Genomic DNA, 72,089 nt, shown 5'->3' with positions numbered 1-72,089 from the left:
AGGAGGAGGAGACCCTGGTGGAGGAGCTGTTGGTGCAGGAGGAGGAGACCCTGGTGGAGGAGCTGGTGGTGCAGGAGGAGGAGACCATGGTGGAAGAGCTGATGGTGCAGGAAGAAGAGATGAGGGGGGAGACAGAGGAGGTATGGACGAAGGAGCAGGAGGAGGAGATGGTGGTGCAGGTGGAGGAGACATTGGTGGAGAAGATGGTGGAGAAGGAGATGACAAGGAAAGAGGATCAGGTGATGGTGATGCAGGAGGAGAAGAGGAAGCGAGAGAGTCTGGCCCGCATAGCGAGAACCATCCGTTCACTCCTCCGACGCGTGCTGCTGTGTGGTGGCCGGTCCACCACACAGTAGAGGTGGTGGTGGTGGTCACGGATCGTTGTGAACCACGACCACTATCACCATACCCACCACACACACCCTGCACCCATTCACCCCCCTGTAATACCCACCACCCACCGCACACCACACACACCCTGCACCCACCCACCCCATGATGCCACCCCCACCACATTCCACAGGTTTTGGGTTATTTCAGGGATAAGGGGTTTAGAGGTTTCGGGATTTCGAGGGTTATAGGGTTTAGGTGTTGAGAGTGTCAGGGGTTGAGGGGATTCGAGAGTTAGAGGTTTAGAGGGTTAGGGTTTTCAGGGTAAAGGGGGTTCAGAGGGTTAGGGGTTTATAGGGTTTTGGGTTTACAGTGAGGGAAAAAAGTATTTGATCCCCTGCTGATTTTGTACGTTTGCCCACTGACAAAGAAATGATCAGTCAATAATTTTAATGCTAGGTTTATTTGAACAGTGAAAGACAGAATAACAACAACAAAATCCAGAAAAACGCATGTCAAAAATGTTATAACTTGATTTGCATTTTAATGAGGGAAATAAGTATTTGACCCCTCTGCAAAACATGACTTAGTACTTGGTGGCAAAATCCTTGTTGGCAATCACAGAGGTCAGACGTTTCTTGTAGTTGGCCACCAGGTTTGCACAAATCTCAGGAGGGATTTTGTCCCACTCCTCTTTGCAGATATTCTCCAAGTCTTCTTGGTTCTTTCGGTAAAGTCACGTAGAAGGGAAATAATAAAATAATAAAAATAAAACATAATAAACCAATTCTCACGACGTTTCGGCCACAACCTAAGCAGCCGTCCTCAGGTGAAAACCAGGTCTGTCGAGGCGACAGTGCCTGAATGAAACAGCACACGTGCTTGGAGCATATATATGCTGGGTTGGAAGGGGGGAAAAGGGCGCCTTGACAAAATATGCATATCAATAGCAATTTAGCATATTTATGGGAAATGCAGGTATGTGATTAGTACTACTTATGCCCGTGCATTATGCAGGATTAGCAGCATCAAAGGGAGGGGATAGGGGTAGCATTTATAAAGGGAAGGAGTGTTAATAGTATGTATCTGCAGTAACTAAAACCACCACGTAAACAACTAAAGTATAAACTACATACTATCATCAGTATACTAAATATACTCTACAATAAGCTGAGTTACTAACAGTAAGTAATACATTACAATTCTATGTCGTAAAAAATATATAATATGCTTCCATCTAAACTTTATTCTCTTACATCACACGAGTCTACACCGTACTATATACTGCCATAGACAAACCCAACATTAAATTACATACTGTATTGCTATAAACCACCTTATACATTGTAATATTACACTATGTATTATTCTACCCACCCTAATGTATATCACACTGCTGTATATTGACTATACAATTACGATACTATATATTACTTTGTACATTGTATTAAGCATATAAATGTTATACTATTTGTTATTATACACTGTACCATTGACCGTCGTGTGAAAGATACTAAGAGGAAGCAACAAAATATGTCAATGGGTGAGTAGTGTGGGAAACTTGCAGCGGAGCAAAGAATCCATTCCCTGCTGAGAATACAATGCCAGTGAGTGGAACGCGGTCTGAAAGTCACCGTAAACGTGAACACAATCAGTTAAGATCCGAAATGGTTTATTACGTCCTTCCAATGATTGCTAAGTCAGAATCCATCTTCTCGGTTGAAATTGTCTCTGTGTTTGTATATGTGGATCGCCTCATGAACGAATCTCTCATGGTAGCCAGATGGCTTGCAGAGAACCTCTGTCTTGGAGAAGTCAATATCATGTGAGCCCACTGAATTGTAACAGTGATCTGCCACGGCTGAGGTGTTTGTCCTACCGTGTTTCAAGTCTGCTTTATGTTCACGGATGCGGTCCGAGACATGTTGTTTGGTTTCTCCAATGTAACTGCTACCACAGAAGCAACTTAGTTTGTAGACGCCAGGGTACTGTATGTCTGGAACCACATCTTTTACAGATGGGACCAGATCACGGATTTTATGTACTGTGTTGATTTGGACCTGGATCTTGTGTTTTATCAGGATTTTGGAGATCTTTTTTGTGACCCCAGCAATGTACGGTAAGGTGATGGTCTTGAAAGGCTCCTCAACAGGATCCTTCTTGATGGTTGGAGTGATGGCTTTGCGGATTGTGTAGTCGGAGTAACCATTAGCCTGAAGAGCTTGGCGTACGTGTTTGAGTTCACTGGCAATGTGTTCCTGGTCGGATATGCATTGGGCTCTATGGTATAGAGTCTTGATGAGGGAATTCTTCTGGGATGGATGGTGGTGGGAATCCGGTTTTAGAGAAGCATCCGTATGGGTGGCTTTCCTGTAGACAGAGTGGCTCATTGAACCATCAGGTCTCATTTTAATTAGGACATCCAAAAAGGGTAGCTTGCCATCTTTTTCGACTTCCATGTTGAATCTGATGGCTGGGTGTATGGAATTGATGTAGTCGAGAAATTGGTCTAGAGCAGGCCGGCCATGTGGCCAGATGACAAAAGTGTCATCTACGTACCTCTTCCATAAGGTCGGGCGTAGAGTGGCAGTCTGGATGGCGTCAGTCTCAAATTTCTCCATGAACACGTTGGCTACAACCGGAGATAGGGGGGAGCCCATTGGGGTGCCCTCAGTTTGCTTGTAGAAAGTTCCATTCCAGGTGAAGTATGTATTGGTTAAGCAGTGTCTCACCAGGGGGGGTACCCCAGCGTTCAGTCATTGATGAACCAAGTCTTCAATTATTGCGATGGTGTCAGGTACAGGAACTTTGGTGAATAAGTAAACCACATCAAAACTGACAAGCAGGTCGTCTGGGGACAGGGAAATCCCCTTGATTGTCGATACCAGGTCAGTAGAGTTTAGTACCGCAGAGGTGGGTTTTCCAGTGAAAGGCCGTAGGATTTCAGACGAAAAACGAGCCAGTTTGTAGGTGGGGGAGTTGATAGTAGAGACAATGGGACGAAGAGGTGTATCTTCTTTACGTATATTTGGCAAGCCGTATAATCTTGGTGGCCTGGCTGCAGAAGGTTTCAACGAGAACTGTTTGGTCTGATCAATTAATGCGGTTGAAGCAGAAATGATTTTGTTGGTTTTAGAGACGAGGCTGTTGGTGGGGTCTCTTTTTATTTTTGTATAGCTGCCATCGTTGAGTAGTTCTTGAATTTTGTTGTTGTATTCTATTTTGTCCATGATGACAGTGGCATTGCCTTTATCGGCTGAGAGCTAATTCAAAACGCTCATCTTTGCTGATGTTGCTAGCTGGCATCTTAGCGTTTTTGAGGGTTGCAGAGATTTCAGATCTTGCTACGTCTGCAGCGATGTGACTCAGGCCCTTGAGAGCTACATCTACTCTAGCAATTATATCATTAACTGGTATGTGTCTAGGTGTGACTGCAAAGTTTAGTCCTTTAGCTAAAACGGATTTCAGACCTTCAGAAATAGAACTGTTACTGCGATTAATTACGACTTTGTTAACGTCTAACTTTTCAATGTGTGGGTCCGGTCTCTTGTTTGAGAGGCGGTTGAATTTGGAAATCAAGTTGTCCTTACATTTGGTCGACATAGCGGCAGCTGAAGAGGCAGTCATTTTGTCTACATATTCCCAATCCTATGTGGACATTGTTGCACTCAAAGATAAGTGTGATTTGTAGAGTGTCTTGTCTAACTGATCTAGATCGGTGCACGTAAGTCTGATTTTCTCTGAGATAATGCTAAACGAATTCTATCTAGAACTAGCTTAGCTCTTATCTCAGAGAAAATCAGACTTACGCGCACTGATCTAGATCAGTTAGACAAGACACTCTACAAATCACACTTATCTTTGAGTGCAACAATGTCCACATCGGATTGGGAACATGTAGACAAAATGACTGCCTCTTCAGCTGCCGCTATGTCGACCAAATGTAAGGACAACTTGATTTCCAAATTCAACCGCCTCTCAAACAAGAGACCGGACCCACACATTGAAAAGCTAGACGTTAATAAAGTCGTAATTAATCGCAATAACAGTTCTATTTCTGAAGGTCTGAAATCCGTTTTAGCTAAAGGACTGAACTTTGCAGTCACACCTAGACACATACCAGTTAATGATATAATTGCTAGAGTAGATGTAGCTCTCAAGGGCCTGAGTCACATCGCTGCAGACGTAGCAAGATCTGAAATCTCTGCAACCCTCAAAAACGCTAAGATGCCAGCTAGCAACATCAGCAAAGATGAGCGTTTTGAATTAGCTCAATTAAAAAAGAGGGATGACATTGTCATCCTCTAAGCCGACAAAGGCAATGCCACTGTCATCATGGACAAAATAGAATACAACAACAAAATTCAAGAACTACTCAACGATGGCAGCTATACAAAAATAAAAAGAGACCCCACCAACAGCCTCGTCTCTAAAACCAACAAAAGCATTTCTGCTTCAACCGCATTCATTGATCAGACCAAACAGTTCTCGTTGAAACCTTGTGCAGCCAGGCCACCAAGATTATACGGCTTGCCAAAGATACATGAAGAAGATACACCTCTTCGTCCCATTGTCTCTACTATCAACTCCCCCACCTACAAACTGGCTCGTTTTTTGTCTGAAATCCTACGGCCTTTCACTGGAAAAACCACCTCTGCGGTACTAAACTCTACTGACCTGGTATCGACAATCAAGGGGATTTCCCTGTCCCCAGACGACCTGCTTGTCAGTTTTGATGTGGTTTCCTTATTCACCAAAGTTCCTGTACCTGACACCATCGCAATCATTGAAGACTTGGTTCATCAAGGACTGAACGCTGGGGTACCCCCCCTGGTGAGACACTGCTTAACCAATACATACTTCACCTGGAATGGAACTTTCTACAAGCAAACTGAGGGCACCCCAATGGGCCCCCCCCCCTATCTCCGGTTGTAGCCAACGTGTTCATGGAGAAATTTGAGACTGACGCCATCCAGACTGCCACTCTATGCCTGACCTTATGGAAGAGGTACGTAGATGACACTTTTGTCATCTGGCCACATGGCCGGCCTGCTCTAGACCAATTTCTCGACCACATCAATTCCATACACCCAGCCATCAGATTCACCATGGAAGTCGAAAAAGATGGCAAGCTACCCTTTTTGGATGTCCTAATTAAAAGGAGACCTGATGGTTCAATGAGCCACTGTCTACAGGAAAGCCACCCATACGGATGCTTACCTAAAACCGGATTCCCACCACCATCCATCCCAGAAGAATTCCCTCATCAAGACTCTATACCATAGAGCCCAATGCATATCCGACCAGGAACACATTGCCAGTGAACTCAAACACGTACGCCAAGCTCTTAAGGCTAATGGTTACTCCGACTACACAATCCGCAAAGCCATCACTCCAACCATCAAGAAGGATCCTGTTGAGGAGCCTTTCAAGACCATCACCTTACCCTACATTGCTGGGGTCACAAAAAAATCTCCAAAATCCTGATAAAACACAAGATCCAGGTCCGATTCAACACAGTACATAAAATCCGTGATCTGGTCCCGTCTGTAAAATATGTGGTTCCAGACATACAGTACCCTGGCGTCTACAAACTAAGTTGCCTCTGTTGTAGCAGTTACATTGGAGAAACCAAACGACATGTCTCGGACCGCATCCGTGAACATAAAGCAGACTTGAAACACGGTAGGACAAACACCTCAGCCGTGGCAGATCACTGTTACAATTCAGTGGGCTCACATGATATTGACTTCTCCAAGACAGAGGGTCTCTGCAAGCCATCTGGCTACCATGAGAGATTCGTTCATGAGGCGATCCACATACACAAACACAGAGACAATTTCAACCGAGAAGATGGATTCTGGCTTAGCAATCATTGGAAGGACGTAATAAACCATTTCGGATCTTAACTGATTGTGTTCACGTTTACGGTGACTTTCAGACCGCGTTCCACTCACTGGCATTGTATTCTCCGCAGGGAATGGATTCTTTGCTCCGCTGCAAGTTTCCTACCCCTACTCACCCATTGACATATTTCGTTGCTTCCTCTTAGTATCTTTCACACGACAGTCAATGGTACAGTGTATAATAACAAATAGTATAACATGTATATGCTTAATACAATGTACAAAGTAATATATAGTATCGTAATTGTATAGTCAATATACAGCAGTGTGATATACATTAGGGTGGGTAGAATAATACATAGTGTAATATTACAATGTATAAGGTGGTTTATAGCAATACAGTATGTAATTTAATGTTGTGTTTGTCTATGGCAGTATATAGTACGGTGTAGACTCGTGTGATGTAAGAGAATAAAGTTTAGATGGAAGCATATTATATATTTTTTACGACGTAGAAGTGTAATGTATTACTTACTGTTAGTAACTCAGCTTATTGTAGAGTATATTTAGTATACTGATGATACTATGTAGTTTATACTTTAGTTGTTTACGTGGTGGTTTTAGTTACTGCAGCTACATACTATTAACACTCCTTCCCTTTATTAATGCTACCCCTATCCCCTCCCTTTGATGCTGCTAATCCTGCATAATGCACGGACATAAGTAGTACTATTCACATACCTGCATTTCCCATATCCCCTCCCTTTGATGCTGCTAATCCTGCATAATGCACGGGCATAAGTATTACTAATCACATACCTGCATTTCCCATAAATATGCTAAATTCCTCTTGATATGCATATTCTTTTGTCAAGGTGCCCTTTTCCCCCCTTCCAACCCAGCTTATATATGCTATAAGCACGTGTGCTGTTTCATTCAGACGCTGTCGCCTCGACAGACCTGGTTTTCACCTGAGGACGGCTGCTTGCGTTGTGGCCGAAACGTCGTGAAAATTGTTTTATTATGTTTTATTTTTATTATTTTATTACTTCCCTTCTACGTGACTTTACCGAAAGAACCAAGAATATGAATCCCTGCAGTCACGAAAGCTTTAAATCGAAAAATTCTCCAAGTCATTAAGGTTTCGAGGCTGACGTTTGGCAACTCAAACCTTCAGCTCCCTCCACAGATTTTCTATGGGATTAAGGTCTGGAGGCTGGCTAGGCCAGTCCAGGACCTTAATGTGCTTCTTCTTGAGCCACTCCTTTGTTGCCTTGGCCGTGTGTTTTGGGTCATTGTCATGCTGGAATACCCATCCACGACCCATTTTCAATGCCCTGGCTGAGGGAAGGAGGTTCTCACCCAAGATTTGATGATACATGGCCCCGTCCATCGTCCCTTTGATGCGGTGAAGTTGTCCTGTCCCCTTAGCAGAAAAACACTCCCAAAGAATAATGTTTCCACCTCCATGTTTGATGGTGGGGATGGTGTTCTTGGGGTCATAGGCAGCATTCCTCCTCCTCCAAACACGGCGAATTGAGTTGATGCCAAAGAGCTCCATTTTGGTCTCATCTGACCACAACACTTTCACCCAGTTGTCCTCTGAATCATTCAGATGTTCATTGGCAAACTTCAGACGGGCATGTATATGTGCTTTCTTGAGCAGGGGGACCTTGCGGGCGCTGCAGGATTTCAGTCCTTCACGGCGTAGTGTGTTACCAACTGTTTTCTTGATGACTATGGTCCCAGCTGCCTTGAGATCATTGACAAGATCCTCCTGTGTAGTTCTCACCTCCACGAGGTGAGATCTTGCATGGAGCCCCAGGCCGAGGGAGATTGACAGTTATTTTGTGTTTCTTCCATTTGCGAATAATCGCACCAACTGTTGTCACCTCATCGCCAAGCTGCTTGGCGATGGTCTTGTAGCCCATTCCAGCCTTGTGTAGATCTACAATCTTGTCCCTGACATCCTTGGAGAGCTCTTTAGTCTTGGCCTTGGTGGATAGTTTGGAATCTGATTGATTTCTTCTGTGAACAGGTGTCTTTTATACAGGTAACAAGCTGAGATTAGGAGCACTCCCTTTAAGAGTGTGCTCCTAATCTCAGCTCGTTACCTGTATAAAAGGCACCTGGGAGCCAGAAATCTTTCTGATTGAGAGGGGGTCAAATACTTATTGCCCTCATTAAATGCAAATCAATGTATAACATTTTTGACATGCGTTGTTCTGGATTTTGTTGTTGTTATTCTGTCTCTCACTGTTCAAATAAACCTACCATTAAAATTATAGACTGATAATTTCGTTGTCAGTGGGCAAACGTACAAAATCAGCAGGGGATCAAATACTTTTTTCCCTCACTGTAAGGGTTTAGGTTAAGGGTTCAGTGGGTTAGAGGTTTGGGGGTTTATGGGTTAGGATTTTAGAGGGTGATGGGTTTAGACCGTTATGGTTTTAAGGGTAAAGGGGTTTTGAGGGTTGGGTTTTAGAGGGTTACAGTTTAGAAGGATATGGGTTTAAAGGGTTCTCGGTTTAGATAATTAGGTGTTTAGAGGATTTATGGGGTTTGATTGTTAAAGGGTTAGTGGTTTAGAGGGTTAGGAGTTTATAAGGTTATGGGCTTAGGGGTTTAGAGGTTTTGGGTGTTTCAAGGGTTATGATGTTTCGGGGTTGAGTATGTTAGAGGTTGAGGGGTTTAGAGGGTTAGGGTTTTCGGTGTATTTGGGTTAGGATTTAAAAGGGTGAGTTTAGACGGATATGGTTTTAAGGGTAAAGGGGTTGAGTTTAGAGGGTTTGGGGTTTAGAGAGTTGGGTGTTTAGAGGTTTAGAGGGTTCATGGGTTTTGATTGCTCGGTGTATTGGTTTACAAGGTTAGGAGTTTTAGAAAGTTATGGGTTTAGAGGTTTTGATGTTTAGTGGATTACGGTTTTACAGGTTTAGGGGTTTCGACGGTTTGGGGTTTATAAGGTTAAGGGTTTAGGCAGTTAAGAGTGTTGGGGGTTTATGGGTTGCCGTTTTATAGGGTGAGGTGTTTAGACGGTTGGGGTCTTAAGGGGAAAGTCCTTCAGAGGATGTGGTGTTTAGAGGGTTAGAGTTTAGAACGTTTTGAGTTGAGGGTTTAGAGAGTTACATGTTTAGAGGTTTATAGGTTTTAGAGGGTTAGGGGTTTAGAGAGTTACGTGTTTAGAGGTTTATGGGTTTCAATTGTTGGATGTTGAATGGTTTAGATGGTTAGAAGTTGAGGAGGTTATAAGGGTATGTGTTTAGGGGTTTAGAGGTATCGGGGTTTCAAGGGTTAGTGATTTACAGTGTTAGGGGTTTAGTGGTTTGAGAGTTGAGGGTTAACACCTAGACTTTCACAACTAATATTGTCCGTAATAAAGTGGGTTTTTTTCGTTAGTCTCCAACACTTAATGGCACTTTTTGTTGATGTGACAAATTTTACTAATTGGCTGTTGCGGGTGGTGGTTGGTTTAACGACACGTTTATATTTACATAATCTAACAAAAAAACCCTTTATGGGTTTAGAGGGTTACGGGTTTAGTGGATTATGTGTTTAGAGGGTTAGCATTTTAGGGGCATAGGTGTTTTAAGGGTTATGCGTCTAGAGGGTTCGTTCTTTAGAGGGTTGGGGTTTAAATGTGTTGGAATTAGGTTACGGATTTATGGTTTTAGAAGGTTAGGGTTTCAAGGTTTAGAGGGTTAGGGATTCAGAGGGTTTAGAGGGTTTGGTTATTAATGGCTTAGACGGTTAGGGTTAAAAGAATAAGGGGTTTAGAGAGCGAGGGTTTTGGTGGGTTAGGGTTTTAAGGGTAAAGGGGTTGAGGGTTAGGGGTATAGGAATTTAGAGGGTTAGGGGTTGAGATGGTTAGGGTTTTGGGGGTTTAGAGGTTAAGCTTTTAGAGGGCGAGGGGTTTAAAGATTAGGGTTGTAAGGGTAAAGGGGTTGAGAGGGTTAGCGGTTTAGATGGTTATGGATTTAGATAGTTAGGGGTTTAGAGGGTTTTAATTGTTCGAGGTTTAGTGGTTAAGGTCTCTGTGCGAGTCCAACAGGTTTGTATGAGTCTATGGTAAGATAAAAAGAGTTCAGTTTAATTTGTATATTTCGAAACAGTTTGTTTACCTTTCCTGTGATGTTTTTGTATTGTATTTTTGTTGTTATTTTCTGACCCACCCGATTGGACGTCTGTGAAAACAGATCGTTATAGCTCATCAGATTGATCCAGTATGAATAAATATTCAAATTCTAATTCTATTGACCTCTGTGCGAATATATGGATTTCTGTGTGAGTTTTTGGGCCTTTGAGTGTATGGATCTCTGTGCGAGGTGATGGGTCTCTGTGCATGTCTATCGGTCTCTGTGAGTATGGGGTCGCTGTGTGAGTCTGAGTGTCTGTAGGAATGTATGGGTCTCTGTTGGAGTCTATGGGTTTCTGGGTATGGTTGTTTGTGCGAGTCTTACATGCACAAATTTAACTTAAAATGGCCATTGAGGGTTAGGGAATCCAAGTTGAATATTAAGTTCCCTGCAGTGCAAGCCAGCTCTCTAGTCGTGTCATCAAACAGCCCCTTCAAATCTTTAATAATAAAATAGACTTACTCCAGGAAATCCACACTGAGTCACAGTCGGGTCCTGAATTGTTTTTTTTTTTAAGTTTTCGACGAATGAATGATGAGTTCTTACACAAGTGGGGGAAACCGGAGAACCCGGAGAAAACCCATGCGTGCGAGGGTGAAACACTCTATCCCTGTACAGGTGAAGATGGCGATTAGTCCACTTGCTCTACTGCCTTCTCCTGGCGAGTCAGGTTATGGCACCTCGACGCCCACGGGAAGGTGATTTGCCAACATCATTGTGCGGTGATTCACCAACCCTCGCTACCTTCCACAGTGCTGGATTAGAGACGTGCGCTACCAACACCAGGCGAATGATAACAATAATAACTTTCTACTTCTAACTTGATAACAATAGGCGAAAAATAACAACAGGCAAATGATAACGACAGGCGAACAGTAATTATTATTTCCACTTAGAACTTGATAACAATAATTATTTCTACTTTTAACGAAATAACAATTATTTCTACTTATAACGTGATTACAATAATAATAACTATTTCTACTTTTAACTTAATAACAGGCGAATGATAACAGGCAAATTAAAAAAAACAGGCACCACATCTACGCCTCTACATAAGGAACGAAACAGGTGAATGTCTCCACAAATCTGGCTGTTGCCTGATGAATCTAGTTGTAATTACTGGCGAAACGTCGTACTCAGATTGTAAATGTTGTGGCTTGACTCTCCAACACACCGTGAGCTGTACTAGTTACAAATTGGCATGTTCTGCGTACGTGACAACCCTTACTAGTTGGCTGTGTCGGGTGGTGGTGGGTTTTAACGACACATTTATATATTTACGCGATCTAACCCAAAAAAGAAACCTCTATTATGGATGATATTGGTCGCGAAAGTCTACGTGTTAAACAAACCCGAAGGAATCAGAGGAAAATCGACGTGACCACGGGAGAAGATGCGATTAGTCCACTTGCTCTACTGCCTTCTCCTGGCGAGTCAGGTTATGGCACCTCGACGCCCACGGGAAGGTGATTTGCCAACATCATTGTGCGGTGATTCACCAACCCTCGCTACCTTCTAGTTGTAATTACTGGCGAAACGTCGTACTCAGATTGTAAATGTTGTGGCTTGACTCTCCAACACACCGTGAGCTGTACTAGTTACAAATTGGCATGTTCTGCGTACGTGACAACCCTTACTAGTTGGCTGTGTCGGGTGGTGGTGGGTTTTAACGACACATTTATATATTTACGCGATCTAACCCAAAAAAGAAACCTCTATTATGGATGATATTGGTCGCGAAAATCTACGTGTTAAACAAACCCGAAGGAATCAGAGGAAAATCGACGTGACCACGGGAGAAGATGCAAACTCCAAAAATACAGACATCAGGGTTGGGGTCAAAAATACGAATTCCAATAAACCAGTTTAACACGTCGACTTTCGCGAGGGAGTTTGCATCTCGCCACTGTGGCGCCTCATTCTCTGACTCACCCACCCACTAAACTACGAAAGCCACCCACACACTCACTCACCCACTCACCCTGCCACCCACTCAACTGCTAACTCACTCGCTCAAGCACACACACAGCCACTCAAGAACATACCTGTGCACCCACCTACACACCCATTCATTAACTCAACGACCCACCCACCAACCCACTCACTCACTCACTCTAGACTCCACTCACCCACCCACTCACCTATTCACTCCCCCACTCACACACCCACCCATCCACCCACCCACTCACCCACCCATCCACCCACCCACTCACACACTCACACACTCACTCACCCACCAACCCAACCACCCACTCAATCAATTACCCACCAACCACTCACCCACCCAATAAACGAAAACTGAACTATTTCTCATTGTACCAGCTAAGGCCCACAGAGCTATATAGATCTTTTTCAAAAGCGACCTTGTTACAAATTACAGGTAAACAAAGTGGCTTATCACATATACATTTATTGCAGCCAAATCCTCTGAATGCAAGTTTATTCTCAATGCAGAGGTAAAACCCCGATGACCTGGAGAAAAATCCACGTGACCACAGGGAGAAGATGTAAACTCGAAATATACAGGCGGCAGGGTCGGGATCAATTCCATGACCTCCTGTATACTATGCAAGGTAGTTAACATCGCACTACCGTGGTGCCCCATTCTCTGACTCACTCACCCACCCACTCGCACACTAACTTCCCCACTCAACCTCCTACACTAACTTACTCACCCACCTACCAGCCACTCACCCAAACACCCACCCATTCACCTACTGGCTCGCACCACTTACTCAAATACCCATCCACTCACACAATGACCCAGCCACTGACTCGAACACCCACCAGCTTACCCACCCAACCCCCATTCAACCACCCAACCACCAACCCACCCATTCACTCACTCACCCACGAAACAAAAACTAAACTGTTATTATTTTACCAGGTAAGGCCCACAGGGCTATATAGATCTTTTTCAAAAGCGACCTTGTTACAAATGACAGGTTAACTAAGTGGCTTATCACATACACATGCATTGCAGCCAAATCCCCTGAATGCAAGTTTATTCTCAATGCAGAGCGAAAACTCAGTGGACCTGGAAAAAAATCCACACGACCACGAGGAGAACAAGCACAATCAAATATACTTGCGACAGGGTCGGGATCGAATCGACAACCTCCTGTATACTAGGTGAGGAAGTTACCATCTCACCACCGTGGCACTCCATTCTCTGACTCACTCACTCAAACACCCACCCATTCACCTATTCACGCACACCACTTACTCAAATACCCACCCCTCTCACTCAATAACCCATCCACTCACTCATGAACCCACTGAAGCACTCACCCATACAAAAACCCACTCACCCACTCACTTACCGACTCACTCACCCATGAAATCGCACACCCATCTTCTCAACCACTCAGCCAGCCACCCATTCAATCTCGTACCCACTAACTCTCTCACTTCCTCACCAACCTACCAACCCACCAGCGACGTGCGGTCAGGGAAGGCAGAGCCTCACCTGTCATACTCCAATGACAATAGTTGTTATGAAAAGTAAAAAAAAGAGAATAATAAAAGAAAAATTAAGATTTTTCCACTGATCTGTGTTATAAATGTCATTTCTGTATGATTCCAATCATTTTTATAGTCAAAATCGCCAAATTTGCGGAGCTCCGCTGCAAATACAGGAAGAGACGAGAGGTGAGGCAGCGACGAGCTCAGCCTCCCCTGATTACGCAACCCCTCAGTAACTGGATGGAGCGCGCGCAATAAGCGCGTGCCTGTTACTATCACAGTATGTCACCAATGTAATGTTTGTAGACCCCTTCATTTCATGTCCTCGCCTTCCATACTCCAGGTAACATATTTCACGTATGTGTATAAAGATATTTAGGCTCGCTGGTCTCGTCATGAAACTGCAATGAAAAAGCACCACGGGAGGCAGCCATCACATTTGCCTCACTGAGGGTGATGCGTCTAACACGCCCCCCTCCGTGAGGCCACGTCCCCCTCAGTGTGTGAATCTGGCTCTGACACAAGCCAGTGCCTCCCCAGCCATTGACCTCACCACACGTCACTGCAACCCACCCACCCACCCCCTCACTCAACCACCCACCCAGTCGATCATCCACCCACTAACACTCACCCACCCAACAACTCACTAACCCACCCAGCACTCACTCACCGAGCCAGTCAATCTCTAACCCACCAACTCACTTTTAAACTGACTCTCTCAACTACAACTCACCCAGTCACTAACCCACTCACTTAATTTATAACCCACCCACTACCCACGTAACCTCCTACCCACACTCACTCATCCACAAACCCACTCACCCCCTCACTCATCCATCCACTCACATACTCACCCAGCCACTCACCTACTCACCCAGTCACATACACATCCACTCACCATGCCACCCACTCAATTTCTAACCCACCCACTCGCCCAACCACTCTCTCAGCAACTCACCCACTAACCACGTAATTATTCACCCACCCACCCATCACTCAACCACCCAATAATTCAACCACCAAAACATTCCACCACCCACTAACTCAACCACCCACTACCACCCACTAACTCAACCACCGAGCCACTCACACTCACCCACTCACCCACCCACCCATCCACTCACCCGCCCACTCACCAACACACTAAACTAAATCTAAATTGTGGTTATTTTACCAGGTAAGGCCGACAGAGCTAAACATCTTTTTCAGAAATTACCTGGTTAAAAGTTATAGGTCAACGAAGTGGCTTATGACATGTATTGCAGCCAAATCCTATAAATTCTTGTTGATTTTAAATGTGGAGGGAAATATACAGGTGTCAGGGTCGGGATCAAACCCACAACCTTCTGCATACCAGGCGAAGTAGTTAACATCTCGCCACCGTGGTGCCTCACTCTCCGACTCACCCACCCACTAGCACACGAACTCACCTCCCATATTCACACACCCATCTACCCAAAAACTCAACCACCCGCACATTCACGCAACAATCCACTAACCCACCCACTCACTTATTCACCCACCCACTAAACCATGCACTTATCCACTCACCTATTCATCCACCCACTCACACACCCATTAAGCAACCCACCCACTTACCCTGCCACCCACTCAATCTCTAACCGACTCACTCACCCAGCCACGCAATCTCGAACCCACCAATTCACTAATCCTCTCACCAACTCACCAACCCACCTCTCACCCACTCCCACACCCACTCACGCGCTGACCCACCCACTCACTCACCTCAACCATTCACAAACCCACCCACCCACTCATTCACCCAACCACCCACCACCCACTCAATCTCTAAACCCATTCACCCACCCACCCACCCACTCAGCCAACCACTAACTCACCCAATCAATCTCTAACCCACTCACCTACCCACCCAGCCACTCACCCAACCACTCGTCTATTCACTCCCAAACAACACACCCACTCACGTCACCCATGGCTTACCCTATCACCCACAATCTCTAACACACTCACTCACCTACTTCCTCAATCACTGACCCACACTCACAGACCCACCCAGTTAATCACCCACTCTATATGTAGTCCTTACCTCTTCTGGTAATGTGAGATATTCTTTTACCAACTAAGGCCCACTGAGCTATAAAGATTGTTTTCAGAAGCATCCTCGCCACAAATGATAGTTCAACAAAGTCGCTGTATACATTTATTGCACCCAATTCCTCTTATTACATGTTTCTAAATGTGGAGTGAAATATACAGGCGTCAGGGTCGGGATCGAACCCACAACATTCTGCATAGTAGGCGAGGTAGTTAACATCTTGCCACCGTGGCGTTCAATTCTTTGACTCACCCACTCAACTACTAAAGCCACCCACTAACCGACTCACAAACCCACTCACCCTGCCACGCACTCAATTTCTAACCCACTCACTAAGCCACTCATCCACGCACCCACCTGCACATGCACTCACTAACTCACTCACCCAACAACCCACCCATTAACTCACCCACCCACTCCCTGACCAACTCACGCACCAACCCACCCACTCACACTGTGACCTACTCCATATCTAACCCAACAACTCACTCACCCAGCCCCTCACCTACTAACCTAACCACCCACCAACTCACTCACCCACATACGCACTCAAATACCCACTCACCCAACTGTAAACACTTTTTTTTTTACAAGGTAAGGCCCACAGAGCTATACAGATCTTATTCAGAAGCAACGTGGCCACAAAAAACCCAGAGGCCTCGGAGAAAAATCCATGAACCACGAGGAGAACATGCAAACTCCAAATATACAGGCATCAAGATCGAGACCGAACCCACAACCTCCTGTACAAAAGGTAAGGTAGTTAACATCTCGCCACCATGGGGCTCCACTCTCTGACTCGCAGCCACCCACTCACCTACCCATTCAGCCACATACCCATTCAGCCACATACCCATTCAGCCACATACCCATTCAGCCACATACCCATTCAGCCACATACCCATTCAGCCACATACCCATTCAGCCACATACCCATTCAAAGACCCACACACCTTGCTAACCACTTACCTACGCACCCACCTACACACCCACTCACTGACTCACTCAACAATTCATTCACCCATCCACTCACCATTTCAGTCCCCCAATCATACACCCACCCATCCACCCACTCCATCTCTAACTCACACACTCACCAGTCCACCCACTCACCCAGCCACTTACCTACTCACCAACTCACCCTGCCACCTACTCGACCTGCAACAGACCTACCGACCCAACGAGCCCCCTAAACTAAACTACTTTTTATTTCACCAGGTAAGGCCCATTGAGCTATATAGATCCTTTTCAGAATAGACCTGTGAACAAATTATAGATAAACGAAGTGGCTTATCACATAGACATTTATTGCAGCCAAATCCTCTAAACGCATGTTGATTCTAAATGCAGAGGGGAAAACCCGGAGGACCTGCAGCAAAATCCACGCGACCATGTGTAGAACATGCAAACTCCAAATATACAGGCGACAGGGTCAGGATCGAATCCACAACCTCCTGTATACCAGGCGAGGCAGTGCACGTCTCACCACCTTGATGCCTCACTCTCTGACTCACCCATCCAATCACTCACACGCTAACGTACCCACTCAACCTCCCACATCAACTCACCCACCCACTCGCTGACCCCACTCAGTCAACAACTCACCCACCCACCCAACCACTCACTCCGTTAACCACTTTCTCACCCACCCACTCACCCTACGACCACTCACCAAGCTACACACTCACCTACCAACACACCATTCACTTGCTCACCCACCTACTTACTCACCCAACCACTAACTGACCAACTCACCCACCCACAAACTCACGAACAAAAAACACACCCACTCAACCCATCGCTCACCCAACCCCTCACTCACCCACTTACTGAATCACCCACCCACCCACTCACCCAACCACCCACTCACCCAACCACCCACTCAATCTCTAAACCACACACAAACCCTGCTACTGACTCAATCTCTTAACCAAAGCTCATAAACCCACCCATCCACTCACTCACCCAGTGACTAACCCACTCACTCGATTTCTAACCCATCCATTCACGCACTACCCACCTAACCTCCTACCCACACACACTCACCCACCCACACATCCATGCACCCACTCACTCAACCATCCACTCACTAACTCACCCAGCCGTGCACCTACTCACTCACCCACTTTCAGATCCACTCACCCTGCCACCTACTCAATTTATAACCCACCTACTCTCACCCACCCACCCAGCCAACCACCCGCCTACTCCCTCAGCCACTCAGCCACTCAGCCACTCACCCACTACCACCGTAATTATTGACCCACCCACTAATTTAATCACCTACTAACGTAACAACCCACAAACTCAACCACTGAGTTACTCGAACTTACCCACTCACAAAGCCACCCACTAAATCTCAAACCCACACTGATGCACTCACCCACCCACCCACTCACCAACACCCTTAACTAAAAAAAAAAATTCCCCAGGTAAGGCCCACTGAGCTATATAGATTGTTTTGAGAAGCAGGGTTTGGATCGAACCTACGAACTTAAAAATACCAGGCAAGATAGTTAACAATTTGCCAACATGGCACTCCACTCTCTGACTCTCCCACCCACGATAACACACACTCAAACACCCACCCACTAACCCAACCATCCATTCATTCAACCACCGAGCCAAGCACGCACTCACCCACTCACCAAGCCACCCACTCAATCTATAGCCCACACTCACTCACCCCACCACTGACCTACTACCCATCAAACTATTCTTAGGTTTTTTTCGGTAAAGTCACGTGGGTAAAAAAAATGTAAATTAATAAAAGTAAAATAAAACACCCATCAAACATCGCACTCACTCATCCACTCACCCACCCAGCCACTCCTCTGCACACTAAATGAAAATTACGCTTTTTTATTTTACCAGGTAAGGCACTCAGCTATATAGATATTTTTCAAAAACCATTTGACCACAAATATTCAACTCAATTAAGTGGCTTTTCACGTATAAAGTTATAGCAGCCAAATTCTATAATTGCATGTTTTTAAATGTGGAGGGAGAACCCGGAGCACCTGGAGAAAATTCCACGCGACCATGGGGAGAACATGCAAATATACAGGTGTCAGGGTCGGGATCGACCTCACGACCTCCTGTATAAAAGGCGAGGTAGTTAACAGCTCGCCACCACGGCACTCCACCCACTCACCCATTTAAAACCACCCACCAACCCACTCACAAACCCACTCACCCTGCCACCCACTCAATCTCTAATCCAATCACTCAACAATTTGCTCACCCACTCACCTACTCAACTAATCACACCCCCACTCACACACCCACCCATTAACCCACTCAATCTCTAACCTACCCACCAAATCACTCAATAACCCACCTACCCACTCACCCACCCAATAAACTAAATTAAACAATATTTTTTTATTTTACCAGAAAAGGTTCAGATCAGAGGTACGGGTACCCGTTCCCTACCCGTACCCGTACCCTACCCAAAATGAGTGACAAACGGTTACTCACCAGTGACTCACGGCCTATCCGTACCCGTACCCGGCCGCCCAGGGTCGCAAACGGTTACCCGTACCGTACCCGGCCGGGTACGGGTAGCCGGGTATCGGGTAGGGTACGGGTATCGGGTACCCGGTTGCGACCTCTGGTTCAGATAACTAAATTAATATTTTTCAGAAGTGACCTGGTTACAAATGATAGGTTAACGAAGTGGATTATCATGGAGACATTTATTGCAGCCACATCCTCTAAATGAATGTTGATTTTAAATATGGAGAGAAAACCGGGAGGACCCGGAGAAAAATCCACACGACCACAGGGAGAACATGCCAACTCCAAATATACAGGTGGAAGGGATGGGATCTAATTCACAAAATCCTGTATACTAGGCGAGGTAGTTAACATCTCGCCACCGTGGTGCCTCACTCTTTGATTCACCCACGCACCCAATCACACACTAACAACTCACCTGCTCAACCTTCGATATTCACTCACCCACCCACTAACTGACTCACCCACCCACTCACCCAACAATCTACTCACCCGCCCACTAACCTATTCACTCAACCCCTCACTCACCCACTCCCCCACACAATATTGCACTGACCTACCCACGCACTCACTCACACAGTCATTCACTAATTCACCCGCCCACCACCCACTCACCTATTCACCCACCTACTCAACCATCCACCCACTCATGCTCCCATACACTCACTTACTTATCCAGGCACTCACCTACTCACCCCACCGACTTAATCACCCATTAAGCCACTCACCCACTCACCCTCCCAATCACCTACTTACCCACCCACTCAATCTCTAACCCACCAATTTTCTCATCCACTCACCAACCCACCTCTAACCCACTCCCTCACCTAATAAATAACTTCAAACCATTCACTCACCCACCCACCCACTAATTCACACAATCTCCCACCACCCACTCAATCTCTAACCCACACCCACCTACTCACTCACCCAACGACTCACTCAACAATCCACTCCTTCCATTCAACACACCCACTTCTCTAACACACTCACTCACCTACTCCCTCAACCACTGACCCACCGACTCACCCACCGACTCACCCACCGACTCACCCACCGACTCACCCACCGACTCACCCACCGACTCACCCACCGACTCACCCACCGACTCACCCACCGACTCACCCACCGACTCACCCACCGACTCACCCACCGACTCACCCACCGACTCACCCACCGACTCACCCACCGACTCACCCACCGACTCACCCACCGACTCACCCACCGACTCACCCACCGACTCACCCACCGACTCACCCACCGACTCACCCACCGACTCACCCACCGACTCACCCACCGACTCACCCACCGACTCACTCACACACCCACTCAGTTAATCACTGTGTAGTCCTCACCTCTTCCAGTATTGTGAGATATTCTTCCTCCAGCGGTATCTTCACGACAACGCCCTGGGGGGTGGTCAAGCCTCTCAACGAGTCGGGCGAGCGGGGCAACAGCCTGGTCATGTTGGGTTCATAGCGCAGTGCGGCACACACATACACACAAGCAGACCACACACATATGAACACAATAACAACAGTGGGAGCCACTCACGCGATAGGGATGGACCGCATGGTCCACTCCAGCTCGATGTACGGCTTGCCCGGATACAATGTTAACTACCTCGTCTGGTATACAGGAGGTTGTCGGTTAGATCCCAACCCTGACACCTGTATATTTGGAGTTTGCATGTTCTCTCCGTGGTCAAGTGGATGTTTATTCTGGTCCCTACACATTTAGAAACAGGCGTTTAGAGTAGTTGGCTGCTATAAATTTCCACATAAGGCACGTTGTTGACCTATCATTTGTGGCCAGGTCACTTCTAAAAAAAGAGTTATGTTACTCAGTAAGATGGTTGAGACACAGGTGATGAGTCTGTGTGTAAGGGGTTGAGTGAGTGAGCGGTTTAATTCATGATTGAGTGACTGATTGGTTGAGTGAGTGGCTGGGTGAGTGAGTGAGTGAGTGAATAGTTGAGTGAGTGGCTGAATGAGTGATTTATGGAACGATTGGTTCAGTGAGCGAGCGGGTGGTTGAGTGAGCGAGTGAGTGGTTCAGTGAGTGAGTGGTTGAGTGAATTAGTGAGTGGTTGAATGAGTATTTGAATGAGTGAGTGTTTGAACCAATGAGTGAGTGTTTGAGTGCATGAGTGTGTGGTTGAGTGAGTGGTTGAGTTAATGACTGAGTGAGTGATTGATTGAGTGGTTGAGTAAGTGGATGGTTGAGTGAATGGTTGAGTGAGTGTTTGAGTGAATGAGTAGTTGAGTGAGTGGTTTAAGTTAGTGGATGAGTGAGTGAGTGGTTGTATGAGTGGCTGAGTGAGTGAGTGGTTGTATGAGTGGCTGAGTGAGTGAGTGAGCGAGTGGATGAGTGAGTGAGTGGCTGGCGCGCAGCTTGCCTGCGTTGTCCAGAGTGTCCCGCTGGTGCCGCCCCACTGTGTTGCTGCACTCCGCCAGGGTGAGAGCGGCGGTGCCGCGCCCGCAGCTGCTCCAGCGACTACGCCATCTTGCCCAGCCCCTCCTGGCGAGCACGCAGCATGCCCTGGAGCTCCCATCACATGGTGCTGGCAATCTGAGACACCCGCCTGTAGCACACACACAGAAGAAGAGATACGGGAATGGATTAGGGCGACCCGGGTGACGAGAAGTTCACTACTTCGCCCGGTATACAGGAGGTTGTAGGTTAGATCCAAACCCTGACGCTTACATATTCAATTCTGCTCGTCCAGGCGGGGAGAATCCAATCACATTTATTCGATGCGATGTTTCTCATGGGATATAATAAGCGACAAAATTTGGACCCCAAACCGAGAGGATTCTGGGATGTTTGTGTTTTTTTGGCAATAACTCTGGAAGGAAACGTCGCAGACCTATCAAGGTGGGACTCGTCCAGCGACATAATGGTTGAGTGACTGGTTGAATGAATTCGGGAATGGTTGAATGAGTGAGTGGTTCAGTCAGTTAGTGGTTGAGGGAGTGAGTGGCTGAGTGAGCGACTGGTTGAGTGATTGAGATAGTGACTGAGCGGCTGAGCGGTTAAGTTAGTGAGTCGTTGAGTGAGTGTGGCTGATTGAGTGAATGGTTGAGTGAGTTAAAGAGTGATGGTTGAGTGGTTGAGTAAGTGATTAAGTGAGTGAGTGGTTGAGTGAGTAAGTAGCTTCGTGAGTAAGTAGCTTCGTGAGTGCGCGGCTGAGTGGTTGAGTGTGTGGCTGAGTGAGTGGCTAAATGAGTGAGTGGCTGAGTGAAAGGGTGAGTGGCTGAGTGAAGGAGTGAGCGGCTGAGGGAGTGAGAAAGTAATTGGTTGAGTGGTTGAGTAAGTCATTAAGCGAGTGAGTGGTTGCTCTAATGAGTGGTTAAGTGAATGGTTAAGTGAGTGGTTAAGTGAATGGTTAAGTGAGTCCCCAAGCCGAGAGGATTCTGGTGAGTCGTTGAGTGAGTGGTTTGGTGAGGGGTTGAGTGAAAGGTTGAGTGAGGGGTTGAGTGAGCAAGCGAGTGGTTGAGTGAGTGAATGGTTGAGTGAGCGAGCGGTTGAATGAGCGAGTGGTTTAGTGAGCGAGTGGTTGAGTGACTGAGTGAGTGAGTGGCTGAGTGAGTGGCTGAGTGAGTGAATATCTGAGTGAGTGAGCGGCTGAGTAGTTGAGTGAGTCGTTGAGTGAGTGTGTGGCTGAGTGAGTTTGTGGCTGAGTGAGTGAATGGCTGAATGAATCACAGCTATGATAAAAATGGACATCAGCATATAAGTGGTCTTGTATTCACTCAGTAAATGAAGTTTAATATAAAATTGTACACTCACAGGATCGAGATGAAGATGACATTGCACATCGGAGTAAACCGAGTCGCGGCTATGATGAAATTTTGCATTAGCATAACATTGATTTACTAGCATACAAAATGACTTTTTGCAGAGCGATTTAATACAAAGGTCTGATAGACTACATGAATTTATTTTTTTATAAAAAGTACATACAAACCAGGCTTGCTGCTGTATCGACTGAGTGGAATCAATACAATTAGTATCAATTCACAATCAACAAAGACCATATATGGGAAAATCTCTGATCGGTGATTTTGATTGCATCGTATTGCAGCGCCCCTTTGATGATGTTATAAAGCACTTGCCCCAACAGTCTGTTAAAGGCTACACGTGGATCTTTGTGTGCGAGTAGCTCACAGATCCTTGAGAGATCTGAACACTGTCCGATCATCAGCGAGCTCCTCCGGCAGGCGAGGCTGCGTTGGCGGTTGTCTGTGCATTAAGAGGTGTTAACTATCCCACGCAGAGAAGTCTGTTTACAGGACATAAGAGGTTCTTCACGTACCGTGCCCCGTGTCACCTGAATGATAAATGGGGCTCCGGTAATTCAGTGTCCACCGCCGAATCATTTTTCACCATCACCACGCGTCCATTAAGGCCAATGTGACGAGGCCATAGATAGACAACGCGTTATAACGGGGGGGGGGGAGCAAGAAAAACGTCGTACTACGTGACATCACAACACCCTGCACACAGCCATAGTGGCTGATTAGGGTGCGCATCATTTACGAATATGTGGTTTAAGTGGTTGAGAGTAGATTTTGGTGTAAATTGATCACGATGCTTTGCGTAGCCTGCATTTAAAATTTCATGCGTGGGTGCGTGAGCAGATATGAGTGGGTGAGTGCGTGAGTAAGCCGGTAAGTGAGTATGTGGGTGGATGGAGGGAGCTGGGCGGGCACGGCATGGGCTGGAGTGGAGGTGGACTGATGCGGTACGGGAGGATGTGGAGCTGAGTGGGCTTTGTCGACGACTGGTACTGGTGGTGTCGAGATCGGCCTCTGCAGGGAGGCTCGTGAAGGATGCTTCTACTTGGCAGTTGGCGACAATCGCCCTCCAACAACAACGGAGGAGTGACACTCACAACAACGAGCGGAACACCGGATGATAAATATGCAGCAATTTGGCACAGCTGCCAGTCATCTCAGTCGGCCAACCCATGGCACCTGGGTCTGTTCCAGGACCTCCGGTCAGCGAGCCTTCGACACTTCACGTGGCTTCAAAGTGCACCTGGCCTGGCACAGGCGCTGTGGTGACGTCACTGTCACTTATTGGCGAATGGTGACGATTGATAATGCAGCGGTGGTTGTGAGAAATGCCATTTTGGGGGGGGGGGGGGGGGGGGGTGCCAACCCTGACCAGCTGTGAACCACCTCACGTTGCCCGCAGCCACCAGTGGCCACGGGGAGTTCTGGATGGGTGCGAGGGGCTGGTAACCCCCCTCCACCTTCAACTAAATCACCACACATTCACGTGCTAGCCCTTGGGTCTCTCTGTGAGTCGATGGATCTCTGTGTGGTGAGTCTATGGGTCTCTGTGATAGTCCGTGGGTCTCTGTGAGGTGAGTCTATGTGTCTCTGTGTGGTGAGTTTATGTGTCTCTGCTTTGTGAGTCTATAGGGCTGTGTGAGTCTGTTTGAGTTGGTGGTTCTCCGTGTGATGAGTCTATGCGTTTTTGTATAACTCTATGGGTCTCTGTGGGGTGAGTCTATGGGTCTCTGTGGGGTGAGTATATGGGTCTCTGTGGTGAGTCTATGGGGCTCTGTGGTGAGTCTATGGGGCTCTGTGGTGAGTCCGTGTCTTTGTGTGGTGAGTCTATAGACCTCTGTGCGAGTCTGTGGGTGTGTTTGAGTCTGTGGTTCTGTGTGATGAGTCTATGCGCTTTTGTGTAGATCTATGGGTCTCTGTGTGGTAATTATATGGGTATGTGTGGCGAGTCTGTGGGTCTCTGTGCGAGTATGGGTACGATTGAGTCTATGGGTATCTGTCTGGTGACTCTATGTGTCTCTCTGTGGTGAGTCTATGTGTCTCTGCTTTGTGAGTCTATAGGGCTCTGTGTGAGTCTGTTTGAGTTGGTGGTTCTCCGTGTGATGAGTCTATGCGTTTTTGTATAACTCTATGGGTCTCTGTGGGGTGAGTCTATGGGTCTCTGTGGGGTGAGTATATGGGTCTCTGTGGTGAGTCTATGGGGCTCTGTGGTGAGTCTATGGGGCTCTGTGGTGAGTCCGTGTCTTTGTGTGGTGAGTCTATAGACCTCTGTGCGAGTCTGTGGGTGTGTTTGAGTCTGTGGTTCTGTGTGATGAGTCTATGCGCTTTTGTGTAGATCTATGGGTCTCTGTGTGGTAATTATATGGGTATGTGTGGCGAGTCTGTGGGTCTCTGTGCGAGTATGGGTACGATTGAGTCTATGGGTATCTGTCTGGTGAGTCTATGTGTCTCTCTGTGGTGAGTCTATGTCTCTGTTTGGTGAGTCTATAGGGCTCTGTGCGAGTCTGTGGATCTGTTTGAGTCTGTGATTCTCTGTCTGATGAGTATATGGGTCTTTGTTGTGAGTCTATGGTTCTCTGTGCAAGTCTGAGGGTCTGTGCGTAGTGAGTGTATAGGTCTATGTGTGATGACTCTATGGGTCTCTATGTGATGGATATCTGTGGTGCACATATCCTGGCACAAGCGCCGTGGTGTCGTCACGACCACTTAGTGGAAAAAGCTCCTCCCACTACTCCTGCTTGTTGTTGTGCTCGGGAAGGAGATAAAACTAGACTAAAATCTCAACGATTTTAATTTTACCAGGTAAGGTCCACTGAGATAAACATCTCTTTTATTATGCACTTTAATTTAATTCACTCAGTCTGTTGTTGTCGTATCCTCAAATCTTGCAACTCAATTTTAACCCACTTCCCAATGTGGTATCGACTGACAACTTGGTATACTTATGTCATACTGATGCATAAACTACATTCTATAAAAAAAGTATGTTTAAACATTCATTTTTATATGTTATGTTTCGGCTTGGGTCTAATTGTCCACGCTCAACTGACGTTGGCTGTAAATCACCACGATCCCTTACGTTATGGCAAGCCTCGGGGCCACTTCCTGGAGTCGTGGTACATTTCATTTAATTAAAGCGTGTTTTAAAAAAAAGTTATTTTAAATATTACTCATTCAGAAGCGACTTGGCACCAATGATAGCTCAACTTAGTGGCTCATCATCACGTGTAATTTATAGCAGCCAAACAATTTCGATTTAAAGCTTTCGTGACTGCAGGGATTCATCTTCTTGGTTCTTTCAGTAAAGTCACGTAAATAGAAAACCAAAAAATGAAAAAATTAGTAATGAAAATAAAAGAAATAAGAAATTGCTTTTATTATTTTCAATTAATCTTATTTTGTATATTTTTTTATTTAAAAAAAATAGATTTTTTTTTCTATTTACGTAACTTTACCAAAAGAACCAAGCATATGAATTCCTGCAGTCACGAAAGTTTAAAGTCAAAACTTTAAACGAATGTTTCTTAATGTGGAGAGAAAAACCGGAGGACCCGGAGAAAAATTCACGCGACCACGGGGAGAGACAGAGACACGCAAACTCCAAATATACAGCAGGCATCAGGGTCGGGATAGAACCTACAAACTCCTGTATACCAGGCGAGGTAGTTAGGGGGGAAAGCAGAGACAGCGAGAGGGAAGATAATTAGTCAAACTCACACTCAGTATTACTCACCAACCATGATACACTCACCATCACACTCACCATGATACTCACCATCATACTCACGCATTCACCATCATACTCACCATCATACTCTCGCATTCACCATCATACTCACACACAATCCCACACACATCAACAGTCGCCATTCACCACTACGTGGCGGTGACGTCACCACAATAACCCAGGTGCCATGGATTGACGGCTGTGCCAGGCTAAGTGCAGGAGGAGGTCACGGGCCAGACTCAGGTGCCATGGGCCGACTGCTCTGCCTGGCTCGGTACAAGAGGAGGGCTAGACCCTGGTGCTATGGGTTAACTCGTGTGCCACCACCTGCACAACCACCACAGTAACAACCACACAACTATAATCACAACAATAACCACGACCAACAACTGCAACCACAACTATAATGTAACCACAACTATCAGCCACGCGGCCGTCTGGGAGTGCCTCTCAGCAGCAGCAGCAGCAGGGACGAGCTCTGCTTGAAGCTGCGCCGTGAACTCCGCAGAACGTGACGGCTGTGGGCCAGGCGCCTCCTCTGTCTCCTCCCACCGCCGCCGCCACTGCTGATGTGGACACACCGCGCGAGGTTCTCACCTTCAGGCTGAGTCGACGTAGAGGAGGCCCAGCGAGCCGCCGCTTCAGAAGCTTTCGCTCGCCACTGACGGTGGCCGTGAGCGGGAATCAAAATCTGCCGCTCGCCACCCACAATCCACAGCGCGCGCCGCCTCCACTCGTCCCCGGCCCCAGCGGAAGTAGCAGCGGGGGGAGGGGGGTGGGGCATGGGGGGTGAGGGGGAGGGGCATGGGGGTGAGGGGGTGGGTCATGAGGGGGGAGGGGCATGGGGGGTTCGCGAGGGGGGGAGGGGACATGGAAGATGGTCGCGAGGGGAGGCAGGGGGGGCATGGGGGGAGGAGCTCATGGCTGTGACATCACGGGGGGGGCGTGGTTACCTTGTACCGCCCCCGCGTCTCGCGCCACTGGCAATTTGGCCGTTAGAGATGTCTATGTAGTTTATACTTTAGTTGTTTACGTGGTGGTTTCGTTACTGCAGCTACATACTATTAACATTCCTTCCCTTTATTAATGCTACCCCTATCCCCTCCCTTTGATGCTGCTAATCCTGCATAATGCACGGGCATAATATGACTTTGAAACCCCCCGCCCACCTCCTACGCATTTCACAAGTAGTACTAATCACATATCTGCATTTTCCATAAATATGCTAAATTCCTCTTGATATGCAAATTATTTTGTCAAGGCGCCCTTTCCCCCTTTCAACCCAGCTTAAATATACGCTCCAAGCGTGGTGGTCTTTCATTCAGACGCTGTCTCCCCGACAGACCTGGCCTTCACCTGAGGACGGCTGCTTGCGTTGTGGCCGAAACGTCGTAAGAATAATTTTATTGTTTTATTTTTATTATTTTATTATTTCCCTTCTACGTGACTTTACCGAAAGAACCAAGAAGATGAATCCCTGCAATCACGAAAGCTTTAAATCGAGATGTAGAGGTGTTACGTACCGGGTGTAGCAAGCCATTACGTTGCGGTGTCTATATCACGGTCTGTGCGTGGGGTGTCTACATCAACGTCCGCATACAGCCCCGCCCCTCGGGGGCAGTTGGCTATATAAGGCGGTGCGCGAGAGAGCTCGAGGCAGTCGTTGGAGCAGAAGAGCCGTTGAAGATTGAAAACCAGCTCGCAAGCCCTGGGACTTCCCTGAGTCGGTCTTCTGCAGGAGTGGAACCGAGCTGTGGGTGAGTGGTGGCTGTGTGAGTCTCTGTATGTGAGTCTCTCCGTGTGAGTCTGTGTGTGTGTGAGTCTGTCTGTGTGGAACGGTCATGGTGGGGGTATTGAGGGGGGGCATGGGGGTCTCGGGTGGGGGGCAGAGGAGGCATGGGGTGAGGAGCTCAGGTGGGGGGGAGGAGCTCATGGCTGTGACATCACGGGGGGGCGTGGTTAACTTGTACCGCCCCCGCGTCTCGCGCCACGTGCTTCCCACTGGCAGTTTGCCCGTTAGAGAGGCGCGGACAGACCCCAGAGCAGGTGAGGAGTAGAACCGAGCTGTGGGCGAGTGGTGGTGGTGGTGTTAGTCTCTCTGTGTGAGTCTCTCTATGTGAGTCTGTGTGTGTGAGTCTGTGTGTGTGTGTGTGAGTCTCTCTGTGTGAGTCTGTGTGTGTGAGACTATCTGTGTGAGTCTGTGTGTGTGGAACGGTCGTGTAGCTGACAGCGCGCCGCGCTATTAACTGGGAGACCCCGAGGTGGATTCTCTCTCAAGGCCAACAGCAGTGACGATTATCTGAACCGGTGCTGGGCCTCCCCTAGGTCGACTCAACCTCGAATGAGTACCTGGTGCGGTGTGTAAAGATCGCCACTAGGGAGACAAAGGCGGCCGGGCGTGGTGTCGTGTCAGCCTTCATACGTACTGCTGGCTAACAGCACTTTCCCCTACAGACTGTTAAGTCTCTATGGGGATCTTTGTTTTTATTTCGATTTAAAGCTTTCGTGACTGCAGGGATTCATCTTCTTGGTTCTTTCGGTAAAGTCACGTAGAAGGGTATTAATAAAATAATAAAAATAAAACATAATAAAATAATTCTCACGACGTTTCGGCCACAACGCAAGCAGCCGTCCTCAAGTGAAGACCAGGTCTGTAGGGGAGACAGCGTCTGAATGAAACACCACCACGCTTGGAGCGTATATTTAAGCTGGGTTGGAAGGGTGGAAGGGCGCCTTGACAAAATAATTTGCATATCAAGAGGAATTTAGCATATTTATGAGAAATGCAGGTATGTGATTAGTACTACTTGTGAAATGCGTAGGAGGTTTGGCGGGGGGTTTCAAAGTCATATTATGCCCGTGCAGTATGTAGGATTAGCGATTAATTACGACTTTGTTAACGTCTAGCTTTTCAGTGTGTGGGTCCGGTCTCTTATTTGAGAGGCGGTTGAATTTGGAAATCAAGTTGTCCTTACATCTGGTCGACATAGCGGCAGCTGAAGAGGCAGTCATATTGTCTACATGTTCCCAATCCGATGTGGACATTGTTGCAGTCAAATATAAGTGTGATTTGTAGAGTGTCTTGTCTAACTGATCTAGTTCGGTGCGCGTAAGTCTGATTTTCTCTGAGATAAGAGCTAAGCTAGTTCTATACAGAATTCGTTTAGCATTAGAAGAAGTTACAGCAGCAGAGGTTAATGTAAATGCGATTGGTATTACCTTAGAGTCGCGGCATCTCTTTAGAAAGATGAGAGACTCGATTAGCTGAGCCTTCTTTGTCTTTGTTGTCCCATACTGGCAGGGGGAGGAGTGGTGGTGTTAATGTTGGTGGTGTTAATGTTGGTGGTGTTAATGTTGGTGGTATTAGTGGGGGTGGTGCTTGTGATGGTGGTGGTGTTAGTTTTAGTGATGGTGGTGTTAGTGATTGTGGTTGTTATTAGTGGTGATAGTGGTGGTGTTACTGGTGTTAGTGATGGTGGTGTTGGTGGTATTAGTGGTGGTGGTGTTAGTGAGGTGGCAGGATGCCCTGGTGGTCCCCATCTTTAAGAAGGGAGACCGCACAGACTGTAACAACTACAGGGGCATCTCACTCCTCAGTGTGCCGGGAAAGGTCCTGGCAAGGATTATTCAACACCGCCTTGCCAGAGATGCTGAGGAAAGGCAGTTGTTGCTTTTTGTGTTTTTCGTATTGTGGGTGACTGGTGAGTCTGTGTTGATGATGAGAGTCCGCATTGTGAAGTGACGTGTGTTTAGACGTGGGCGTGTCACGCCCCTTCGACTCTGTGACCCTCGCCTCTGTCTCCCGCTCTCCACGCAGAGACCCGGACCGCGCGAGAGACACCGTGAGCTCTGAGCACCCTCGTCTGCAAGTTGCTACCATGGAGGTACATGTGGCTCCTCGACTTGTGTGGTGAAGTATGGGTGGACGTGTGTTCTCCCCTCTGCGTGTGCCTACCTGTGACCTGTATGTGCTTCTCCTTGCCCGCCTGAGTGTGTGTGCGTCTATCAGTGTCTCTCCGAGATCCTGTTGGTGTACATGCCTGTCTACGCGTGAGCATCTACAGCACTGTTATCTATCCACTGATGGATGAATGCCTCGCTCCCTGAGACCCTGCTACCCCTCACATCCTGTGATGGAATAATCCGCCAAGCGCCGGTTTCGTCGCACCATCTCTCTGGCGGCTCTCCTCTCTGATGTGTTCCGTTCCTTGGTTGTCGCTGTTATTATTCTTGACTGTCAGCCATTGTTGTCCATCCTGGCCATGGCTCGTCCTGCCCGAGTCCCACTCACTCCTCAAGCTCTAGTGGTGGACCTTTTTGTGTGTGTGTAGATCAGCCGAGCTGGAGAGGCTCGGAGTAACGGCGAGTCTTGCACCACGTGGAGTGCGCTGTCCTCAGCGCGCACCGCCTCCATCCGCAGCAAATCGCCACAAGGTAAGAACAGAAATGAGTGACGTCAAGATGGCCACACTGAATGGTGGGACATCACGATGGTCATGTTTCAAGGGGGACGTGACAGTGACCATGATGCATGGGGGACTTCATGGTGGCCATGTTGCATGGGTGATGTACCGTTCGACTTTTGCCGTTCTCTGGTCTCACACCGGCGAGACAAAGTCATAAAGAAGGTTGTCTCTGGTGCAGGCCAGTCAATTTCAAAGACTGCATATATTATCGGAGCATGTTTGTTTGCATATTTTTCCACAAGTATGTGTGGTAAATGCAGACTTGATGCCTTGCAAAAGGTATCTATTTGGTGTTTGAACATATTAACACCTGTTTTTGTGCCAGAAAGGGTAAAAGCTATTCTTATTTCATAAAATCCTTGGCATATCTGTGTTATGTTTATCTAATTCATTAACCCCGTTGTCAAATCCAAGCAACCTAAGACGTCATCAAAGCTGCATATAGCTGGACATCGAACGAAGATGGTCACTGCATCGCACGTTTTCAGATGTGCTTCTGCAGTCATCTGGAATGCTCTTCTGACATTAGGAAGCCACTGGAGCGATGTTCTTTTAAATCTATAATTTTTGCGAACTTTTTAGTTTATTGTCCTTCCCCCTCACTTCTGATTAGCAGGGTTGCCGAAGCACGGTGCAAAATAAGTTCAACATACAGACATAACTGGTATTGGCCAAAACATCCAAATCCCCTGCAAACTCCTCAAATTGGCATCACACAGCAGACGTAATGGCAGCAGCGTCACCCCCATTCTCTATAAATCTGCAGGAACCTCCTGAAAAGGAATCTAAACAAATGATCACCGACAGCTGTTGTTGTTATTCTCTTGCCTGCAGCAATCCTGGCTCTCTTTGGCTCTCAAATGACCCACCGGGAGAAGCTGGAGCTTGTCGCCATACAGGAAGTATGGTACTTTGCGCTCCGCAACAGATCCCGGGGACCAAACAACGATGGATACGACGACCACGAACATCATTACATTCCGGTGAGACTCGCCACAAAGCCCCCACGCCGTGGGGGCTGTCACAGGCGCAGCGGTCGCGAGGTTCGTGGCTTCTTGTCATTGCACCTGAAGTACCAACCAACCAGAGACAGCACACATGCACTCTCCCACACACTTCACAATCAAGTTTATTTCACAAGCTAAGCCCATTGAGCTAATGAGCTTTTTTTAAGGGTGTCTCAGCCAGCAGACATCAGAGCATTCCACAATTACAGATTTAAGAAAACCAAACACTTAATAAAACAATTATTTCGTAAAATATAGACAGTCTAAATGATTGTAATTTGGTGCAGGTCCAGCATGAGCACCTCCACTACCGCTATGAGGTGCTGAAGAAGATTGGGTACGGAGGTCAAGGCCAGGTGATCCGGTGCCTTGACCACATGAGGAACACCCTGGTGGCCGTGAAGATCTTGGTATCACCATTGAGGTAAGAATTCAGAGCGGTGTTGTCACAAGGACGACGTTGTTGTTCAGTCCTTTGCTGTGGGCGGCCGTGTGATGAGGTGGTGACAACTCGTGCCTCACAGAGGGTCCCCGGTTCGACATCTGACTCGGGTGCCCTCCTGCGTGGAGTTTGTATGTTCTCCTCCTGTTCTGGATCAGCTCACTCTTACATTACATAAATTCTTCATTTCACCTGGTAGATGCATTCCTGAAAAGTGCCGCGTTAAGGGAAAGCACATTAAGCAAACATAATATCCCCATATATAATGTAACGATAAAGTTTTGCAAGATATAATACACGCACACAGTGATATGAAGATACCAATAATGGAGGGTATGCTGTCACGTCACGTTATCATTCCGCATTCCGCCTACTGTATCATACCGCTCAGCCGTGCAGTTTCATAGCGGGCACATTCCACGTTATAATGGGCACTTTCTTGCATTAGAACAGATGCATTCCGGATTATAATGGGTGCGGTCCGCGTTATAACGGGAGCCTTCCACGTTATAATGGGCACGTTCCACGCAATAAAAGGCACGTTCCACGCTTTAATGAGGTTGTCCCATGTCATAACGGGCGCGTTCCGTGTTATAACATGTGCGTTCTGCGTTATAGCAGCTACATCATGGGACCTCCTTTGCCAGTACCAAAGATATACTGGCAAAGGAGGTCCCATGATGTAGCTGCTCACCCCGAGCTCTCATTCCTCTGTTAGTGTTTGTCTTTGTGCTGTACGCCTTTTGGCGTCCTCTGGTTTAACACCGTTTTGAGACTAGACTCAACAGAAAGCTGTCTAGTGTGGACCAATCAGTTTAAAAGACAATGCATATATTATCGGAGTGTTTTTTTTTTGCATACTGACCACAAGTATTGTGGTTAATTCAGACATGATTCCTTGTAAAAGGTTTAAGTTTTTTTTTACATCTTAACACCTGTTTTGTTGCCAGGAAAAAGGGGAAAATCTATTCTCATATTTTGGTATTAGCAAAGGAGGTCCCATGATGTTCCACGTTATAATGCCTTGCTTTGTGAGAGCCACATTCAGTCACGAATCAGCTATGGCTCAGTCTCTAAAACTCAGGCTCAGCTCCAGCTCAGCCGTGGTTTGGCTCAGGCTTGAGCCACTCAGCTGCTGATAAAGATACACGAGTGGCTCAGCCGTGGCTTGGCTCAGCTCCTGGAAATCCTGAGTGTGGCTGGGGCCATGCTCGGAGTCGGCTCAATTCACACATTAGGGAATCACTACGTTAAGGCAGCACCCCAAACCCCCCTCTATCCCTTGCTTATTTGATCCTCTTCCCTATCCTTTCTGGAACCTTCCATGAGCACGCTACTGGAATTCACAATGACATTACACTTGGGGAACGTATAATTATTTAATTCTGAATATAATTTGTTTCTGGTCATTCCTTAAGCAAGTCTAAGTCATGATTCATTTGTGGATTTTCTCTGCACAGCTCCAAGCGTGATAAATTTCAGAGAATGGAGATCAAGATGGCTCTGGCACTTCAGGGCAAGGACAGTGATGAGGACTACAACGTCGTCAAAGTCCTGAAATATTTTGACTTCAGAGGACACCACTGCATTGTCCTGGAGCTGTTGAAGTACGTACCATGTGTTTCCACCGCCCCCCCCCCCCCCCCCCCCTTGGCGTGGTTAACTTCATTAGCTAAACAAAAACTATTTTATTTAGCAGGTAAAGCCCACTGCCCGATTAGTTATTTTTCACAAGCGGCCTGGCTACAAATTATAGCTCAAAAAAGTGGCTGATGTGGAAATGTATGGCAGCCAAATACTCTAAACACATGTTTCTAAATGTAGAAGGAAAAACCAGAGGACCCGGAGAAAAATCCACGTGACCAGGGGGCGAACATGCAAACTCAGAATATACATGCGTCAGGGTCAGGATCAAAGCCCCGATCTCTTCCACACCAGGGGGGGTGATAACATCACACCACCGGGGCTAGATGTTACTTCTGGGATTCCCGTGCCAACCTCGTATTGCGATACTGTGGAGCTGTCATGTGCCCCAGGTGCACTAGAGGCCACTCCTCTTTTCTCAATCAGCACCGGCCACTTTTATATAGCCACGCCTCCACTCGATCAGCAGGTTGGCTGCAGCGCAGTGGTGACGCTTGTGCCCCTCGGTGAAAATCCCTGAGTTTGATTCTCAACACGGACGCCTTTCTGCGTGGAGTTTGTATCTCCTAATAGAGAACTCCACCACCCGGAAACAGAGCCAATGAAAGCAAGTGGTCAGATGTGCTAGCTGATTCGGTTTATCAGCAAACCAATGACCTAAACCCACACGGAGCTATGACTCATATTAGTCGTGAATGTGCAAATAGAATATTAATATTGTCGTTATCATAATCCACGTAGTATTGCAGGGTATGACACTGACACTGCGTCGTTGTTGTAATTGTTGTTGTTGCTTCTGCCTCTTTCACAGGGAGAGCCTCCATGATGTGATTAAGGAAGCGGGGCTCCGGCAATTGCACATGGGGATGGTGAAAACTTACACCAGGGGCATCCTCAAGTTCCTTTGCCACACCAAGGCCAGGAGCATCATCCATGCGGACATCAAGCCAGTGAGTGGACACAGCATTCAGCGCGACTTTGTTCCGGAGTTGTGTCATTATTGGGGACTCGGACCATAGAGAAAACCGCCCACGTTGGTCACAGGGTCGATGTGTTAGCTCTGTCCGTCTATCTGGAAGGAGACAGGGTCACGTTACCTCTGGTGATGATCCGGTATGAATTAAACTGTCGTGTAGAGTCGTGTCGCTATTGGGGGACTCGCCACAGAGAAAACCAGCAATGTAGATCACAGCGTTGCCACAAACTTTGGCAAACACAAACCGGAGCTGAAAAGAATGATTTTCAAAACGTGCCAAACACGCGTTTGAACTGACAGGTGCCCATTGTCGGCTTCCATGCTGTGAATGGAAAACTTCCCAAATCGTCACTAAATCCTTGCGCCCTCGAGTGTGGTTTTTGGTTCGTAACTCGTTAACGGACAGCTGTGAGCAACTAGGATAAGTTGTCTATAGAGCCGCACCCTTTTACTTAGATGGTGCTTCAGAGAGCTTTACATGTGATGAGCCTCGACGAACATCGCTCGTCTTGACGCAGAAAACAGGGAATGTTGCACTTGACTAAAGGTTGACGACGGCGCTACGCCTCACCTAGTTCCCCTGTTTAGTATGTACTGTGGTACGTGATTGATCCACTGCTGGCTGAATGCTATTGGCGTAACCTTCGAGTGTGAATTCCTTCTGCCTCTCTTCCTTTAGGAAAATGTTCTAATCAAGGACACCGTGACCGGCACCATCAGGGTCACGGACTTTGGCACCAGCTTTTTTGTGAAACGTCAACGTGAGTAACCTCACCTGGGTGTGAGTTTCTGCGTGTGGGTGTGTCTGTGTACCAGTGTGTGTGCAATTCTCTTAGTGTCTGTACATGTGACAGTGTGTGATAACGATGCTGTTCATGACATAGTGAGTACACACATACATACATATTTGTTGTTGTTGTGATTGTTGTGCAGCTCTGTATGCTGGTGGGACCAGGCCATTCCAATCTCCGGAGGTATTGCTGGGCTACAGATTGACCTGTGCAGTGGACATGTGGGCACTGGGCTGCACGGTGGCGGAGTTGGTGACCGGCAGGGAATTATTCCAGTCGGACAGCCGCGACGACCACCTCCCGTGCTGCATGGAGGTATTTCCAACTGGGCGTTCACCCACTCGTGATTCCCCCCTCCCCTTCCTTAAAGTTGTAAGGAGAGGGGGGGGGCGATTGGGTACTTGGTGACCTGGCGAATGGCAGCCATCGTATGTTGTATGTGTGTACATGTGTGTGTCTTGTATGTGTGGGGGAAGCGGTGGTGCAGCGGTTAGCGTGCTCAGCTACAAACCCGGTAATGCGAGTTTGATTCCAAATCACGGCCAACATCAGTGAGGATTATCTGAACCGGTACTGGGCATCCCCGAGTTCGACTCAGCCTCAAATGAGTACCTGGTGCGGTGTGTACCTGCTTCAATATGGCCAACCATCCCCTCTCTGTGTGTACCACAGTCCTGGCCCTCAACAGGTGCCGCTGCTGTTGCTGCTGTTTCTACTCACTACTAAAAGCACTTGCCCCTACAGTTTGCTGCGCCTACACGGGTGACATTTGCCTTTATCTCAACCATGTGCAGATCCTCGGGTTGCCTCCAAGATGTATGATGGATGCAGCTCCTGACGGAATGCACTACTTTGGTGAGTTGAAGGGTGGGGCGAGCAACCGACCGGATTCAGTGTTAGGGTGTGGCCTGGAGCTGTTGGGGTGGCCATGGGGGGGGCCTCTTTGTATTTTCAATTCCTTGGGTGAGTGGGTGGGTAAATGGCTGTGTGGGAGAGTGGGTGGGTGGGTAAGTGGGTAGGTGGGCAAAGTGGTGGTTGGTGACTGTGTGTCTCTCCTGCTGTGCATGTCTCCTGCAGATCGTGTGGGCATGATGTTCTGCCCAGTCAAGAGAAGGGTGCCAGGGAGCTTGTCACTTCATGGGGCACTCAATAGCCACGACCCGGAGTTTGTTGATTTCGTCAGCTCCTGCCTGCGGTAAGAATCATCCCCCTCCCCCCTCCCCATGAGGATTTCCCCCACCAAGGTGATCAACGATCGCTCTCCTTCGATCACCTAGAAGATGTGGAGCTGAGTGAACCTGCCGATGACCAGTACCACCGGTGTTAAGATCGCCCTCTTTGGAGGCTCATTAAAGATTCTACTCGGCAGTGCGAGGCTCAGGGCATTTTTAGAGTACTGCGTATTGAAGGATTCCCGCTGCTACCACGACTACCGCTGCTGCCGTGCATTCCTGGACCTCGTGGGAGAAGGGAAGGAACGTCAATGCTCTCACCACGCCTCATCATGTGCGCCGCGTGTGACCCCCGTGTGTCTCTCAACAGATGGGATCCGGATTGTCGCATGACGCCAGCGCAGGCGCTGGGTCACAGCTGGCTCCGGACCGCGGCCACCAGCACCACCAGCAACGCCACCACCACTGCTACTCCTGGCAGTGTACAGTGTTTTGGAGCTGCTGAGCGACGGTAAGCCACGATCTGCTTGTCAAATATTCAAGACAGTCCATAGGGAGGTGTGGAGCCCGGGGCAAGTCACAATTAAACCGGAAGTATTACTAATAATACAGGTTTGTTTCGGTTATATCGCGTAGATATACGTGTGTTGTTAAACCCACCATCACCCACCACAGCCAATTAATAAGGTGTATCATCTTCTTGGTTCTTTCGGTAAAGTCACGTAGAAGGGAAGTAATAAAATAAAACATACTAAAATAATTCTCACGACGTTTCGGCCACAACGCAAGCAGCCGTCCTCAGGTGAAGATCAGGTCTGTCGGGGAGACAGCGTCTGAATCATGTAAACAAAATGTGACAATTAGTTACTAGATCAGCACACCAGTGTGTTGGAAAGTAAACCCACCACATTTACAATTCGAGTACGACATTTTGCCGGGGAGAATTGTGGAGAAATGTGATGTCATCATTTGTGAGCCAATCTGGTACGAAAGCCTACGTGTTAAAAAGACATTACGTCTGACACCGTGACATCGAAGCACAGGGCCGCCAGAAGCACGGTGCCCGAGGCGGTTTCCCCAGTACACCGTACCCGGCTCTATATTGATTACTACTACCCTGATTTAGCCAGCATGAGCCTCACTCAGTCTCAAGACTCTTTTTAATTAGAGTCCTGCCAAGTTGTTTGCAGTACAGAACAAATTTGCTTTTGTTACTGCTGCTATGCGATTCCTATTGAGTGATTTGGGGGTTCAATTTCTAACACTGCCGAGGATGTCCATCCAACACTGGTTGTGTGGCGTGTGTGTCAGGGTTCGGTTACGTGGAGGAAAATGCCAAACCCCAAGGAATGAAAGTTACATTTTAATGTACAATTTCATTGAGGGACTGTGTGTTGTCTTGGTGAGGTCTGGGGCTGTTTTTGTTGATGTTTTGCTGCCTTGCCCAAGTTTGTATTTAGTGTTGAAAAACTGGCAGGATTTTACGTACTTTGTGCTTATATGCTGAATTATTTTGTGACTTTCTTACATATTTACACGTTGCACTCATTTTCTTATGTTTGTTGTTGTAACTTGCTGACCTTGTGCCTCGACTGCATATCTGTGAAAGAAGAGCTTCATAGCTTATCGGATTCCTCTTCATCCAGTCTAAATAACACTGGTCAACAAAAAAAACATGTTTTTCTGGCCTGGACTTTTGCAGCTGTTTTAGACTAATTTCAGTATGCTGATTCCAAATCTTATCTCAGATTTGCTCGATCACATCTCATTTTTATGCTATCGGCATACCCCATTTTCATTGCTTTTATCTGAAATTAACTCTGTCACTTATGATTGCAAGTTGTTGCGAGTCAGTGACTGCTTTAGTGTTAAAATATGGTGCTGTATTTTTAGGATAGTGTGTTTATAATATCATTTTATGTAGATATCCACATTTATTTAATATTTTTCTTCTGCAGTTTTTATTGAAAGTGTAATATTTGAGATCTCAAAAACCTGATGTGATAGACAAAAACTGAAGCCAGATTTGGAATCAGCACCCCAAAATTACCTTAAACCCGTTGGAATACCTTATGCCAGAAAAAGTGTTGACCAGTGTAATTTTCCACATTCCACACGGAGAAAGTGGCCCAAGTTTGGGCATCAAACCCAGGTCCCTCTGACTGAGTTCCAGCCCTGCCGCCTGCAAACGAACACATGTACAGTTCAAACCCCACGTGTACATTCGGTTATATACGGATGTATTTTTATAATTGGTTTCTGGGTGAGGACAAATAATGAAGCAGCCATATATTTGCCATGTAGCCTTTCATCCAGTGTGATATCGCAAGACTAATGCCAATTTTGTAACCAGACCCACGATGGGCAAAGGTATGCTGTGTTACTGCAGCATCGTTATTAACCTGGTTAATCTATCTCCGCACGATGGTGGGGGGGGGGGGGGAGTGCAATCTCTGCTGTAGCAGGAAGTTGGAACGGTGTCGTGCCCATCTCTTTACAGAGCGGAGCCGGCGCTGCCCCCATCCTCCGCGCTTGCCCAGGCCTCTAAATGGCTGACGGTTGTTGTGGAGGAAGAGGACACTCCGGTGGAGGAGCTGTTGGTGCAGGAGGAGGAGACCCTGGTGGAGGAGCTGGTGGTGCAGGAGGAGGAGACCCTGGTGGAGGAGCTGTTGATGCAGGAGGAGGAGACCCTGGTGGAGGAGCTGGTGGTGCAGGAGGAGGAGACCCTGGTGGAGGCGTTGGTGGTGCAGGAGGAGGAGACCCTGGTGGAGGAGCTGGTGGTGCAGGAGGAGGAGACCCTGGTGGAGGAGCTGGTGGTGCAGGAGGAGGAGACCCTGGTGGAGGAGCTGTTGGTGCAGGAGGAGGAGACCCTGGTGGAGGAGCTGGTGGTGCAGGAGGAGGAGACCCTGGTGGAGGAGCTGGTGGTGCAGGAGGAGGAGACCATGGTGGAAGAGCTGATGGTGCAGGAAGAAGAGATGAGGGGGGAGACAGAGGAGGTATGGACGAAGGAGCAGGAGGAGGAGATGGTGGTGCAGGTGGAGGAGACATTGGTGGAGAAGATGGTGGAGAAGGAGATGACAAGGAAAGAGGATCAGGTGATGGTGATGCAGGAGGAGAAGAGGAAGCGAGGGAGTCTGGCCCGCATAGCGAGAACCATCCGTTCACTCCTCCGACGCGTGCTGCTGTGTGGTGGCCGGTCCACCACACAGTAGAGGTGGTGGTGGTCACGGATCGTTGTGAACCACGACCACTATCACCATACCCACCACACACACCCTGCACCCATTCACCCCCCTGTAATACCCACCACCCACCGCACACCACACACACCCTGCACCCACCCACCCCATGATGCCACCCCCACCACATTCCACAGGTTTTGGGTTATTTCAGGGATAAGGGGTTTAGAGGTTTCGGGATTTCGAGGGTTATAGGGTTTAGGTGTTGAGAGTGTCAGGGGTTGAGGGGATTCGAGAGTTAGAGGTTTAGAGGGTTAGGGTTTTCAGGGTAAAGGGGGTTCAGAGGGTTAGGGGTTTATAGGGTTTTGGGTTTACAGTGAGGGAAAAAAGTATTTGATCCCCTGCTGATTTTGTACGTTTGCCCACTGACAAAGAAATGATCAGTCAATAATTTTAATGCTAGGTTTATTTGAACAGTGAAAGACAGAATAACAACAACAAAATCCAGAAAAACGCATGTCAAAAATGTTATAACTTGATTTGCATTTTAATGAGGGAAATAAGTATTTGACCCCTCTGCAAAACATGACTTAGTACTTGGTGGCAAAATCCTTGTTGGCAATCACAGAGGTCAGACGTTTCTTGTAGTTGGCCACCAGGTTTGCACAAATCTCAGGAGGGATTTTGTCCCACTCCTCTTTGCAGATATTCTCCAAGTCTTCTTGGTTCTTTCGGTAAAGTCACGTAGAAGGGAAATAATACAAATAAAACATAATAAACCAATTCTCACGACGTTTCGGCCACAACCTAAGCAGCCGTCCTCAGGTGAAAACCAGGTCTGTCGAGGCGACAGCGCCTGAATGAAACAGCACACGTGCTTGGAGCATATATAAGCTGGGTTGGAAGGGGGGAAAAGGGCGCCTTGACAAAAGAATATGCATATCAATAGCAATTTAGCATATTTATGGGAAATGCAGGTATGTGATTAGTACTACTTATGCCCGTGCATTATGCAGGATTAGCAGCATCAAAGGGAGGGGATAGGGGTAGCATTAATAAAGGGAAGGAGTGTTAATAGTATGTATCTGCAGTAACTAAAACCACCACGTAAAAAACTAAAGTATAAACTACATAGTATCATCAGTATACTAAATATACTCTACAATAAGCTGAGTTACTAACAGTAAGTAATACATTACAATTCTATGTCGTAAAAAATATATAATATGCTTCCATCTAAACTTTATTCTCTTACATCACACGAGTCTACACCGTACTATATACTGCCATAGACAAACCCAACATTAAATTACATACTGTATTGCTATAAACCACCTTATACATTGTAATATTACACTATGTATTATTCTACCCACCCTAATGTATATCACACTGCTGTATATTGACTATACAATTACGATACTATATATTACTTTGTACATTGTATTAAGCATATAAATGTTATACTATTTGTTATTATACACTGTACCATTGACCGTCGTGTGAAAGATACTAAGAGGAAGCAACAAAATATGTCAATGGGTGAGTAGTGTGGGAAACTTGCAGCGGAGCAAAGAATCCATTCCCTGCGGAGAATACAATGCCAGTGAGTGGAACGCGGTCTGAAAGTCACCGTAAACGTGAACATAATCAGTTAAGATCCGAAATGGTTTATTACGTCCTTCCAATGATTGCTAAGCCAGAATCCATCTTCTCGGTTGAAATTGTCTCTGTGTTTGTATATGTGGATTGCCTCATGAACGAATCTCTCATGGTAGCCAGATGGCTTGCAGAGAACCTCTGTCTTGGAGAAATCAATATCATGTGAGCCCACTGAATTGTAACAGTGATCTGCCACGGCTGAGGTGTTTGTCCTACCGTGTTTCAAGTCTGCTTTATGTTCACGGATGCGGTCCGAGACATGTTGTTTGGTTTCTCCAATGTAACTGCTACCACAGAAGCAACTTAGTTTGTAGACGCCAGGGTACTGTATGTCTGGAACCACATCTTTTACAGACGGGACCAGATCACGGATTTTATGTACTGTGTTGATTTGGACCTGGATCTTGTGTTTTATCAGGATTTTGGAGATCTTTTTTGTGACCCCAGCAATGTACGGTAAGGTGATGGTCTTGAAAGGCTCCTCAACAGGATCCTTCTTGATGGTTGGAGTGATGGCTTTGCGGATTGTGTAGTCGGAGTAACCATTAGCCTGAAGAGCTTGGCGTACGTGTTTGAGTTCACTGGCAATGTGTTCCTGGTCGGATATGCATTGGGCTCTATGGTATAGAGTCTTGATGAGGGAATTCTTCTGGGATGGATGGTGGTGGGAATCCGGTTTTAGGGAAGCATCCGTATGGGTGGCTTTCCTGTAGACAGAGTGGCTCATTGAACCATCAGGTCTCATTTTAATTAGGACATCCAAAAAGGGTAGCTTGCCATCTTTTTCGACTTCCATGGTGAATCTGATGGCTGGGTGTATGGAATTGATGTAGTCGAGAAATTGGTCTAGAGCAGGCCGGCCATGTGGCCAGATGACAAAAGTGTCATCTACGTACCTCTTCCATAAGGTCGGGCGTAGAGTGGCAGTCTGGATGGCGTCAGTCTCAAATTTCTCCATGAACACGTTGGCTACAACCGGAGATAGGGGGGAGCCCATTGGGGTGCCCTCAGTTTGCTTGTAGAAAGTTCCATTCCTGGTGAAGTATGTATTGGTTAAGCAGTGTCTCACCAGGGGGGGTACCCCAGCGTTCAGTCATTGATGAACCAAGTCTTCAATTATTGCGATGGTGTCAGGTACAGGAACTTTGGTGAATAAGTAAACCACATCAAAACTGACAAGCAGGTCGTCTGGGGACAGGGAAATCCCCTTGATTGTCGATACCAGGTCAGTAGAGTTTAGTACCGCAGAGGTGGGTTTTCCAGTGAAAGGCCGTAGGATTTCAGACGAAAAACGAGCCAGTTTGTAGGTGGGGGAGTTGATAGTAGAGACAATGGGACGAAGAGGTGTATCTTCTTTACGTATATTTGGCAAGCCGTATAATCTTGGTGGCCTGGCTGCAGAAGGTTTCAACGAGAACTGTTTGGTCTGATCAATTAATGCGGTTGAAGCAGAAATGATTTTGTTGGTTTTAGAGACGAGGCTGTTGGTGGGGTCTCTTTTTATTTTTGTATAGCTGCCATCGTTGAGTAGTTCTTGAATTTTTTTGTTGTATTCTATTTTGTCCATGATGACAGTGGCATTGCCTTTATCGGCTGAGAGGATGACAATGTCATCCCTCTTTTTTAATTGAGCTAATTCAAAACGCTCATCTTTGCTGATGTTGCTAGCTGGCATCTTAGCGTTTTTGAGGGTTGCAGAGATTTCAGATCTTGCTACGTCTGCAGCGATGTGACTCAGGCCCTTGAGAGCTACATCTACTCTAGCAATTATATCATTAACTGGTATGTGTCTAGGTGTGACTGCAAAGTTTAGTCCTTTAGCTAAAACGGATTTCAGACCTTCAGAAATAGAACTGTTACTGTGATTAATTACGACTTTGTTAACGTCTAACTTTTCAATGTGTGGGTCCGGTCTCTTGTTTGAGAGGCGGTTGAATTTGGAAATCAAGTTGTCCTTACATTTGGTCGACATAGCGGCAGCTGAAGAGGCAGTCATTTTGTCTACATATTCCCAATCCTATGTGGACATTGTTGCACTCAAAGATAAGTGTGATTTGTAGAGTGTCTTGTCTAACTGATCTAGATCGGTGCACGTAAGTCTGATTTTCTCTGAGATAATGCTAAACGAATTCTATCTAGAACTAGCTTAGCTCTTATCTCAGAGAAAATCAGACTTACGCGCACCGATCTAGATCAGTTAGACAAGACACTCTACAAATCACACTTATCTTTGAGTGCAACAATGTCCACATCGGATTGGGAACATGTAGACAAAATGACTGCCTCTTCAGCTGCCGCTATGTCGACCAAATGTAAGGACAACTTGATTTCCAAATTCAACCGCCTCTCAAACAAGAGACCGGACCCACACATTGAAAAGCTAGACGTTAATAAAGTCGTAATTAATCGCAATAACAGTTCTATTTCTGAAGGTCTGAAATCCGTTTTAGCTAAAGGACTGAACTTTGCAGTCACACCTAGACACATACCAGTTAATGATATAATTGCTAGAGTAGATGTAGCTCTCAAGGGCCTGAGTCACATCGCTGCAGACGTAGCAAGATCTGAAATCTCTGCAACCCTCAAAAACGCTAAGATGCCAGCTAGCAACATCAGCAAAGATGAGCGTTTTGAATTAGCTCAATTAAAAAAGAGGGATGACATTGTCATCCTCTCAGCCGACAAAGGCAATGCCACTGTCATCATGGACAAAATAGAATACAACAACAAAATTCAAGAACTACTCAACGATGGCAGCTATACAAAAATAAAAAGAGACCCCACCAACAGCCTCGTCTCTAAAACCAACAAAAGCATTTCTGCTTCAACCGCATTAATTGATCAGACCAAACAGTTCTCGTTGAAACCTTGTGCAGCCAGGCCACCAAGATTATACGGCTTGCCAAAGATACATAAAGAAGATACACCTCTTCGTCCCATTGTCTCTACTATCAACTCCCCCACCTACAAACTGGCTCGTTTTTTGTCTGAAATCCTACGGCCTTTCACTGGAAAAACCACCTCTGCGGTACTAAACTCTACTGACCTGGTATCGACAATCAAGGGGATTTCCCTGTCCCCAGACGACCTGCTTGTCAGTTTTGATGTGGTTTCCTTATTCACCAAAGTTCCTGTACCTGACACCATCGCAATCATTGAAGACTTGGTTCATCAAGGACTGAACGCTGGGGTACCCCCCCTGGTGAGACACTGCTTAACCAATACATACTTCACCTGGAATGGAACTTTCTACAAGCAAACTGAAGGGCACCCCAATGGGGCCCCCCCCCCTGTCTCCGGTTGTAGCCAACGTGTTCATGGAGAAATTTGAGACTGACGCCATCCAGACTGCCACTCTACGCCTGACCTTATGGAAGAGGTACGTAGATGACACTTTTGTCATCTGGCCACATGGCCGGCCTGCTCTAGACCAATTTCTCGACCACATCAATTCCATACACCCAGCCATCAGATTCACCATGGAAGTCGAAAAAGATGGCAAGCTACCCTTTTTGGATGTCCTAATTAAAAGGAGACCTGATGGTTCAATGAGCCACTGTCTACAGGAAAGCCACCCATACGGATGCTTACCTAAAACCGGATTCCCACCACCATCCATCCCAGAAGAATTCCCTCATCAAGACTCTATACCATAGAGCCCAATGCATATCCGACCAGGAACACATTGCCAGTGAACTCAAACACGTACGCCAAGCTCTTAAGGCTAATGGTTACTCCGACTACACAATCCGCAAAGCCATCACTCCAACCATCAAGAAGGATCCTGTTGAGGAGCCTTTCAAGACCATCACCTTACCCTACATTGCTGGGGTCACAAAAAAGATCTCCAAAATCCTGATAAAACACAAGATCCAGGTCCGATTCAACACAGTACATAAAATCCGTGATCTGGTCCCGTCTGTAAAATATGTGGTTCCAGACATACAGTACCCTGGCGTCTACAAACTAAGTTGCCTCTGTTGTAGCAGTTACATTGGAGAAACCAAACGACATGTCTCGGACCGCATCCGTGAACATAAAGCAGACTTGAAACACGGTAGGACAAACACCTCAGCCGTGGCAGATCACTGTTACAATTCAGTGGGCTCACATGATATTGACTTCTCCAAGACAGAGGGTCTCTGCAAGCCATCTGGCTACCATGAGAGATTTGTTCATGAGGCGATCCACATACACAAACACAGAGACAATTTCAACCGAGAAGATGGATTCTGGCTTAGCAATCATTGGAAGGACGTAATAAACCATTTCGGATCTTAACTGATTGTGTTCACGTTTACGGTGACTTTCAGACCGCGTTCCACTCACTGGCATTGTATTCTCCGCAAGGAATGGATTCTTTGCTCCGCTGCAAGTTTCCTACCCCTACTCACCCATTGACATATTTCGTTGCTTCCTCTTAGTATCTTTCACACGACGGTCAATGGTACAGTGTATAATAACAAATAGTATAACATTTATATGCTTAATACAATGTACAAAGTAATATATAGTATCGTAATTGTATAGTCAATATACAGCAGTGTGATATACATTAGGGTGGGTAGAATAATACATAGTGTAATATTACAATGTATAAGGTGGTTTATAGCAATACAGTATGTAATTTAATGTTGCGTTTGTCTATGGCAGTATATAGTACGGTGTAGACTCGTGTGATGTAAGAGAATAAAGTTTAGATGGAAGCATATTATATATTTTTTACGACGTAGAATTGTAATGTATTACTTACTGTTAGTAACTCAGCTTATTGTAGAGTATATTTAGTATACTGATGATACTATGTAGTTTATACTTTAGTTGTTTACGTGGTGGTTTTAGTTACTGCAGCTACATACTATTAACACTCCTTCCCTTTATTAATGCTACCCCTATCCCCTCCCTTTGATGCTGCTAATCCTGCATAATGCACGGACATAAGTAGTACTATTCACATACCTGCATTTCCCATATCCCCTCCCTTTGCTGCTAATCCTGCATAATGCACGGGCATAAGTATTACTAATCACATACCTGCATTTCCCATAAATATGCTAAATTCCTCTTGATATGTATATTCTTTTGTCAAAGCGCCCTTTTCCCCCCTTCCAACCCAGCTTATATATGCTATAAGCACGTGTGCTGTTTCATTCAGACGCTGTCGCCTCGACAGACCTGGTTTTCACCTGAGGACGGCTGCTTGCATTGTGGCCGAAACGTCGTGAGAATTGTTTTATTATGTTTTATTTTTATTATTTTATTACTTCCCTTCTACGTGACTTTACCGAAAGAACCAAGAATATGAATCCCTGCAGTCACGAAAGCTTTAAATCGAAAAATTCTCCAAGTCATTAAGGTTTCGAGGCTGACGTTTGGCAACTCAAACCTTCAGCTCCCTCCACAGATTTTCTATGGGATTAAGGTCTGGAGGCTGGCTAGGCCAGTCCAGGACCTTAATGTGCTTCTTCTTGAGCCACTCCTTTGTTGCCTTGGCCGTGTGTTTTGGGTCATTGTCATGCTGGAATACCAATCCACGACCCATTTTCAATGCCCTGGCTGAGGGAAGGAGGTTCTCACCCAAGATTTGATGGTACATGGCCCCGTCCATCGTCCCTTTGATGCGGTGAAGTTGTCCTGTCCCCTTAGCAGAAAAACACTCCCAAAGAATGTTTCCACCTCCATGTTTGATGGTGGGGATGGTGTTCTTGGGGTCATAGGCAGCATTCCTCCTCCTCCAAACACGGCGAATTGAGTTGATGCCAAAGAGCTCCATTTTGGTCTCATCTGACCACAACACTTTCACCCAGTTGTCCTCTGAATCATTCAGATGTTCATTGGCAAACTTCAGACGGGCATGTATATGTGCTTTCTTGAGCAGGGGGACCTTGCGGGCGCTGCAGGATTTCAGTCCTTCACGGCGTAGTGTGTTACCAACTGTTTTCTTGATGACTATGGTCCCAGCTGCCTTGAGATCATTGACAAGATCCTCCTGTGTAGTTCTCACCTCCACGAGGTGAGATCTTGCATGGAGCCCCAGGCCGAGGGAGATTGACAGTTATTTTGTGTTTCTTCCATTTGCGAATAATCGCACCAACTGTTGTCACCTCATCGCCAAGCTGCTTGGCGATGGTCTTGTAGCCCATTCCAGCCTTGTGTAGATCTACAATCTTGTCCCTGACATCCTTGGAGAGCTCTTTAGTCTTGGCCTTGGTGGATAGTTTGGAATCTGATTGATTTCTTCTGTGAACAGGTGTCTTTTATACAGGTAACAAGCTGAGATTAGGAGCACTCCCTTTAAGAGTGTGCTCCTAATCTCAGCTCGTTACCTGTATAAAAGACACCTGGGAGCCAGAAATCTTTCTGATTGAGAGGGGGTCAAATACTTATTGCCCTCATTAAATGCAAATCAATGTATAACATTTTTGACATGCGTTCTGGATTTTGTTGTTGTTATTCTGTCTCTCACTGTTCAAATAAACCTACCATTAAAATTATAGACTGATAATTTCGTTGTCAGTGGGCAAACGTACAAAATCAGCAGGGGATCAAATACTTTTTTCCCTCACTGTAAGGGTTTAGGTTAAGGGTTCAGTGGGTTAGAGGTTTGGGGGTTTATGGGTTAGGATTTTAGAGGGTGATGGGTTTAGACCGTTATGGTTTTAAGGGTAAAGGGGTTTTGAGGGTTGGGTTTTAGAGGGTTACAGTTTAGAAGGATATGGGTTTAAAGGGTTCTCGGTTTAGATAATTAGGTGTTTAGAGGATTTATGGGGTTTGATTGTTAAAGGGTTAGTGGTTTAGAGGGTTAGGAGTTTATAAGGTTATGGGCTTAGGGGTTTAGAGGTTTTGGGTGTTTCAAGGGTTATGATGTTTCGGGGTTGAGTATGTTAGAGGTTGAGGGGTTTAGAGGGTTAGGGTTTTCGGTGTATTTGGGTTAGGATTTAAAAGGGTGAGTTTAGACGGATATGGTTTTAAGGGTAAAGGGGTTGAGAGGGTTAGCGGTTTAGATGGTTATGGATTTATATAGTTAGGGGTTTAGAGGGTTTTAATTGTTCGAGGTTTAGTGGTTAAGGTCTCTGTGCGAGTCCAACAGGTTTGTATGAGTCTATGGTAAGATAAAAAGAGTTCAGTTTAATTTGTATATTTCGAAACAGTTTGTTTACCTTTCCTGTGATGTTTTTGTATTGTATTTTTGTTGTTATTTTCTGACCCACCCGATTGGACGTCTGTGAAAACAGATCGTTATAGCTCATCAGATTGATCCAGTATGAATAAATATTCAAATTCTAATTCTATTGACCTCTGTGCGAATATATGGATTTCTGTGAGTTTTTGGGCCTTTGAGTGTATGGATCTCTGTGCGAGGCGATGGGTCTCTGTGCATGTCTATCGGTCTCTGTGAGTATGGGGTCGCTGTGTGAGTCTGAGTGTCTGTAGGAATGTATGGGTCTCTGTTGGAGTCTATGGGTTTCTGGGTATGGTTGTTTGTGCGAGTCTTACATGCACAAATTTAACTTAAAATGGCCATTGAGGGTTAGGGAATCCAAGTTGAATATTAAGTTCCCTGCAGTGCAAGCCAGCTCTCTAGTCGTGTCATCAAACAGCCCCTTCAAATCTTTAATAATAAAATAGACTTACTCCAGGAAATCCACACTGAGTCACAGTCGGGTCCTGAATTTTTTTTTAAGTTTTCGACGAATGAATGATGAGTTCTTACACAAGTGGGGGAAACCGGAGAACCCGGAGAAAACCCATGCGTGCGAGGGTGAAACACTCTATCCCTGTACAGGTGAAGATGGCGATTAGTCCACTTGCTCTACTGCCTTCTCCTGGCGAGTCAGGTTATGGCACCTCGACGCCCACGGGAAGGTGATTTGCCAACATCATTGTGCGGTGATTCACCAACCCTCGCTACCTTCCACAGTGCTGGATTAGAGACGTGCGCTACCAACACCAGGCGAATGATAACAATAATAACTTTCTACTTCTAACTTGATAACAATAGGCGAAAAATAACAACAGGCAAATGATAACGACAGGCGAACAGTAATTATTATTTCCACTTAGAACTTGATAACAATAATTATTTCAACTTTTAACGAAATAACAATTATTTCTACTTATAACGTGATTACAATAATAATAACTATTTCTACTTTTAACTTAATAACAGGCGAATGATAACAGGCAAATTAAAAAAAACAGGCACCACATCTACGCCTCTACATAAGGAACGAAACAGGTGAATGTCTCCACAAATCTGGCTGTTGCCTGATGAATCTAGTTGTAATTACTGGCGAAACGTCGTACTCAGATTGTAAATGTTGTGGCTTGACTCTCCAACACACCGTGAGCTGTACTAGTTACAAATTGGCATGTTCTGCGTACGTGACAACCCTTACTAGTTGGCTGTGTCGGGTGGTGGTGGGTTTTAACGACACATTTATATATTTACGCGATCTAACCCAAAAAAGAAACCTCTATTATGGATGATATTGGTCGCGAAAGTCTACGTGTTAAACAAACCCGAAGGAATCAGAGGAAAATCGACGTGACCACGGGAGAAGATGCAAACTCCAAAAATACAGACATCAGGGTTGGGGTCAAAAATACGAATTCCAATAAACCAGTTTAACACGTCGACTTTCGCGAGGGAGTTTGCATCTCGCCACTGTGGCGCCTCATTCTCTGACTCACCCACCCACTAAACTACGAAAGCCACCCACACACTCACTCACCCACTCACCCTGCCACCCACTCAACTGCTAACTCACTCGCTCAAGCACACACACAGCCACTCAAGAACATACCTGTGCACCCACCTACACACCCATTCATTAACTCAACGACCCACCCACCAACCCACTCACTCACTCACTCTAGACTCCACTCACCCACCCACTCACCTATTCACTCCCCCACTCACACACCCACCCATCCACCCACCCACTCACCCACCCATCCACCCACCCACTCTCTAACTCACACACTCACTCACCCACCAACCCAACCACCCACTCAATCAATTACCCACCAACCACTCACCCACCCAATAAACGAAAACTGAACTATTTCTCATTGTACCAGCTAAGGCCCACAGAGCTATATAGATCTTTTTCAAAAGCGACCTTGTTACAAATTACAGGTAAACAAAGTGGCTTATCACATATACATTTATTGCAGCCAAATCCTCTGAATGCAAGTTTATTCTCAATGCAGAGGTAAAACCCCGATGACCCGGAGAAAAATCCACGTGACCACAGGGAGAAGATGTAAACTCGAAATATACAGGCGGCAGGGTCGGGATCAATTCCATGACCTCCTGTATACTATGCAAGGTAGTTAACATCGCACTACCGTGGTGCCCCATTCTCTGACTCACTCACCCACCCACTCGCACACTAACTTCCCCACTCAACCTCCTACACTAACTTACTCACCCACCTACCAGCCACTCACCCAAACACCCACCCATTCACCTACTGGCTCGCACCACTTACTCAAATACCCATCCACTCACACAATGACCCAGCCACTGACTCGAACACCCACCAGCTTACCCACCCAACCCCCATTCAACCACCCAACCACCAACCCACCCATTCACTCACTCACCCACGAAACAAAAACTAAACTGTTATTATTTTACCAGGTAAGGCCCACAGGGCTATATAGATCTTTTTCAAAAGCGACCTTGTTACAAATGACAGGTTAACTAAGTGGCTTATCACATACACATGCATTGCAGCCAAATCCTCTGAATGCAAGTTTATTCTCAATGCAGAGCGAAAACTCAGTGGACCTGGAAAAAAATCCACACGACCACGAGGAGAACAAGCACAATCAAATATACTTGCGACAGGGTCGGGATCGAATCGACAACCTCCTGTATACTAGGTAAGGAAGTTACCATCTCACCACCGTGGCACTCCATTCTCTGACTCACTCACTCAAACACCCACCCATTCACCTATTCACGCACACCACTTACTCAAATACCCACCCCTCTCACTCAATAACCCATCCACTCACTCATGAACCCACTGAAGCACTCACCCATACAAAAACCCACTCACCCACTCACTTACCGACTCACTCACCCATGAAATCGCACACCCATCTTCTCAACCACTCAGCCAGCCACCCATTCAATCTCGTACCCACTAACTCTCTCACTTCCTCACCAACCTACCAACCCACCAGCGACGTGCGGTCAGGGAAGGCAGAGCCTCACCTGTCATACTCCAATGACAATAGTTGTTATGAAAAGTAAAAAAAAGAGAATAATAAAAGAAAAATTAAGATTTTTCCACTGATCTGTGTTATAAATGTCATTTCTGTATGATTCCAATCATTTTTATAGTCAAAATCGCCAAATTTGCGGAGCTCCGCTGCAAATACAGGAAGAGACGAGAGGTGAGGCAGCGACGAGCTCAGCCTCCCCTGATTACGCAACCCCTCAGTAACTGGATGGAGCGCGCGCAATAAGCGCGTGCCTGTTACTATCACAGTATGTCACCAATGTAATGTTTGTAGACCCCTTCATTTCATGTCCTCGCCTTCCATACTCCAGGTAACATATTTCACGTATGTGTATAAAGATATTTAGGCTCGCTGGTCTCGTCATGAAACTGCAATGAAAAAGCACCAGGGGAGGCAGCCATCACATTTGCCTCACTGAGGGTGATGCGTCTAACACGCCCCCCTCCGTGAGGCCACGTCCCCCTCAGTGTGTGAATCTGGCTCTGACACAAGCCAGTGCCTCCCCAGCCATTGACCTCACCACACGTCACTGCAACCCACCCACCCACACCCTCACTCAACCACCCACCCAGTCGATCATCCACCCACTAACACTCACCCACCCAACAACTCACTAACCCACCCAGCACTCACTCACCGAGCCAGTCAATCTCTAACCCACCAACTCACTTTTAAACTGACTCTCTCAACTACAACTCACCCAGTCACTAACCCACTCACTTAATTTATAACCCACCCACTACCCACGTAACCTCCTACCCACACTCACTCATCCACAAACCCACTCACCCATCCATCCACTAACATACTCACCTACTCACCCAGTCACATACACATCCACTCACCATGCCACCCACTCAATTTCTAACCCACCCATTCGCCCAACCACTCTCTCAGTAACTCACCCACTAACCACGTAATTATTCACCCACCCACCCATCACTCAACCACCCAATAATTCAACCACCAAAACATTCCACCACCCACTAACTCAACCACCCACTACCACCCACTAACTCAACCACCGAGCCACTCACACTCACCCACTCACCCACCCACCCATCCACTCACCCGCCCACTCACCAACACACTAAACTAAATCTAAATTGTGGTTATTTTACCAGGTAAGGCCAACAGAGCTAAACATCTTTTTCAGAAATTACCTGGTTAAAAGTTATAGGTCAACGAAGTGGCTTATGACATGTATTGCAGCCAAATCCTATAAATTCTTGTTGATTTTAAATGTGGAGGGAAATATACAGGTGTCAGGGTCGGGATCAAACCCACAACCTTCTGCATACCAGGCGAAGTAGTTAACATCTCGCCACCGTGGTGCCTCACTCTCCGACTCACCCACCTACTAGCACACGAACTCACCTCCCATATTCACACACCCATCTACCCAAAAACTCAACCACCCGCACATTCACGCAACAATCCACTAACCCACCCACTCACTTATTCACCCACCCACTAAACCATGCACTTATCCACTCACCTATTCATCCACCCACTCACACACCCATTAAGCAACCCACCCACTTACCCTGCCACCCACTCAATCTCTAACCAACTCACTCACCCAGCCACGCAATCTCGAACCCACCAATTCACTAATCCTCTCACCAACTCACCAACCCACCTCTCACCCACTCCCACACCCACTCACGCGCTGACCCACCCACTCACTCACCTCAACCATTCACAAACCCACCCACCCACTCATTCACCCAACCACCCACCACCCACTCAATCTCTAAACCCATTCACCCACCCACCCACCCACTCAGCCACCCAACCACCCACCACCCACTCAATCTCTAAACCCATTCACCCACCCACCCACCCACTCAGCCACCCACTAACTCACCCAATCAATCTCTAACCCACTCACCTACCCACCCACCCACCCACTCACCCAGCCACTCACCCAACCACTCGTCTATTCACTCCCAAACAACACACCCACTCACGTCACCCATGGCTTACCCTATCACCCACAATCTCTAACACACTCACTCACCTACTTCCTCAATCACTGACCCACACTCACAGACCCACCCAGTTAATCACCCACTCTATATGTAGTCCTTACCTCTTCTGGTAATGTGAGATATTCTTTTACCAACTAAGGCCCACTGAGCTATAAAGATTGTTTTCAGAAGCATCCTCGCCACAAATGATAGTTCAACAAAGTCGCTGTATACATTTATTGCACCCAATTCCTCTTATTACATGTTTCTAAATGTGGAGTGAAATATACAGGCGTCAGGGTCGGGATCGAACCCACAACATTCTGCATAGTAGGCGAGGTAGTTAACATCTTGCCACCGTGGCGTTCAATTCTTTGACTCACCCACTCAACTACTAAAGCCACCCACTAACCGACTCACAAACCCACTCACCCTGCCACGCACTCAATTTCTAACCCACTCACTAAGCCACTCATCCACGCACCCACCTGCACATGCACTCACTAACTCACTCACCCAACAACCCACCCATTAACTCACCCACCCACTCCCTGACCAACTCACGCACCAACCCACCCACTCACACTGTGACCTACTCCATATCTAACCCAACAACTCACTCACCCAGCCCCTCACCTACTAACCTAACCACCCACCAACTCACTCACCCACATACGCACTCAAATACCCACTCACCCAACTGTAAACACATTTTTTTTTACAAGGTAAGGCCCACAGAGCTATACAGATCTTATTCAGAAGCAACGTGGCCACAAAAAACCCAGAGGCCTCGGAGAAAAATCCATGAACCACGAGGAGAACATGCAAACTCCAAATATACAGGCATCAAGATCGAGACCGAACCCACAACCTCCTGTACAAAAGGTAAGGTAGTTAACATCTCGCCACCATGGGGCTCCACTCTCTGACTCGCAGCCACCCACTCACCTACCCATTCAGCCACATACCCATTCAGCCACATACCCATTCAGCCACCTACCCATTCAGCCACATACCCATTCAAAGACCCACACACCTTGCTAACCACTTACCTACGCACCCACCTACACACCCACTCACTGACTCACTCAACAATTCATTCACCCATCCACTCACCATTTCAGTCCCCCAATCATACACCCACCCATCCACCCACCCCATCTCTAACTCACACACTCACCAGTCCACCCACTCACCCAGCCACTTACCTACTCACCAACTCACCCTGCCACCTACTCGACCTGCAACAGACCTACCGACCCAACGAGCCCCCTAAACTAAACTACTTTTTATTTCACCAGGTAAGGCCCATTGAGCTATATAGATCCTTTTCAGAATAGACCTGTGAACAAATTATAGATAAACGAAGTGGCTTATCACATAGACATGTATTGCAGCCAAATCCTCTAAACGCATGTTGATTCTAAATGCAGAGGGGAAAACCCGGAGGACCTGCAGCAAAATCCACGCGACCATGTGTAGAACATGCAAACTCCAAATATACAGGCGACAGGGTCAGGATCGAATCCACAACCTCCTGTATACCAGGCGAGGCAGTGCACGTCTCACCACCTTGATGCCTCACTCTCTGACTCACCCATCCAATCACTTACACGCTAACGTACCCACTCAACCTCCCACATCAACTCACCCACCCACTCGCTGACCCCACTCAGTCAACAACTCACCCACCCACCCAACCACTCACTCCGTTAACCACTTTCTCACCCACCCACTCACCCTACGACCACTCACCAAGCTACACACTCACCTACCAACACACCATTCACTTGCTCACCCACCTACTTACTCACCCAACCACTAACTGACCAACTCACCCACCCACAAACTCACGAACAAAAAACACACCCACTCAACCCATCGCTCACCCAACCCCTCACTCACCCACTTACTGAATCACCCACCCACCCACTCACCCAACCACCCACTCACCCAACCACCCACTCAATCTCTAAACCACACACAAACCCTGCTACTGACTCAATCTCTTAACCAAAGCTCATAAACCCACCCATCCACTCACTCACCCAGTGACTAACCCACTCACTCGATTTCTAACCCATCCATTCACGCACTACCCACCTAACCTCCTACCCACACACACTCACCCACCCACACATCCATGCACCCACTCACTCAACCATCCACTCACTAACTCACCCAGCCGTGCACCTACTCACTCACCCACTTTCAGATCCACTCACCCTGCCACCTACTCAATTTATAACCCACCTACTCTCACCCACCCACCCAGCCAACCACCCGCCTACTCCCTCAGCCACTCAGCTACTCACCCACTACCACCGTAATTATTGACCCACCCACTAATTTAATCACCTACTAACGTAACAACCCACAAACTCAACCACTGAGTTACTCGAACTTACCCACTCACAAAGCCACCCACTAAATCTCAAACCCACACTGATGCACTCACCCACCCACCCACTCACCAACACCCTTAACTAAAAAAAAAAATTCCCCAGGTAAGGCCCACTGAGCTATATAGATTGTTTTGAGAAGCAGGGTTTGGATCGAACCTACGAACTTAAAAATACCAGGCAAGATAGTTAACAATTTGCCAACATGGCACTCCACTCTCTGTCTCTCCCACCCACGATAACACACACTCAAACACCCACCCACTAACTCAACCATCCATTCATTCAACCACCGAGCCAAGCACGCACTCACCCACCCACTCACCAAGCCACCCACTCAATCTATAGCCCACACTCACTCACCCCACCACTGACCTACTACCCATCAAACTATTCTTAGGTTTTTTTCGGTAAAGTCACATGGGTAAAAAAAAATGTAAATTAATAAAAGTAAAATAAAACACCCATCAAACATCGCACTCACTCATCCACTCACCCACCCAGCCACTCCTCTGCACACTAAATGAAAATTACGCTTTTTTATTTTACCAGGTAAGGCACTCAGCTATATAGATATTTTTCAAAAACCATTTGACCACAAATATTCAACTCAATTAAGTGGCTTTTCACGTATAAAGTTATAGCAGCCAAATTCTATAATTGCATGTTTTTAAATGTGGAGGGAGAACCCGGAGCACCTGGAGAAAATTCCACGCGACCATGGGGAGAACATGCAAATATACAGGTGTCAGGGTCGGGATCGACCTCACGACCTCCTGTATAAAAGGCGAGGTAGTTAACAGCTCGCCACCACGGCACTCCACCCACTCACCCATTCAAAACCACCCACCAACCCACTCACAAACCCACTCACCCTGCCACCCACTCAATCTCTAATCCACTCACTCAACAATTTACTCACCCACTCACCTACTCAACTAATCACACCCCCACTCACACACCCACCCATTAACCCACTCAATCTCTAACCTACCCACCAAATCACTCAATAACCCACCTACCCACTCACCCACCCAATAAACTAAATTAAACAATATTTTTTTATTTTACCAGAAAAGGTTCAGATCAGAGGTACGGGTACCCGTTCCCTACCCGTACCCGTACCCTACCCAAAATGAGTGACAAACGGTTACTCACCAGTGACTCACGGCCTATCCGTACCCGTACCCGGCCGCCCAGGGTCGCAAACGGTTACCCGTACCGTACCCGGCCGGGTACGGGTAGCCGGGTATCGGGTAGGGTACGGGTATCGGGTACCCGGTTGCGACCTCTGGTTCAGATAACTAAATTAATATTTTTCAGAAGTGACCTGGTTACAAATGATAGGTTAACGAAGTGGATTATCATGGAGACATTTATTGCAGCCACATCCTCTAAATGAATGTTGATTTTAAATATGGAGAGAAAACCGGGAGGACCCGGAGAAAAATCCACACGACCACAGGGAGAACATGCCAACTCCAAATATACAGGTGGAAGGGATGGGATCTAATTCACAAAATCCTGTATACTAGGCGAGGTAGTTAACATCTCGCCACCGTGGTGCCTCACTCTTTGATTCACCCACGCACCCAATCACACACTAACAACTCACCTGCTCAACCTTCGATATTCACTCACCCACCCACTAACTGACTCACCCACCCACTCACCCAACAATCTACTCACCCGCCCACTAACCTATTCACTCAACCCCTCACTCACCCACTCCCCCACACAATATCGCACTGACCTACCCACGCACTCACTCACACAGTCGTTCACTAATTCACCCGCCCACCACCCACTCACCTATTCACCCACCTACTCAACCATCCACCCACTCATGCTCCCATACACTCACTTACTTATCCAGGCACTCACCTACTCACCCACCGACTTAATCACCCATTAAGCCACTCACCCACTCACCCTCCCAATCACCTAGTTACCCACCCACTCAATCTCTAACCCACCAATTTTCTCATCCACTCACCAACCCACCTCTAACCCACTCCCTCACCTAATAAATAACTTCAAACCATTCACTCACCCACCCACCCACTAATTCACACAATCTCCCACCACCCACTCAATCTCTAACCCACACCCACCTACTCACTCACCCAACGACTCACTCAACAATCCACTCCTTCCATTCAACACACCCACTTCTCTAACACACTCACTCACCTACTCCCTCAACAACTGACCCACCGACTCACCCACCGACTCACCCACCGACTCACCCACCGACTCACCCACCGACTCACCCACCGACTCACCCACCGACTCACCCACCGACTCACCCACCGACTCACCCACCGACTCACCCACCGACTCACCCACCGACTCACCCACCGACTCACCCACCGACTCACCCACCGACTCACCCACCGACTCACCCACCGACTCACCCACCGACTCACCCACCGACTCACCCACCGACTCACCCACCGACTCACCCACCGACTCACCCACCGACTCACCCACCGACTCACCCACCGACTCACCCACCGACTCACCCACCGACTCACCCACCGACTCACCCACCGACTCACCCACCGACTCACCCACCGACTCACTCACACACCCACTCAGTTAATCACTGTGTAGTCCTCACCTCTTCCAGTATTGTGAGATATTCTTCCTCCAGCGGTATCTTCACGACAACGCCCTGGGGGGTGGTCAAGCCTCTCAACGAGTCGGGCGAGCGGGGCAACAGCCTGGTCATGTTGGGTTCATAGCGCAGTGCGGCACACACATACACACAAGCAGACCACACACATATGAACACAATAACAACAGTGGGAGCCACTCACGCGATAGGGATGGACCGCATGGTCCACTCCAGCTCGATGTACGGCTTGCCCGGATACAATGTTAACTACCTCGTCTGGTATACAGGAGGTTGTCGGTTAGATCCCAACCCTGACACCTGTATATTTGGAGTTTGCATGTTCTCTCCGTGGTCAAGTGGATGTTTATTCTGGTCCCTACACATTTAGAAACAGGCGTTTAGAGTAGTTGGCTGCTATAAATTTCCACATAAGGCACGTTGTTGACCTATCATTTGTGGCCAGGTCACTTCTAAAAAAAGAGTTATGTTACTCAGTAAGATGGTTGAGACACAGGTGATGAGTCTGTGTGTAAGGGGTTGAGTGAGTGAGCGGTTTAATTCATGATTGAGTGACTGATTGGTTGAGTGAGTGGCTGGGTGAGTGAGTGAGTGAATAGTTGAGTGAGTGGCTGAATGAGTGATTTATGGAACGATTGGTTCAGTGAGCGAGCGGGTGGTTGAGTGAGCGAGTGAGTGGTTCAGTGAGTGAGTGGTTGAGTGAATTAGTGAGTGGTTGAATGAGTATTTGAATGAGTGAGTGTTTGAACCAATGAGTGAGTGTTTGAGTGCATGAGTTTGTGGTTGAGTGAGTGGTTGAGTTAATGACTGAGTGAGTGATTGATTGAGTGGTTGAGTAAGTGGATGGTTGAGTGAATGGTTGAGTGAGTGTTTGAGTGAATGAGTAGTTGAGTGAGTGGTTTAAGTTAGTGGATGAGTGAGTGAGTGGTTGTATGAGTGGCTGAGTGAGTGAGTGGTTGTATGAGTGGCTGAGTGAGTGAGTGAGCGAGTGGATGAGTGAGTGAGTGAGTGGTTCAGTGAGTGAGTGGTTGAGTGAATTAGTGAGTGGTTGAATGAGTATTTGAATGAGTGAGTGTTTGAACCAATGAGTGAGTGTTTGAGTGCATGAGTTTGTGGTTGAGTGAGTGGTTGAGTTAATGACTGAGTGAGTGATTGATTGAGTGGTTGAGTAAGTGGATGGTTGAGTGAATGGTTGAGTGAGTGTTTGAGTGAATGAGTAGTTGAGTGAGTGGTTTAAGTTAGTGGATGAGTGAGTGAGTGGTTGTATGAGTGGCTGAGTGAGTGAGTGGTTGTATGAGTGGCTGAGTGAGTGAGTGAGCGAGTGGATGAGTGAGTGAGTGGCTGGCGCGCAGCTTGCCTGCGTTGTCCAGTGTCCCGCTGGTGCCGCCCCACTGTGTTGCTGCACTCCGCCAGGGTGAGAGCGGCGGTGCCGCGCCCGCAGCTGCTCCAGCGACTACACCATCTTGCCCAGCCCCTCCTGGCGAGCACGCAGCATGCCCTGGAGCTCCCATCACATGGTGCTGGCAATCTGAGACACCCGCCTGTAGCACACACACAGAAGAAGAGATACGGGAATGGATTAGGGCGACCCGGGTGACGAGAAGTTCACTACTTCGCCCGGTATACAGGAGGTTGTAGGTTTGATCCAAACCCTGACGCTTACATATTCAATTCTGCTCGTCCAGGCGGGGAGAATCCAATCACATTTATTCGATGCGATGTTTCTCATGGGATATAATAAGCGACAAAATTTGGACCCCAAACCGAGAGGATTCTGGGATGTTTGTGTTTTTTTGGCAATAACTCTGGAAGGAAACGTCGCAGACCTATCAAGGTGGGACTCGTCCAGCGACATAATGGTTGAGTGACTGGTTGAATGAATTCGGGAATGGTTGAATGAGTGAGTGGTTCAGTCAGTTAGTGGTTGAGGGAGTGAGTGGCTGAGTGAGCGACTGGTTGAGTGATTGAGATAGTGACTGAGCGGCTGAGCGGTTAAGTTAGTGAGTCGTTGAGTGAGTGTGGCTGATTGAGTGAATGGTTGAGTGAGTTAAAGAGTGATGGTTGAGTGGTTGAGTAAGTGATTAAGTGAGTGAGTGGTTGAGTGAGTAAGTAGCTTCGTGAGTAAGTAGCTTCGTGAGTGCGCGGCTGAGTGGTTGAGTGTGTGGCTGAGTGAGTGGCTAAATGAGTGAGTGGCTGAGTGAAAGGGTGAGTGGCTGAGTGAAGGAGTGAGCGGCTGAGGGAGTGAGAAAGTAATTGGTTGAGTGGTTGAGTAAGTCATTAAGCGAGTGAGTGGTTGCTCTAATGAGTGGTTAAGTGAATGGTTAAGTGAGTGGTTAAGTGAATGGTTAAGTGAGTCCCCAAGCCGAGAGGATTCTGGTGAGTCGTTGAGTGAGTGGTTTGGTGAGGGGTTGAGTGAAAGGTTGAGTGAGGGGTTGAGTGAGCAAGCGAGTGGTTGAGTGAGTGAATGGTTGAGTGAGCGAGCGGTTGAATGAGCGAGTGGTTTAGTGAGCGAGTGGTTGAGTGACTGAGTGAGTGAGTGAGTGGCTGAGTGAGTGGCTGAGTGAGTGAATATCTGAGTGAGTGAGCGGCTGAGTAGTTGAGTGAGTCGTTGAGTGAGTGTGTGGCTGAGTGAGTTTGTGGCTGAGTGAGTGAATGGCTGAATGAATCACAGCTATGATAAAAATGGACATCAGCATATAAGTGGTCTTGTATTCACTCAGTAAATGAAGTTTAATATAAAATTGTACACTCACAGGATCGAGATGAAGATGACATTGCACATCGGAGTAAACCGAGTCGCGGCTATGATGAAATTTTGCATTAGCATAACATTGATTTACTAGCATACAAAATGACTTTTTGCAGAGCGATTTAATACAAAGGTCTGATAGACTACATGAATTTATTTTTTTTATAAAAAGTACATACAAACCAGGCTTGCTGCTGTATCGACTGAGTGGAATCAATACAATTAGTATCAATTCACAATCAACAAAGACCATATATGGGAAAATCTCTGATCGGTGATTTTGATTGCATCGTATTGCAGCGCCCCTTTGATGATGTTATAAAGCACTTGCCCCAACAGTCTGTTAAAGGCTACACGTGGATCTTTGTGTGCGAGTAGCTCACAGATCCTTGAGAGATCTGAACACTGTCCGATCATCAGCGAGCTCCTCCGGCAGGCGAGGCTGCGTTGGCGGTTGTCTGTGCATTAAGAGGTGTTAACTATCCCACGCAGAGAAGTCTGTTTACAGGACATAAGAGGTTCTTCACGTACCGTGCCCCGTGTCACCTGAATGTTAAATGGGGCTCCGGTAATTCAGTGTCCACCGCCGAATCATTTTTCACCATCACCACGCGTCCATTAAGGCCAATGTGACGAGGCCATAGATAGACAACGCGTTATAACGGGGTGGGGGGGGGGGAGCAAGAAAAACGTCGTACTACGTGACATCACAACACCCTGCACACAGCCATAGTGGCTGATTAGGGTGCGCATCATTTACGAATATGTGGTTTAAGTGGTTGAGAGTAGATTTTGGTGTAAATTGATCACGATGCTTTGCGTAGCCTGCATTTAAAATTTCATGCGTGGGTGCGTGAGCAGATATGAGTGGGTGAGTGCGTGAGTAAGCCGGTAAGTGAGTATGTGGGTGGATGGAGGGAGCTGGACGGGCACGGCATGGGCTGGAGTGGAGGTGGACTGATGCGGTATTGGAGGATGTGGAGCTGAGTGGGCTTTGTCGACGACTGGTACTGGTGGTGTCGAGATCGGCCTCTGCAGGGAGGCTCGTGAAGGATGCTTCTACTTGGCAGTTGGCGACAATCGCCCTCCAACAACAACGGAGGAGTGACACTCACAACAACGAGCAGAACACCGGATGATAAATATGCAGCAATTTGGCACAGCTGCCAGTCATCTCAGTCGGCCAACCCATGGCACCTGGGTCTGTTCCAGGACCTCCGGTCAGCGAGCCTTCGACACTTCACGTGGCTTCAAAGTGCACCTGGCCTGGCACAGGCACTGTGGTGACGTCACTGTCACTTATTGGCGAATGGTGACGGTTGATAATGCAGCGGTGGTTGTGAGAAATGCCATTTTGGGGGGGGGGGGGGGTGCCAACCCTGACCAGCTGTGAACCACCTCACGTTGCCCGCAGCCACCAGTGGCCACGGGGAGTTCTGGATGGGTGCGAGGGGCTGGTAACCCCCCTCCACCTTCAACTAAATCACCACACATTCACGTGCTAGCCCTTGGGTCTCTCTGAGTCGATGGATCTCTGTGTGGTGAGTCTATGGGTCTCTGTGATAGTCCGTGGGTCTCTGTGAGGTGAGTTTATGTGTCTCTGCTTTGTGAGTCTATAGGGCTCTGTGTGAGTCTGTTTGAGTTGGTGGTTCTCCGTGTGATGAGTCTATGCGTTTTTGTATAACTCTATGGGTCTCTGTGGGGTGAGTCTATGGGTCTCTGTGGGGTGAGTATATGGGTCTCTGTGGTGAGTCTATGGGGCTCTGTGGTGAGTCTATGGGGCTCTGTGGTGAGTCCGTGTCTTTGTGTGGTGAGTCTATAGACCTCTGTGCGAGTCTGTGGGTGTGTTTGAGTCTGTGGTTCTGTGTGATGAGTCTATGCGCTTTTGTGTAGATCTATGGGTCTCTGTGTGGTAATTATATGGGTATGTGTGGCGAGTCTGTGGGTCTCTGTGCGAGTATGGGTACGATTGAGTCTATGGGTATCTGTCTGGTGAGTCTATGTGTCTCTCTGTGGTGAGTCTATGTCTCTGTTTGGTGAGTCTATAGGGCTCTGTGCGAGTCTGTGGATCTGTTTGAGTCTGTGATTCTCTGTCTGATGAGTATATGGGTCTTTGTTGTGAGTCTATGGTTCTCTGTGCAAGTCTGAGGGTCTGTGCGTAGTGAGTGTATAGGTCTATGTGTGATGACTCTATGGGTCTCTATGTGATGGATATCTGTGGTGCACATATCCTGGCACAAGCGCCGTGGTGTCGTCACGACCACTTAGTGGAAAAAGCTCCTCCCACTACTCCTGCTTGTTGTTGTGCTCGGGAAGGAGATAAAACTAGACTAAAATCTCAACGATTTTAATTTTACCAGGTAAGGTCCACTGAGATAAACATCTCTTTTATTACGCACTTTAATTTAATTCACTCTGCCTGTTGTTGTCGTTGTCGTATCCTCAAATCTTGCAACTCAATTTTAACCCACTTCCCAATGTGGTATCGACTGACAACTTGGTATACTTATGTCATACTGATGCATAAACTACATTCTATAAAAGAAGTATTTTTAAACATTCATTTTTATATGTTATGTTTCGGCTTGGGTCTAATTGTCCACGCTCAACTGACGTTGGCTGTAAATCACCACGATCCCTTACGTTATGGCAAGCCTCGGGGCCACTTCCTGGAGTCGTGGTACATTTCATTTAATTAAAGCGTGTTTTAAAAAAAAGTTATTTTAAATATTACTCATTCAGAAGCGACTTGGCACCAATGATAGCTCAACTTAGTGGCTCATCATCACGTGTAATTTATAGCAGCCAAACAATTTCGATTTAAAGCTTTCATGACTGCAGGGATTCATCTTCTTGGTTCTTTCGGTAAAGTCACGTAGAATGGAAATGATAAAATAATAAAAAAAAACCTAATAAAATAATTCTCACGACGTTTCGGCCACAACGCAAGCAGCCGTCCTCAGGTGAAAACCAGGTCTGTCGAGGCGACAGCGTCTGAATGAAACAGCACCATGCTTGGAGCATATATTTAAGCTGGGTTGGAAGGGGGGAAAGGGCGCCTTGACAAAATCATTTGCATATCAAGAGGAATTTAGCATATTTATGGGAAATGCAGGTATGTAATTAGTACTACGTATGCCCGTGCATTATGCAGGATTAGCAGCATCAAAGAACAAAGAAGAAGAAGCAGCCAAACACTTTAAACGAATATTCATATTCTTGGTTCTGTCGGTAAAGTCACGTAAATAGAAAACCAAACAATAGAAAAAATTGTAATGAAAATAAAAGAAATAAGAAATTGCTTTTATTATTTTCAATTGATCTTATTTTGTATATTTTTTTATTTTAAAAAATAGATTTTTTTTTTCTATTTACGTAACTTTACCAAAAGAACCAAGAATATGAATTCCTGCAGTCACGAAAGTTTAAAGTCAAAACTTTAAACGAATGTTTCTTAATGTGGAGAGAAAAACCGGAGGACCCGAAGAAAAATCCACGCGACCACGGGGAGAGACAGAGACACGCAAACTCCAAATATACAGCAGGCATCAGGGTCGGGATCGAACCTACAAACTCCTGTATACCAGGCGAGGTAGTTAGGGGGGAAAGCAGAGACAGCGAGAGGGAAGATAATTAGTCCAACTCACACTCAGTATTACTCACCAACCATGATACACTCACCATCACACTCACCATCATACTCTCGCATTCACCATCATTCTCACACACAATCCCACACACATCAACAGTCGCCATTCACTACGACGTGGCGGTGACATGGATTGACGGCTGTGCCAGGCCAAGTGCAGGAGGAGGTCACGGGCCAGACTCAGGTGCCATGGGCCGACTGCTCTGCCTGGCTCGGTACAAGAGGAGGGCTAGACCCTGGTGCTATGGGTTAACTCGTGTGCCACCACCTGCACAACCACCACAGTAACAACCACACAATTATAATCACAACAATAACCACGACCAACAACTGTAACCACAACTATAATGTAACCACAACTATAATGTAACCACAACTATAATGTAACCACAACTATAATTCCCATCAGCCACGCGGCCGTCTGGGAGTGCCTCTCAGCAGCAGCAGCAGGGCCGAGCTCTGCTTGAAGCTGCGCCGTGAACTCCGCAGAACGTGACGGCTGTGGGCCAGGCGCCTCCTCTGTCTCCTCCCACCACCGCCGCCACTGCTGATGTGGACACACCGCGCGAGGTTCTCACCTTCAGGCTGAGTCGACGTAGAGGAGGCCCAGCGAGCCGCCGCTTCAGAAGCTTTCGCTCGCCACTGACGGTGGCCGTGAGCGGGAATCAAAATCTGCCGCTCGCCACCCACAATCCACAGCGCGCGCCGCCTCCACCCGGCCCCAGCGTAAGTAGCAGCGGGGGGAGGGGGGTGGGGCATGGGGGGTGAGGGGGAGGGGCATGGGCGGTGAGGGGGGAGGGGCATGGGGGGTTCGCGAGGGGGGAGGGGACATGGAAGGTGGTCGCGAGTGGAGGCAGGGGGGGGCATGGGGGGAGGAGCTCATGGCTGTAACATCACGGGGGGGCGTGGTTATCTTGTACCGCCCCCGCGTCTCGCCCACTGGCAGTTTGGCCGTTAGAGATGTAGAGGTAAATAAGTCTAACCCGTAAAAACAAGGTTTTTCACTATAAATCCTTTATATGCGTGGCAGCGAACTTAATATAAAGGATTTAATAAAAATATATTCGCCTGTGGAGGACGCGGGGATCGATCCTGCGACCTTTGGCATGGGAAGCAAGGGCGCTATCAACTGCGCTACTCCGCCACGGCCTGTGGACGGGTTACGCTCTGGGCTCTTATACTGTGACGTTCAGCCAAAGCGATGAATGAGTTCTATTTGAATATATGTAAAATAATTTTTTTTGCCTAAAAAGTGTAAAATTTTGGGAATTTTTTTTTCACGAACATTAATTGTCTGGCACAACGAGTCTGTGTGGAAAATGTCAGCTCGATTGGATCACGGGAAGTGGGTTAAAAAACGACCCAAAGGTTTACACGGTCGTAAGCAAGCAAGCACGCAAGCAAGCAAGCGAACTTAATATAAAGGATTTAAAAAAACGTAAGAAACCAGTTCGGATCTTAACTGATTGTGTTCACGTTTACGGTGACTTTCAGACCGCAGTACACTCTCCCATTGACATATTTCGTTGCCTCCTAGTATCTTTCACACGACGGTCAATGATATAGTGTATAGCGGATTGTATAATAATAAATAGTATAAAATTGTAATGTTTAATACAATGTATAAAGTAATATATAGCATCGTAATTGTATAGTGAATATACAGCAGTGTGATATACAGCAGGATGGATAGAATAATACATAGTGTAATAGTATTATTCTAAGGTATAGGGTGGTGTATAGTAATACAGTATATAATTTAATGTTGGGTTTGTCTATGGCAGTGTATAGTACGGGGTAGACCTGTAAGAGAATAAAGTTTAGCTGGAAGCATATTATATTTTTTGCGACATAAAATTGTAATGTATTACTTACTGTTAGTAGCTCAGCTTATTGGAGAGTATATTTAGTATACTGACGATGCACGGGCATAATATGACTTTAAACCCCCCGCCCACCTCCTACATATTTCACAAGTAGTACTAATCACATACCTGCATTTCCCATAATATGCTAAATTCCTCTTGATATGCAAATTATTTTGTCAAGGCGCACTTCCCCCCTTACAACCCAGCTTAAATATACGCTCCAAGCGTGGTGGTGTTTCATTCAGATGCTGTCTCCCCGACAGACCTGGTCTTCACCTGAGGACGGCTGCTTGCGTTGTGGCCAAAACGTCGTGAGAATTATTTTATTATGTTTTATTTTTATTATTTTATAATTTCCATTCTACGTGACTTTACCGAAAGAACCAAGAAGATGAATCCCTGCAGTCACGAAAGCTTTAAATCGAGATGTAGAGGTGTTATGTACCGGGGTGTAGCAAGCCATTACGTTGCGGAGTCTACATCACGGTCTGTGCGTGGGGTGTCTACATCAACGTCCGCATACAGCCCCGCCCCTCGGGGGGCAGTTGGCTATATAAGGTGGTGCGTGAGAGAGCTCGAGGCAGTCGTTGGAGCAGAAGAACCAGTGAAGACTGAAGACCAGCTAGCTAGCCCTGGGACTTCCCTGACTCGCTGCTCTTGTAAGAGCCGAGCAGGGCAAGCCAGGGGCGACCTCAGAGCAGCGAGGTCTGTGTCCTTGTGAGGGCCAGGCTCGTGTGGCTGATGGTCGGACCTGAGCCGAAGCTAGGCTAGGTCAGTTAGCCTCTACAGTAAAATGAAAAACAATTAAATATTCGTTTATTGTGTGGATGAGTGGGGTGCGTGCATGTGTGGATGAGTGGGTGCGTGCGTGAGTGGATGAGTGGGTCGGTGCGTGGGTGGATGAGTGAGTGGATGGGTTGATGCGTCATAGGTGAGTCGCTGAGTGAGTGAGTGGCTGGGTGCATGAGTGTGGGTTAGTGATTGAGTGGGTGGCTTAGTGAGTGGGTCAGTGTATGAATGGCTCAGTAGTTGAGTGGGTGAGTGTGAGTGGCTCGGTGGTTGAGTTAGTGGGTGGTTGAATGTTTTGGTGGTTGAATTATTGGGTGGTTGAGTGATGGGTGGGTGGGTGAATAATTACGTGGTAAGTGGGTGAGTTGCTGAGGGAGTGGCCGGGTGGTTGGGCGAGTGGGTGGGTTAGAAATTGAGTGGGTAGCATGGTGAGTGGATGTGGATGTGATTGGGTGAGTAGGTGAGTGGCTGGGTGAGTATGTGAGTGGATGGATGAGTGAGGGGGTGAGTGGGTTTGTGGATGAGTGAGTGTGTGGGTAGGAGGTTGTGTGGGGAGTGAGTGGGTTAGTGATTGGGTGAGTTGTAGTTGAGAGAGTCAGTTTAAAAGTGAGTTGGTGGGTTAGAGATTGACTGGCTCGGTGAGTGAGTGCTGGGTGGGTTAGTGAGTTGTTGGGTGGGTGAGTGTTAGTGGGTGGATGATCGACTGGGTGGGTGGTTGAGTGAGGGTGTGGGTGGGTGGGTTGCAGTGACGTATGGTGAGGTCAATGGCTGAGGAGGCACTGGCTTGTGTCAGAGCCAGATTCACACACTGAGGGGGACGTGGCCTCACGGAGGGGGGCGTGTTAGACGCATCCCCCTCAGTGAGGCAAATGTGATGGCTCCCCGCCCTGGTGCTTTTTCATTGCAGTTTCATGACGAGACCAGCGAGCCTAAATATCTTAATGCACATACGTGAAATAAGTTACCTGGAGTATGGAAGGCGAGGACATGAAATGAAGGGGTCTACAAACATTACATTGGTGACATACTGTGATAGTAACAGGCACGCGCTTATTGCCCGCGCTCCATCCAGTTACTGAGGGGTTGCGTAATCAGGGGAGGCTGAGCTCGTCGCTGCCTCACCTCTCGTCTCTTCCTGTATTTGCAGCGGAGCTCCGCAAATTTGGCGATTTTGACTATAAAAATGATTGTAGTCGTACAGAAATGACATTTATGACACAGATCAGTGGAAACATCTTAATTTGTATTTTGTTATTCTCTTTTTTTTACTTTTCGTAACAACTATTGTCATTGGAGTATGACAGGTGAGGCTCTGCCTCCCCTGACCGCACGTCGCTGGTGGGTTGGTAGGTTGGTGAGGAAGTGAGAGAGTTAGTGGGTACGAGATTGAGTGGGTGGCTGGCTGAGTGTTGAGAAGATGGGTGTGCGATTTCATGGGTGAGTGAGTCGGTAAGTGAGTGGGTGAGTGGGTTTTTGTATGGGTGAGTGCTTCAGTGGGTTCATGAGTGAGTGGATGGGTTATTGAGTGAGAGGGGTGGGTATTTGAGTAAGTGGTGTGCGTGAATAAGTGAATGGGTGGGTGTTTGAGTGAGTGAGTCAGAGAATGGAGTGCCACGGTGGTGAGATGATAACTTCCTCACCTAGTATACAGGAGGTTGTCGATTCGATCCCGACCCTGTCGCAAGTATATTTGATTGTGCATGTTCTCCTCGTGGTCGTGTGGATTTTTTTCCAGGTCCACTGAGTTTTCCCTCTGCATTGAGAATAAACTTGCATTCAGAGGATTTGGCTGAAATGCATGTGTATGTGATTAAAAAAAACTTAGTTAACCTGTCATTTGTAATAAGGTCGCTTTTGAAAAAGATCTATATAGCCCTGTGGGCCTTACCTGGTAAAATAAAACAGTTTAGTTTTTGTTTCGTGGGTGAGTGGGTAAGTGAGTGAATAAGTGGGTTGGTGGTTGGGTTGTTCAATGGGGGTTGGGTGGGTGAGTTGGTGGGTGTTCGAGTCAGTGGCTGGGCCCTTGTGTGAGTGGATGGGTATTTGAGTAAGTGGTGTGAGTCAGTAAGTGAATGGGTGGGTATTTGGGTGAGTGGCTGGTGGGTGGGTAAGTTAGTGTAGGAGGTTGAGTGGGTAAGTTAGTGTGTGAGTGGGTGGGTGAGTGAGTCAGAGAATGGGGCACCACGGTGGTGAGATGTTAACTACCTTGCCTAGTATACAGGAGGTCATGGAATTGATCCCGACCCTACCACCTGTATATTTCGAGTTTGCATCTTCTCCCTGTGGTCACGTGGATTTTTCTCTGGGTCCTCGGGGTTTTACCTCTGCATTGAGAATAAACTTGCATTCAGATGATTTGGCTGCAATAAATGTATATGTGATAGGCCACTTTGTTTACCTGTCATTTGTAACAAGTTCGCTTTTGAAAAATATCGATATGGTTTGTGGGCCTTAGTTGGTACAATGAAAAATAGTTCAGCTTTCGTTTATTGGGTGGGTGAGTGGTTGTTAGAGAGTTAGAGAGTGGGTGGGTGGATGGGTGGATGTGTGAGTGGGGGAGTGAATAGGTGAGTGGGTGGGTGAGTGGAGTCTAGAGTGAGTGGGTCAGTGAGTGAGTGAGTGGGTTGGTGGGTGGGTCGTTGAGTTAATGAGTGGGTGTGTAGGTGGGTGCACAGGTAAGTTCTTGAGTGGCTGTGTGTGTGCATGCGCAAGTGAGTTAGCGGTTGAGTGGGTGGCACGGGGAGTGGATGAGTGAGTGTGTGGGTGGCTTTCGTAGTTTAGTGGTTGGGTGAGTCAGATAATGAGGCACCACAGTGGCGAGATGCAAACCCCCTCGCGAAAGACGACGTGTTAAACTGGTATATTGGAATTCGTAGGTTAGACCCCAACCCTGATGTCTGTATATTTGGAGTTTGCATCTTCTCCCGTGGTCACGTTGATTTTTCTCTGCGCAGAACATGCCAATTTCTAACTAGTACAGCTCACGGTGTGTTGGAGAGTCAAGCCACAACATTTACAATCTGAGTACGACGTGTCACCAGTAATTACAACCAGCTTCATCAGGCGACAGCCAGATTTGTGGAGTCATTCACCTGTTTCGTTCCTTATGTAGAGGCGTAGATGTGGTGCCTGTTTTTATCATTTGCCTGTTATTATTCGCCTGTTATCAAGTTAAAAGTAGAAATAGTTATTATTGTTGTAATCACGTTATAAGTAGAAATAATTGTTATTTCGTTAAAAGTAGAAATAATTATTGTTATCAAGTTCTAAGTGGAAATAATAATTACTGTTCTCATTCGCCTGTCGTTATCATTTGCCTATTGTTATTTTTCGCCTATTGTTATCAAGTTAAAAGTAGAAAGTTATTATTTTTGTCATCATTCGCCTGGTGTTGGTAGCGCACATCTCTAATCCAGCACTGTGGAAGGTAGCGAGGGTTTGTGAATCACCGCACAATGATGTTGGCAAATCCCCTTCCAGTGGGCGTCGAGGTGCCATAACCTGACTCGCCAGGAGAAGGCA

The 72,089-nt window shown here is 47.0% G+C and overlaps 2 long non-coding RNA genes across 2 annotated transcripts in view; both read right to left on the bottom strand.

Moving 5' to 3' along the window:
• LOC144736175 (uncharacterized) overlaps positions 1 to 21,953 on the bottom strand; it is a 29,783-nt gene extending 7,830 nt beyond the window's left edge. The window contains exons 1-2 of the long non-coding RNA XR_013588723.1: positions 21,772 to 21,953; positions 20,729 to 20,831 (exon numbers count right to left, since the gene is read on the bottom strand). This is a non-coding gene — a long non-coding RNA (uncharacterized LOC144736175). The remainder of the gene's footprint in view (positions 1 to 20,728; positions 20,832 to 21,771) is intronic.
• Positions 21,954 to 32,477: 10,524 nt separating this feature from the next.
• On the bottom strand, positions 32,478 to 59,603 carry LOC144736196 (uncharacterized). The gene is made up of 2 exons (XR_013588732.1): positions 59,498 to 59,603; positions 32,478 to 33,022 (listed from the first exon to the last, which is right to left on the bottom strand). It is a non-coding gene; the product is annotated as an uncharacterized LOC144736196 (long non-coding RNA).
• Between the last annotated feature and the right edge of the window lie 12,486 nt (positions 59,604 to 72,089).

Source organism: Lampetra planeri, chromosome 59, assembly GCF_965212315.1.
Source record: "Lampetra planeri chromosome 59, kcLamPlan1.2.h2, whole genome shotgun sequence".
Classification (NCBI taxonomy): domain Eukaryota; kingdom Metazoa; phylum Chordata; class Hyperoartia; order Petromyzontiformes; family Petromyzontidae; genus Lampetra; species Lampetra planeri.
Note: the sequence above shows the minus strand (reverse complement) of the source record. Positions and strands in the feature narration are given on the sequence as shown.